This window comes from Mustela lutreola, chromosome 7 (assembly GCF_030435805.1).
Source record: "Mustela lutreola isolate mMusLut2 chromosome 7, mMusLut2.pri, whole genome shotgun sequence".
In the NCBI taxonomy this organism is placed as follows: domain Eukaryota; kingdom Metazoa; phylum Chordata; class Mammalia; order Carnivora; family Mustelidae; genus Mustela; species Mustela lutreola.
The window spans coordinates 14156345-14226826 of record NC_081296.1 but is presented as its reverse complement, the minus strand read 5'-3'; the positions used below and the strand labels follow the sequence as shown (position 1 = coordinate 14226826).

General features: G+C 50.8%; 1 protein-coding gene and 1 pseudogene across 1 annotated transcript; both read left to right on the top strand.

Moving 5' to 3' along the window:
- The first annotated feature begins 22422 nt into the window (after positions 1-22422).
- Positions 22423-49285, top strand: FAM174B (family with sequence similarity 174 member B). Its single transcript, XM_059180070.1, has 3 exons — positions 22423-22967; positions 40322-40453; positions 48748-49285. The coding sequence occupies exons 1-3, from the start codon at positions 22621-22623 to the stop codon at positions 48749-48751; spliced, it is 483 nt and encodes a 160-aa protein (XP_059036053.1). The 5' UTR covers positions 22423-22620; the 3' UTR covers positions 48752-49285.
- LOC131837361 (U4 spliceosomal RNA) lies at positions 26326-26445 on the top strand (annotated as a pseudogene).
- Positions 49286-70482: the final 21197 nt, after the last annotated feature.

The following is a 70482-nucleotide window of genomic DNA, read 5'->3' as shown; positions in this document are numbered from 1 at the left end:
CTAAAACTTACTTCTTGTTTGTTTGAAACTCGAATTTAACTGGATGTTCTGTATTTTATTTGGCAGTCCTAAGTTTACAAAAAGAAACTTATTGAGGGATTCACATAAAAAAGGCATCGGCATGGTTAAGAGCGGTGGAGGTGTGTGTGCAAGTGTGTGTAAGTAGGGAAAGGGATAAAAAGAAAAAGCAAAACAAGAAAGGGTTTTTGCAGTAATCCATGATGATAGTGCATCCTAACAGAGGGGTGTGATTAATTCAACACCAACACCTGAGGTCCAACTTCTTTAAAAGGTTGCACAAGAAACTAGAGGGCGTTCCTCTAGCTATGGGCTTGTATCTCTGAGACCAGAGGGAGAAGGTTCTTAACGCAGAGGAGTAGAGAACTACTCTGGAAAGGAGAAGCGTATGCGTATAATTTCTGAGATGAGGAAGGTCCCACAAAGCAATCAATTAATCAATTAAAGAATGCTTAGAATTTAAAAGAGCCAAAGAGACTGGCCAGAGGAAATGAAACCAAAGTTTCTTGATTTTTTTCTGTGTGTCAGAAAATGTCTCACTGAGAGACATTATTCCATTTGATGCTCCTACTAGTGCCGCACAAGGTGCCAATGATTGCCCTGGTTTTATAGATGAGAAAGTTGAGTTTGGGAGTGTCTTTTTAAGTTAGGGTTGATTTTAGTTACATGTGCGCATAGCTTGGACCCATAGGGCATTTTGTATTTTACTAGCAAGAATTCTAGAAGTAGGTGGTCACAAGAATGTTCAGAGGCCCAACAGTATCATAGAAGACACTATCTCTGTCTTTCCAGTACTGTCCTCACTGTAAGGCCTTGTGTCCTACACTAGTTTCCTGTTACAGCTTCATGTGTCCATTCTCACCCAAGAGCCTGCAAAGCCAGAAGGCAGAGAAGGGATCAAAACCTTTTTTCTCACAAGCCTGTCTCTTATCCTGGAGAGAGAAAAATCTTTCTCAGAAATCCTCAGAGACCTTTCCAAAGCCAGCCCACAGGCCCACATTTAAACCCATCGCTGGCCATGATTGTTTTAGGAATGGGCTTATGACCGAAGTTTATCTAATGAGATCCAGTTTGGGGACTTATATAAGAGCTCTTGGAGACTAAAGAATTCCTCTTTCCAGTATGGTTGCTGAGAGTTTGGGGGTAGGGCTTTGGCCTGCCATCTTGCCAGCATGAGGGGGAATGCCTCCAGTGTGGAGAAAAGCAGAGGTAGAGACAGAGTGGGATCTCAGTGGTGACACATTTTGACTTCCTGGATCCACAAGTGCCTGATGCTTTATTTCCCCCTGGATTTTCCTGTTGTTTGAGCTAAAATCTTTTTGTGCTCAGGCCTGAGTGAGGGAACAGCTATGGGAACTCTCTACTGGAAGGTGCTGACTGTTGCTCTGAGCACCAAGGATGAAGACCAAGGATATAAAAACAGGACTTGGTGTTCTTATAAAAGAAAGCTTACTGCAAAATTAACCCCATGCTAATGTAATCATAATTATTATAATACAAGAGTACTAGAATTGGATGTCTATTATTAGGTTTCTTCAGAGAAGTAGAATAAAGAGGATTTACATATATATCTCCTGCTGAATAGGGTGAAAGGCAGATTTGTTGTAAGGAATTGGCTCATGAGATTGTGGTGACTGTAAAGTCTGAAATTTGCAGAGAGGGCAAGCTGGAAGGCTGGGAATTGAGGCAGGAGGAGATGTTGCAATCTTGAATGCAAGGCAGAATTTTTGTTTTACAGCCTGGAGGTAGAACTCCTTTTTCTTTGGGGGCACCTCAGTCTGTGCTTAAAGTCTTGAGCTGATTGGATGAGGCCTACATGATGAAGGGTAATCTACTTTACTCAAAATCTACTGATTTAAATGTTAATTACATCTAATACCTTCCTGGCATCATCTACACTGATGTATGACAGAACAACTGGGCACCAGAGCCTAGCTGAGTTGATGCATAAAATAAACCTTCACGATATAGACTGTTCTAGGCTGAATTGTCTCCCTGCCCCCTGACCTCCCAATTCCTATGTTGAAGTCTTAACCTCCCATACCTCATTGTCTCCAATCATACTTGGAACTAATGCAGGAAGCCTGCTTCCCTCTCTCTCTCTCTCTCTCTGCCTGCCTCTCTGCCTACTTGTGATCTCTGTCTGTCAAATAAATAAATAAAATCTTTTTTTTTTTTTTTTTTTTTTTAAGATTTTATTTATTTATTTGACACAGAGAGAACACAAGTAGGCAGAGAGGCAGGCAGAGAGAGAGAGGAGGAAGCAGGCTCCCTGCTGAGCAGAGAGCCCGATGCGGGACTCGATCCCAGGACCCTGAGATCATGACCTGAGCCGAAGGCAGCGGCTTAACCACTGAGCCACCCAGGTGCCCCATAAATAAATAAAATCTTAAAAAAAAATAAATTCTGTTGTTTAAGCCACTGCTCCATGGTACTGGGTTACAGCAGTGCTGGTGAATGAATATAATAGCTTATAGAATGGGACAGAACTGATCTTTTATGTAGGATTTCTGGGAACAGCCAGGTAAAGGTGGGAAGAACAGGAAATGGGATTTGGGTATTTCAGACACACTGGGTCCTGTCAGGAGTCCAGGTGGCAGGAACTCTCTGCCAGGGAGGAGGGCTCACATTGTGGGGGTTCTGTCAACCCTGGCTGAATGGGAAATCCCTTCTTACCCAATCACCAGGTGCTGGGAAAAATCTGGGATTTCTGGGCTTAGGGCTGGGGCAGCCTCTGGCTCTTCAGAATAGTAGGTTTTGCCTCTCTTCCTTGAGAGAGTAGGAGCAAGGTGCTTCTCCCCATCCCAAGGCTGACCTTATTTGGGGAGGGACCCAGTAAATAGTGCTCTCCCTGCCCATGTTTCCTGGGAGGCCTTGAGGTCAGTGAATCAGTTTCATACGGGTGAACAAGCATGGCAGGTGTGTGTATTTGATCATCCATTTACATCTTAAAATGCAAATCTGGTTTGCTTAGTTACAAGTAGCTGAAAGGGGTCACCAGGGTGGCTCAGTCGGTGAAGCGTCTGGCTCTTGATTTTGGCTCGGGTCATGATCTCAGGGTGTGAGATGTAGTCCTGCATTGGGCTCCACGCTCTGTGTGGAGTCCGCTTGAGATTCTCTCTTTCTCTATCTATCCCTCTTCCCACTCATGCCCTCTCTCAAAAAAATAAATAAATGAATCTTTAAAAAAAAAAAACACCAAAAAAACAAGTGGCTGAAAAGTACACAGGAAAGAAGGGCCTCCCTTCCATTGGCCTTGTGATGGGACAAGTCCAAACCTTCCCTATTCTTGAAGGGGGCTTGTGGTCTCCCACTCTGTGCAGCAATTACAGGGCCAGCCCTGGGCTCCATCACTCCCCACCTTCAGTCTGACCACTCTCCTCCCATTCCCCAAGATTTCCCATCTCCCTTTGTGCGTCCTGTGGCTAAATACTCAGAAATCTAGAGAAGTTTCAGGACGACCTCATTTGGATGAAAGGAGGTTATGAGCTGAGGTTAAAAACCAAAAAAACATTCTTCTTCCTGGCAGGCCTAGAGCCCCCTGGAGATTGGTGGGAGCCCTACTGGCAGCATGGAAAGTTCCTGAGCACCCCTCGGGAAGGGGATTCTTTGTGCATCCCAGATATTACTCATCTCATTCAATCTACACACCACCTTACGACAATAGCATTCTTCTCTCTGTTTTACATGAAGGAACCTGGGCCTCAGAGTGGTTGTGTTCCACGTTGGACAATGTCTGGATCAGAATTCTCACCCAGGGCCCTAGAGTTGCTGTCCCACGAAGTGAGAGAATCACAAAGCCACTGAAAGGTGGAGTTAGAAGGATGGTAGACCTTAGGGAGATGGGGAAACTGAGGTTTGATGGGGATGGGGTGGGCTGGGGTGAGGGTGGGAGGGAAGGGTGTGGGTGGTGGTGAAATGACTTGGCCATTAAGTGACAAAGTAACTTCCATTAAGTGACAAAGCAGTCCGGGTGCCCAGGGAGCTGTCCTGCACTGCAAACTGCTGTCTCGGACCTCTGCTTGACTGGGGCAGGACCTGACCATGCCCCAGATAATTCCAATCTATAGCCAGGACAGGTGTCAAAACCAGAAGACTAAAGATTGTTGAGGACTGACAACAAAGACTAGAATTATTTTTGTCAACTCTTAATTAGGCATAAAATAAAACCAGATATAAACTGTTTCTGTTTATAGCTCTTAGGCACCTATAAAACCAAAAAATATGTAAATTAAAAGCAAAAGAAAAAGCTTAGGCACAACATCTAAATAAACAGCATTATTTTGATGGGATAAGGCTCTACGAAAAACAAATCACGGTTGCTGCTTAATAATAGAAAGATGCAGCCTTGGGTCTAGTTCTGTAATCTGTTTCTGTATTTTTGCTTTAATAGTACCAATGCAAAGACTCTTGTCTCATAAAAGTAAGTTACAGATGGTATCAACCAAATTGAGGCTGTATTTGCTGATGCTGGACCATCAGATACTATATAACCACCCATGAGCCCATGAGCAATTCCCAGTTGCTGATTTTAATGAGGTGTTACTTGGTCAATCTATAGATCCCTCACATTCACTAAAAGGTATGGCCAGCCTTAATAAAATCTACTTTAATTTTTTAAAATTTATTTCACAGACAAAGATCACAAGTAGGCATACAGGCAGGTAGAGAGAGAGAGAGAGAGAGAGAGAGAGATTGAAGCAGGCTCCCTGCTGAGCAGACAGCCTGATGCGGGGCTCGATCCCAGGACCCTGAGATCATGACCTGAGCTGAAGGCAGAGGCTTAACCCACTGAGCCACCCAGGTGCCCCTTAAAATCTACTTTAAATGGGATTTTTCTGCCTATTGTTTTTGGAATGGGAAAAAAAAATCCCAACTGTATGTTTAGTGCTAATTAGTTGCTATAGACAGTAACAAACACAAACTGCTCATGTTTCTACAGCTGGTTCTACACTAGGGCTACTTGCTGGTCCCTTCTACTGCCTGGTGTCTCAGTTTCCCACCTTGGTCCCCCTGTTGGGACTACTTCCAAATCTGTCTGTGCACTGCCTTTGTGTTCCCCCCAAACCCCCAGGCATTCAGTTCTTGCAGGAGGTCTCTTATAAAGGGGCAACCAGAGAATATACGATAGTTACATTTTATATTATCTACAGATGGATAAAGCAAACAAAACTCTTCTCATGCAGAACTGGCTGGTCCCTGACAAGACATCTGTGGAGCCCAGTTTGAGAAACACCAGCTAGAAAATAAAACCATCTGTACCCTCAGGGTAGACACAGATAAAGCGACCTCTTTTTCACTTCTCTAAATTCCTGAGAGATTGAGAGGTGGTGCGGGGCTTTAAGAACTAGGGTACCAGCCTGGGCTGGGTAACAGGAGAAGCGATTGTCTGCTCCCTTCAGGTCAGCCCAGAATTCTCCAGGTCTTGCCCTGAGGACAACAGAGGGGGACAAAGGGAATGGGAGAGCTTTTGACTGCAGACCACAGCTGTGTTAGGGATAACTATTTGGAAAGACCTAGCACTGCAATTAAGTTTGAAAGAGTGATGAACTCGGTGCCCTAAGGCAGAGGATCTCCGACCTGGCTGCCTATTAGATTCTCCATGGGGGCCCTCCAGAGGGGCTGATGTGTGGAGTCATCACTGGAGATTTGAATTAACTGGTCAAGGGTTGGGCATCGGTCTCCATAAAAGTTCCCTAGGGAGTTCTAATGTGCAGCCCAGGTGGCTGACCTCTGTTTTAAGGGCTGCTTTTTCCGTGTTATAATTACATTTAAGGCCACCTGTATTAATTTATTTAATGGGGACTAGGGAAGGGGAAGGGGTCAACCTTTGTTGAATGCACTGTGTTAACTCTTCACGTGATAATAAATAGAATAATAGAGCAGCTAGGTTTTCCTGAAAGCTACGTGTGTGCCAGGAGCTATGCTAACTGCTTTATATCCATTTCATCTTTTCAGCTTCTCTATGAAATGGATCTTATCTTCATGGTACAAATGAGCAAACGAGGCTCAGCGAGACCAAGGAAGTTGCCCTAAATTATCCAGGGACAAACAAATAAGTACATAAGTAGAAGTAATAACTTGCCCAAGGTCATGCAGAACAGGGGACATGATTTGAGCTACGGCCCGTGGCTCTTCTGCTGTTCCAGTTGACTGTTATCTCAGTGAACACATTCAGCAAATATTTATTGAATATGAACCATATAACGTGCCTGACACTGGGTTAGATGCTGGGGATAAGGAGATAAGCAAGACAAAATTTGTGCTCTGCAATCTTATCAGAAAGACCGCTAATTCCCAAACAAGGTGACTGATGCTGGGAGAGTGGCCAAAGGCCCCTGCTGGCCCGGGACACTCTGGTTTCAGCACTGGAAGTCCTGCATTCCTGGCAACTCGTCGGTCCTGGGCGGACTAGGACAGCTGGTCCCCGTAGCTGTCATAGAGGGATGTAAATGGGCTGTAGTGAGTTTGCACGGGATGGTGGGGGGTGTGGATGAGAGATCAGGAAAAGCTTTACAAGAGTTTGTGTCTTCTTTGTAGCATGATTAGGAGGGGAGCATAGCAGAGAAGAGCATCCTGGTAGGACCAGGGAACCGCTGAAGCAATAGCTTGGAGGGGAAGGGACAGCAAGCAGATTAGTAGAGATTGGGGTGCATCGGGTTGGGGGTAGATGAAACTGGAGGTGGGGAAGCTGAGGCCAGACTAAGGAATTTGGGCTTCAGAGGCGGAGATCATCTACCAGGTTACTCAGAAAAGGGAGAATTATGCTCAATTTCACATTTGTAAGGATCACTCTGGTTCCGAGAGTAGAATGGGGATTCACCAGAGGGGAGGAGTCTGGAGTGTGAGGGACCCGTTGGGAGGAAGTTCCGACAGGTGGGATCCGGAGACAGGAAGGGCGAGGACAGCAGTCGTATCTAAACGCCTACTGATGCCTCGGCATGGACCAGGCACTGCGAGGAACTCTTTACATGTGTTCCCTCGTTTAGCCCTGACAGTGAGCTCTTGTCATCTGCTATTTTTATGCCCATATAATAGATCAGGAAGTTCAGACTCCGGTTAAGTTAATTGAGTATAAAAAGTCACACAAAGAATAAAGGCAGAACCCAGGTTGAAACTCTCGCCTTCTGACTTTAAATAGGTAAGTTTTAAAAAATATATATATTTTTAAAGGATTTTTTTTTTAATTCATTTGACAGAGAGAGCACAAGCAGGGGAAATGGCAGGCAGAGGGAGAGGGCGAAGTAGGCTCCCTCCTGAGCAGGGAGCCAGATGTGGGGCTCGATCCTTCCAGGACCCTGGAATCCTGAACCAAGCAGAAGGCAGAAGCTTAGCCAACTTGAGCCACCCAGGCATCCCTAGATAGGTCTGCTTAACGATGATGTTCCTGGACAGAAACAAAGTCTGTGCGTATTTGCTCATTCAGTTGAGTGACATTTACTGAGCCCTCACTATGTGCCAGGCATATTTCTGGCGGGCGGGATACAGCTATCAACAAAACAGACACAATTCCTGATTTAATGGATATTGCACTCGCGTGTGTGCACGCGTGTGTTAGGGAGGCAGGTAAACAGATGACTGAGCGGCTTTGGAAGTCATTTTGAAGGAGAAGAGAAAGGCCGTGGCGATGTGGCAGTGACGAGGGGGAAGAGCCTGGGAGACCCCCAGGTTTCTGGCTCCAGGGAATCTGCAGAGACAGGGAGCTCAGGGACAGGTGTGGGGGGAAGGGGAGAGTCCAGTTTTGGACATGTTTGAGGTCTTTGGATTCAGAAGTTCTTAAGAGCAGTCATAGGGCAAACTGAGAGAGTCTTTAACCGTGGGGCCATGGTTGAGGACTCAGGGAGAGGGTGGAGAGTGGGAGGAGGTCTGGGGTGGACACCTGCAGACCGAACTGCAGTCAGGGGAGCTGGCTCCAGAGAGGGAGAGGAAGGTCACAGGGAAGATGGGAAAACTGGAGAAAGAGGTCCAGCCCTCCGGGGGCGGGGGGCACGGATTTCCAAGATAGGAAGCTCCAGTATCTTCATGTGCCACCTAGAGGTTCAGGAAAGGAGCAGAAAGAGATATGGAAGAGAAAGGAGGGGGTCATCCAGAATTCAGGGATTTATTTTATTTTATTTTTATTTTTGGAAGCAGGGGTCTCTAGCAGGGGACTGACGATCCTGGAGAAAGTGGAGGCAGTTGGGGGAACAAAGCTTTTGAGGACATGGGGGAGACTGGATCCAGAGCTAAGGAGGAGGAGCCTTGAATGGGAGGGCACAGCCCTGAGACCCAGGGGGAGCCCGGAAAGGTGGGTAGGAATGCAGAGTAGCGTTTCCTGGGAAGCACGTGGCAAGGTGGTTTTGGAGATAGAAGGGTCCAGGGTGGGGCTAGGAGGCATCCACAGAAGACTGAAGGTTTGGCATTTGCCGCCATGTGGGGGACGGGAGGGATTTCACGGGGGACCATCTCAAAACGTATCATTTCCCTCTCCCAGTCTTTCAAAGAACTCTGCCTGGGAATTAAAACATGAACTTTTGCAAACATGAAACCTAATTCAGGTCTTCACTGTGAGGTCGCTGATGCCAGTTGTGGGAATCACAGCAGGGCAGGCATGGAGGGGCGTCTCTGGGGAAATGGAGGGTGACCCCCCGTTTGCAGACCCTGAAACACACAGAGACAATGGCTGGTTTGTTTCATCAAGCACGCCGGAGTCTGCCCCACAGTCGCTATTTATTTTACAAACAGCCACCGGGAGGGTGAGCTGCCCTTCTCCTCACCCTCTGCTTTGCTGCAGAAAGAAATCTGTAGCTGGTTTTGTTCTGCCCAGCTGGTCTTCGCCTCTCAAAATCTTCATTTTGAGAAGAAAATGCATGAATGTGACCTTGACGTGTATGAGACAAATACCGTACTGCGAGAGGAGCTGGGGACAGATGGTCCAGCCCCGGCTTGGAGGTTGGGGCCCTCCCCACATCATGTACCTCAAGACTCTGTCCTACTGAAGTCCCATATAAAGTTTCTCGGTGGGTGGCACTTCCTGGGGCCGCTCGATGGGCCGGGAGGGCTCCCTCAGCCAATATTCTGTCATCACTGGTGTTGGCGGGCTCTCCTAGGGGACACTCGAGAAACTTCGATAGAACTATTTCTCTCTGGCAGCGGACCTCTGTTTCCACGGTTTGACAATACTAACCAGATGTCGGCCGGCAAAGGACAGGCCTGCCCCAGGGAGAGAAGGCCCGCACATACTTGTGTCCAACCTGGGCAAGTTAGATGGCCTCGCTAGGCCTCTGTTCTCTAATCTTTGAAATAGAATAACCCTGTGAGCCCCACTTACCTTCCGGTGTTGTGAGAATGAATATTTTGAGGTTTTTTTTTTTAAGATTTTATTTATTTATTTATCTGAGAGAGAGAGCACAGGGAGGAGAGGGAGAGGCAGGCTCTCTGCTGAGCAGGGAGCCCAATGCAGGGCTTGATCATGAGGCTTGAGGAGCCCAGATCATGACCTGAGCCGAAGGCAGATGCCTAACCAACTGAGCCACCCAGGTGCCCCTAAAATTTGGTGAATAATATTAAGGTGAATAATAGTAAAGTCTGTTGGCGTATATATTTTAGGAACTGATGAAATCATAAGCAAAGCAGAGCTTCAAACGTAATGATGTTAATTTTGCCCGAGTCTCTTACACTCTCGTTTGCCATTCTTGGAGATCTGCTCGTTTAAGTAAACAGCCCTCACACCTGATTATTAACAGAACATTTTAAAAAATACTACAACACATTTTTTTTTTAATCACACGTCATGATAGTTCAGACTGCTGTGTGGGAAAATTGGACACAAAATAACCATTGGTTCATTAATTTATTTCCATAATATTTATTTATTTATATACATATATATTTTTTAAAGATTTTATTTATTTATTTGACAGATCACAAGCAGGCAGAGAGGCAGGCAGAGAGAGAGGAAGGGGAGCAGGCTCCCTGATGAGCAGAGAGCCCGATGCGGGGCTCGATCCCAGGACCCTGAGATCATGACCTGAGCCAAAGGCAGAAGCTTTAACCCACTGAACCAACCCAGGCGCCCCTCCATAATATTTAATATATCCAGGTTCTCTGGTTTTCTTAACAAAAGTGGGGTCAAAACATACATGTTTTATAATCTGCTTTTAGCATATTTATTATTTAATGTATCAGGAACATATTTCAGGATAAAAGATTCTTCTATAGCATCACCTCAGGCTCCCGGCTGGCCCAGTTAGTTGAGCACGAGACTCTTGATCTTGGGGTTGTGAGTTTGAGCCCCACATTGGGGTAGAGATTACTGAAAATATAAAAATCTTTAAAATTGTTACATATTAGGGGCGCCTGGCTGGCTCAGTTGCTCAAGTGTCAGACTCTTGATTTTGGCTCAGGTCATGATCTCGGGTCGTGAGATCGAGCCCCACGTCGGGTTCCGCACTGGTAGCGGAGCCTGCTTAAGATTCTCTGTCTCCCTTGCCCTCTGTCCTCCTCCCCTCCTGCTCATGCACCAGGCTTTCTCTAGCTCTTAAAAAAACCAAGACAATTGTTACATAGTATTCTACTGTCAGGGTATTCTATTATTTGTCTTAGCAACCTGCTGCTGTCAGATATTCATGAGGTTTCTGTCTGTTCACAATCACTAACAACATTTCCCTGGATGTTTGTGTTGCTAAATGTCTGTGCTGGTTCTTATTTCCTTATCACAAATTCCAAGAGGTCAAATGATGTAACGTGTGAATGTTTTACCTGGGGTCGGATTAGAAATGATGGCTTTGGTAGGTATCTCCCAGCTCAGCTGCTTTTTGTGGCATTGGGTTTTAGTCCTACCTAGCTGTGTAGATTAAAGTTGATCAAATGGGCATGTACCATGGTCAGGAGCTCAGTGGTTTCCACTCCTGTGGCCAGGTGAGGTATCATCTTGACCTTGTCATACAACACAGCATGGTGGATTAATTCTCCACAGAGAACTTAACTTACCTTTTTTGAACAGGTAATAAACTCACACGGGTCGGTATTCCAAACACGTGGAAGGGTGTAGTCACCATTTTCTCCCCGCCCCTGTCCCAGTAATCCAGAGTCCCTTGGTGTAGGTAGGGTGACAAGGTGGTTCTGCTTTGCCTGGGGCTTTCTGGTTTAGGACTGAGAGTCCCTAGCAAGCTGGTTGGTCGTCCTATGTCACAGGCAGCCAGCATCATGAGTCTTTGTGTGTTCTTCTGGAGATAATAGGGCAAGAGTGATCTTAGTATTTTATTCTATTTTAAAAAATTTATTCATTTGAGGGAGAGAGAGTGTGAGAGAGAGGGTGGGGGGAGAGGGAGAAAGAATCCGAAGCAGACTCCACACTGAGCACAGAGCCTGATGTGGGGCTCGATCCCACAACGTCAAGATAATGACCTGAGCTAAAACCAAGAGTCAGACGCTTAACCGACTGAGCCACACAGGCATCCTGCATTTGTATTTTGAAGATCATCACACATGACAAAAGAAAAACCTTGTAAAAAACGATCGCATGACTTCCAGGGGAAGGGAGGACCCATACCAACCTAGAGGCCCGAATCTTACTGTCTAGCAGTTGTTTCTAAGTGGTTTTCCAGCTCTGGAATTGCTGTTCTGCAAAAACATCTCCCTGTGCGCCTTGGGAAAAAGACTCACGTAAACATAACTGTCTGTGGCCCCATTTTCCATAGCTGTGGTTGACCTAGACTCCATTATCCTTTTGTTTATAATTTTGTTTTTTTTTGTGGAGTTAAAAAAAGCATGTGTGTACTAGGGGTTTGGGTTTTTATAAATATGCCATTTGCCAAGTTATCTTTTAGATTTCCCTCTGTGAATGTAACTGATTCGGGAAAGCCCACATTCAGAGAAAGCGTAACACTGTCCTTATCAAGTGTGAACTGAGAAAGGCATCGGAAGGCCTTTTCCAGGCTAAAAATAGACCCAGAACTCGGTGTATTTTAGCTTCAGGACTTTTCACAAACTGTCTGGCAAACTAGCACATGATTATTTTATGAATAAGGCACCAATGTTCCTTTTAAAGGTTCTAGCTTCAGGCTGTTTTACTTTTCATGCAAAAAAAAAAAAAGATGAATTATTTATCAAAATAGGCATGAATATCATGCAATGATACTCTCATTTCTAGCGGGGAGTCCAACGAGCTGCAGCTGGTGCTGTGTCAGCTTCCCAGGAGAGGGGGTGGGCAGCAAGAGAAGGACGGGGCTGCAGCCCTCGGGAGGGACGCCCCACGTTCTGTGGGGCGATGGTCAGGTCTCCCCCGGTCAGGTCTCCCCCGTCACGCACGTTCTCCCTCTTCTGCCCCTTCTCCCTGCTTCCCTCCCTCTCTCCTTCCTTCCCTTCCTCTGTCCTAACCTCCTTCTTTCCTCTTTGACCTCCTCCCGCCCTCCCTCTGTCACTCTGGCAAACTTCAGAAAGCAGAGGGTGGAGCCCCTTTCTGAACTTGAACGTGGCCAGAAGCTGTTTTATGGAGCTGTTTGTATACACGCCGTCTACCTGACTAAGCCTCAGTCTCTCCATCAGGACTCACTGTAGTGAGTCGATCACGGTAGCTCCTCCTTAGGCCTGTGGCTGGGGTGAGATGAGACAACTGGTAAGTGCCCGACACCGAGGAGGCAGTGATGACAGTGTTAGCTCTTACCAAAGGCTTCCCGCGGGGGACCACGCGGAGTGAGGTGGGCACGTGGCTGCAGAGGACAGGAGCAGCACGGAAGCTGAGCGTGCAGAGGTTGGGTCAGGTGACCAACTTCCCTTGCTTTGTCTGGGACTCACCGGACTTAATTTTTTAAAATTTTAATTCCTTCCTTCCTTTCCTCCCTATCTCCCTCCCTTTTGTCCTTCTTTCTTTCTTTCTTTCTTTCTTTCTCCTTCCTTCTGTGAGAGAGAGAAGCAGGGGAAGGGCAGAGGGAGAGGAAGGGAGAGAATCGAGCAGATTCCATGCCCAGCACGGAGCCCAGTGAGGGGCTCGGTCTCATAGCCCCTTGAGCCCTCTTGAGCCAAAATCAAGAGTCGGATACTCAACGGACTGAGCCACCCAGGCACCCCTAGATGGACTTTAAAATGCAAAGTCCTGCGTGCTGGGAGCCCTCTCAGAGGCAGGCGCATGGGAGAGCCGCTTGCCCTCCTGAGTTAGGTTGGGTGCCCACTTTTATTCTCCTGTCTTCTCTCCTGGGGACTGTGACCAGGCCGGAGCTGCAGCACGCATGCGTTATCTGTTCTCCTGGTGACCTGCCCTCCCAGTTTCGAGGACACTAGCTGACTTGCCCTACAGAAGGGAAGGGGAGTGCACCTTATGGCCACTTGGTGGTGGGGTACTGTGACAGGGTGGCTGTGAAGCCAGTCCCCTCCCCCCCCCCCCGGCCCCCAGCGGGGTTACTGCAAACTTCCAGTCCACCCAGGAGAAGGGGGAGGAACCTAGGCAAGGGTGTCACAGCGAGAGAAGTACGATTCCTTTGATTACATGGGTGACAGAAACGCATATACAAGAGCCCATTGTCAAATACGATTGGAACATGACATCTACATCTACACGACATCTACATGACATCTAGCTTTCCAGGAGCATGTTTGATACCAGTGACTGAGGCCTGTGTAGAAGGCATTTCGAACAGGGTTCTAGAAGCTTCTCCCCCTAAGCCAGCATTACTCTCTTTAGACACTCAGATATTCACAGTGCCAGGGAGGCTCACGGGATATTTCTAAACAAGTAGCAGACAACCTGAAGAGAGTGTCAGCTGTGATTAGGAGTGGGACAGCCCGAGGGTGGGGGTCGGGCTCTGCCCCTTGGGGCCAGCTGGCGTGGCTTCAGTGTCCAGACCTCTCAGGGCTTTGCGCTCCAGGGAGACTGCAGACCACAGAGGGGGAAGACTGAAAGAGACTGTGTGAGACGAGTCTGGAACACAGTGGGCGCTCAATAAATATTAGTTTCCTGTCCAAGCTTCTCTAGCCACGATTGTCTAGTATGCTTGAAGCCCATTATCCTCTCTCCCTGACCCCTTTCTCTTAGGTCTGGAAACTTTATTCACTAGTGATTAGATTAGTGGCCAATAGGTCTTGTCTGCAAATCAGAAAGGCTTTCATTGAGGCCAAAGGCCACGAGTCACAGGCTTTCTCCCTCCCTGCACTGCCCAGCTCCTCGCAGGAGCACGCATGCGGAGTCAGTGGCTGTGGAAAGAAGCCTTCCAGATGACATGAGCTCTGCTGACAGAATGGGGAGAAATGGAAAATTGGCTGAGCCGGCGTGGGTGGCTCCTCTGGGTTTCTGGTGAATTGCCTTGGGCCTCCTGCAGTCTTTTGCTGTGCGCGCCCTTCGGGAAGACAGCTGGCCAGCTGCTGCTCCAAAGGGGAGCAGACCTCTCTCCCCAAGGCCTGCAGGGGACCCCTCCCCAGGCCAGACCTTCCTCCCACTGCCCAGACACACGGGTTCCTCTCAAGTCCCTAAATTGAGAAACTGAGCTGAGCCCCAGCTTTACCATCTACAAAACAGGACAACGGATGCTTATTTACCCCGGGGGTTGGGAAAGCGAGGAGTGGTTATGCATGTAAAGCTCAATGAACAGTGGCCATCATCTTGAACTACTTTCCACTTGTTAAGTCTTTCCTTAAAAATTATTTTCAGGGGTGCCTGGGGGCTCAGTAGGTTGAAGCCTCTGCTTTCGGCTCAGGTCGTGATCTCGGGGTCCTGGGATCGAGCCCCGCATCGGGCTCTCTGCTCAGCGGGGAGCTTGCTTCCTCCCCTCTCTCTGCCTGCCTCTCTGCCTACTTGTGATCTCTATCAAATAAATAAATAAAATCTTTAAAAAAAATTCTTTTTACTAAAGAGCCTTGGTGGGTGGGGTGTGACGTAGAGCTGGAAGGGGCTCAGCTGCGATGTTCCGGAGCCCGATTTTCACATTTTCCTTACCCACGCTCTGAGGTTCCATCTCTTGTCACCTGTGTAAGCAGTTTCCCAAAGTTACATGGAAAAGAAGGATTGTCGTTACCAGTTTTAGGCAACAAATGAGTTAAAATACATACTATGTATTTTATATGTGATAAGTAATCTACATTTACATATGTACATATGTACATATATATACACATACATATTCATAATGATATCTTACTACATGTAAAAGAACAAAATTAATACATATTTTTTTTAGAGACCAGAATATTCTGATAAGGAGAAGAAGAAAACAGAAATGCCCCATGAGCACACACGTAGGGGTCGTTACTGTTAATATGTTGGGATATTTTCCTTCCAGTCTTTTTTCTCTCCTGCTCTTAGAAGAAGAAGTTAGCCATTCGCAGCCAGAGAGCGGAGACTGTCTGGCTTCTGAAGGGCTAGGTGACTTGCCTGAGACCCACTTGCTCTGGGCTGACAGGTAAAAAGGGGAGACATGTTCAAAGGTTGTTTCTGCTCTGAATTCAAAGGTGGTAGACACGTTTACTAACTAAGGTAACTAGTTGTTACTTCCCAGCTCCTGCCCCTGGAGGTGTCCCCAGGAGGGAATCAGAAACTCTCCCCTTTGGCCTTCGGTGTGCCTCGAAGGTTGGGAAAAAAATTTATAGTTAAATATTTTCTACCACGTCAATGTTCCTTCTTCATTGCTGTAATACTAATAATTAACATTTCTCAGATACTATGCTAAACATGAATACTTTAGTCCTTGCAATACGCTCATGAGGTAGGTTTTCTTATTATCCCTGTAGTACAGGTAGCAAAAGGAGGCATGGCAGTTTTAAGCAAGGTCACACAGCTAGTAAACGGTGTACTGGAATAAAATGACTTCTTTTGGGTTGCTATGAATAAATAAATAAGTATAGGCATGCATATATATATATATATATATACACATTATATGTACATAAAAGTCTCTATCATCTATCTTTGATCTGAATATTTTATTTTAAGATTTTATTTATTCGAGAGAGAAAGAATGTGAGTGCATGAGCAGGGAGCCTGATGCGGGACTCGATCCCAGGACCCTGGGGTCATGACCTGAGCCAAAGATAGATGCTTAACAAACTGAGCCACCCAGGCGCCCCTGATCTGAGTGGTTTCTGAAGAATTTCCACGTCCTAAGGGAGCACTTGTCATTTTTGGCTGCCCTGCATCCAGATGTCCTTATTTTGGAGAGAGGGCGCCCCCAGCGTTTGTGAGTCATGGTGGGAGAGGACCCTACCTCTCCCGTGGAAGCTGAAGGGGGTGAGGCTATGCCCTCTCCAGCTCGGGGCACAGCTACAACAATGATGTGCGGCTTAGGTAAATCAGTCATGTTCCAGCCCACGGCTTGGAACATCCAAGACAGTGATACAACTCGAGGGCAGTTTCGAAGTTACTTTTGCAGCAGTGGTAATGGCAGTGGCATCTCCGGTCCAGGGACAAAGGAGACAGCAGTTGCGGTGGGGCTGGCAGAGCGTCTGGTGCTGGGTAGCTTGCTACCTGGATCCTTCCTGGGGTCTGACTTTGACTTCTGCATTAGCAGCCCCGCCGGACTCACTTCTCTCTTTCCTGCCTGGTTGGAATTAGAGTCGCAGCCTCTGCAGCATCCACTTCGTCCCTTGCTCCTTTCTTAAGAACCTTCCCTCTCCTTTAATTTTTCTTGGGGGGCTCGCCCCATCCTTAGCTCCAAGGGACCTCTTGTCCAGCCAGTGCACGGCATTCCCCTGGTGGGTGCTAAGTCAGGATGGACTAGTCAGACTGAGAGGATGGTTTGTATGGCATGGGTGCAAGAAGGTTTTCTCATTCTTCTTTCTTGTCTGCTGGATGTGGACAAGTGAAATGCCACCTGGATCGCCATTGGAGCGATCTTGTGACCAGAAGATCCCTTTCCTGGCGTTGAAGCTGAAGCTGTGGGCAGCAGAGCAGGTGGGATAGGAAGATCCAGGGTCCTTGAGGTCATGCAGCTGCTGAATCCATGAACCCTGGAGCATCCCCTCCTGGGACTTCCTTTGTGTGAGAGAAGAGACTTCCTTTTCATTTAAATCAGTTCACACGGAGTTTTCTGTTTCGCCTAGCGGAAAGTATCCTAACTGGTTTGGTGTGGCTGGCTTTTTTTTTCCAGATGTGATTCCCTAGCTTAGCCTTTCTCAAACAACTTCTTAGTGTAATAATGTTTTGGTTTCTTCTTGATTTCCAGCCTTAATAAAATTGAAGGACCTCAAAGAGCTTTTGTTATGTAGGTTATACTTACTGATATTTACTGCATTGGAAATAAAAAAAAATTGTTGTAAATTTATTTGATGTTAAGTAGTCTTACCCCCCAAGGTGGGGCTCAAACTCATGACTCTGAGATCAAGAGTCATCTGCTCTACTGACTGAGCCAGCCGGGTGCTGCATTAGAACTTTAAAATGGAGAGAACTGGGGTGTCTGGGTGGCTTAGTCAGTGAAGCATCTGATCTTGACTTTGGCTCAGGTCATGATCTCAGTGTCATGATATCGAGCCCCGTGCCGGGTTGTGGGCTCATCCAGGAGTTGGCTTGATATTTTCTCCCTCTCCCTCTGTCCCTCCCCTCCTAAAATAAGTGAATCTTACAAAAATTAAATGAAGAAGACTTAAAAATACTTATTAATTCATTTAAAAACAAAATTACAAATACATTAACATGTTAATGTCAGTAACATTGTTATGAAAAATAACTTTTTTTCATATGGCATAGTTTAACTTTTTATTTGCAAATCTCTTTAATGTCTGTCTTAATAGAAGATAGCTGGATTTTCATATTTGCTTTTGCTTTCAATATGTTGCAATTTGTTGTTTTGGTTGAAGAATCTGAAGAAAATCCAGCCTCACTCAGATATGTGGACAGAAAAGGGTGGAGAATTTTAACAGCCTTTTCATCGAGTAGGGACATTCTTTGATACTACAGCAAAACTTGCAACTAGTAGTTTATTTTTTTTGAGAGACAGAGAGAGAACAAGTGAGCAGGGGGAAGGGGCAGAGGGAGAGGGAGAGACTTTTAAACAGGCTCCATGCTGAGCGTGGAGCCCAACATGGGGCTGATCTCGTGACCTTAAGATCAGGACCTAAGCCCAGCCTGAGTCAGATGCTTAACTGACTGAGTCACCCAGGCAACCGACAACTAGTAGCTTCTTCAGCTGCAACTGTGAAATCTAAAACCATGACAATGAACTTCACTTTGTTTCATCCAAATTCATTTGTTTACCTTGCACTTTGAATGGATTTGTTACCCCAACATGATTTTGTAACATCGCACATTGGCCATTTATTTATTTACTTATTTAATTTTTTAAAAAAGATTTTTAAATTTATTTGACACAGAGAGACACAAGGAGAGAGGGAACATAAGCAGTGGGAGAGGGAGAGGGAGAAGCTGGCTTCCCGCTGAGCAGGGAGCCTGACGTGGGGCTCGATCCCAGGACCCTGTGATCCTGAGCCGCAGGCAGACGCTTAACAGGACTGAGCCACCCAAGCGCCCCTTACACATTGGCCATTTAGAAAAATTGGTGTGTTGATTTATGCAGATCTTCTAAAGGCTGACATATTTCATTATGTAATACCTAAATCAGAAAGCTAATCAGAAAAGTCTTGAAGGATTGGGAAGCAGTCTAGCTCGCTGCAGAAGGCATCCTAATTGATAAGTTTACTTGGAATTCAAATTTTCACTGGAAGGTTTGAATTTTATTGTTGGCTATAATACTGTCGGTTGTTATCCCTGAAGTCACAGGTTCATCTTATTCCTTTTTGAGAAAATACCTGCCCGAGATTGGGTCTGAAGTTTGTCAAGCCCTCTGTTGATTGAAAATGGTATTCTGTGGAAAAAAAAAAAAAAAAAAAAAAAAGTGACTTTTTCAGTTTGCAACTCTCAGAGCTGCACGTGTGCTTTTTCTTAAGACAATCATCATGATTCAGTGTGAAGTGATTTATGCATACTTCCCATTTCCCCACATGGAATATTAAAATGTTCTGTCCTCAAGGGTCAAGATTTAATACCATCATGGCTATAATCAAGGATATTCTGAAGTGAAACTGACTCTCTCTCTTTTTTTTTAAGTGCTTGGGCAGGTTGTGAAGAATGCAATTACTGTGAGTATAGTTTGTCATGGTACACGATGGGACACCATCAGTTTTCTTTTAAGCATTTATTTTGATTTTAGTTAGATGACACAGTGGTATAGGAAGTTCAGGTGTACAATATAGTGTTTCAGCACTTCCCTGCATCACCTTTGCTCATCACCACAAGTGCCCTCCTACATCCCCATCATCTGTTCTACCCCTCCCCACCCCTCTCCCTCTGGTCACCATCAGTTTGTTCTCTATAGTTAAGGGTCTCTTGACTTGTTTCTCTCTCTTTCTCTTCCCTTTGTTTTGTTTCTTCAATTTCATATGAGTGAAATCACATAGTATTTGTATTTCTTGCCTGGCTTATTTTGGTTAGCACAATACACCCTAGCTCCACCCATGTCCCTGAAAATGGCAAGATTTCACTCTTCTTTATGGCCAAATAATATTCCATTATCTACCTACCTATATATACCATATTATTTTTATCCATTCATCAGTTGATGGACACTTGGATTGCTTCTGTGTCTTGGCTATTATAGATAATGCTGCTGTAAGTATTGGGGTGCATGTATCCCTTTGAATTAGTGTTTCTGTATTCTTTGGGTAAATATGCAACAGTATGACTGTTGGACTATAAGGTGGTTCTATTGTTAACTTTCTAAGGGACTTCCATACTGTTTTCCACGGGCTGCACCTGTTTGATTCCCACCAATGGTGCCTGAGGGTTCCTTTTTCTCCACATCCTCACCGACACCTGTCATTTTTTGTGTTGTTGATTTTAGGCATTCTGACAGGTGTGAGGTGATCTTTCTTGTAGTTTTAATCTGCATTTCCCTGATAAGTGATGATGAGCATCTTTTCATGTGTCTGTTGGCCATCTGGATGTCCTCTTTGGAGAAATAAGATGTCATCAGTTTCCATCATCATTGCTTTGCACCATTAGTGCAAATGTTCACTCAGTGAAAAAGTCAAATAACATTTCAGTATTATAATGGCATTAGTTTTCATTTAAAAAATTCCTTGGAAGGATCTCAAAGACACCAGAAGTCCATAGACCACACTTCTAGAACTTCTGTAGCTTACAGTTGATTCAAGAAGCAACCCAGCATGCTTCCAATAGACTCTGTTTTTCTGAAATCAGCCAGACTTGGTTTCTGTTGATGTCACAAGTGTTCCATGTTAAAAGCGTCACTGTTTATGGATAGTTCAATCTAAATGTGTAAGGAACTCTAATTTAGGGCAATTTATAAATAAGTCCCTCATTATGATTGCACAGCAAATAATCAGGAAGAATGAAAGATTCTAAAGTTTCACTTTACTAAAAAAATTTAGCGTTTGTGCTTTTTGCATTCTTGGTGTTGAGTCAGTGTTGAATTATCAAGTCTATGTAGGCCCAGGAATTGTGGCAGAAGAAGGAAAAGGGTATTAATACTCTCTCCTTTCATATGAGTGCTTCAAATGACCTTATTAAGCTAAGTATTATTGTTCTTATTTTAGACATAGAAGAACTGGGATTTAATGGTTAAGTACCTTGCCCAAGGCCACTCAGTGGTCAAACCTCTCATCCCGGCTGAGAGACTCCAAAGCCCAGAACCTCTTTGCTCTACCACACAGGAATTTCTGATAAGGATGCAAATATGAGCCTGTGACGTCTGAGGTTTATGCCTTGGAAGGCAGTGTTGCAAAGTCATGGGCGTACGAGGTAGTTCTTTAGGGAACTTCTTTTATAAGTTCTATCGTGGTGATATGATAATACTGGCTTTCTACCAAAGCAACATTTCTGACATACCATAAAGTGACATTTTAGAGTCAGAGGAGACTCTGTCCAAATTTATCACCACTGGGGCATGCCAGAATACTCAACACACATTTTAAAATACCATTCCCTGGGTGATAACCTGATTATTGTTCATCCCACTGAATCAAAATGAATCACAAACAGTGGCAGGCATCTTCTTGGATGGCCTGAATAGTCTCTGCTTCCTCATATTCATACTCTTGTGTATGTAATCCTCCACCCATCCCCCTCCCCCGAGTGTGGACAAGATCTGTAACTTGCCTCTAACCAATAGAATATAGCAGAGGTGTTGGGATGTCACTTCTATGATAAGTTTCATAAGATAGTGACTTCTGTTCTGCTAGCGGACTCTCTGTATGTTTCCACGCTTGTACATTTTAACGAAGAAAGCTGCCATACTGGAAGGGTCTCTGTGGTAGGGAACTGAGGGTAGCCTCTGGCCATCAGTCAGTGTGGAACTGAGGCTGTCAGTCCAACAGCCTGTGAAGAGTTGAATCTGGCCAACAACCATGACTGAACTTGGAAGCAGGTCCTTCCCCAGTTGAACCTTCAGACAAGCCCCCAGCACCTGCTAACACCTGAATATACACGTGTGAGAGATCCTAAAACAGCAGACTCAGCTAAGCTATGTCCGATTCCTGACCCACACAAATTGGGACATAATATATGTGTGCGGTTTTGAGGTAATTTGTTAGGCAGCAACAGCGAACGGTTACACGGTTAGTATCTTTATCTGTCTCTTTCTCTAGCACAATCAGGAGAGAGCTGTTTAAGGTCAGTGAGTTCTTGTCATGTGTTCAACCTGTTCAACCACCACTGGAGAGTTTCCTGCCAGGATATTCTTCAAAGTGAAAGGAGGAGGGTCCTCAGGGTAGTTCCTAATGCTCCAGGAAAGCCCTCTGTGCTCTCCATCAGTTTCCACCTTTGCGCCTCCCACTGGAACTCTCCACAATTGTGTTTCTCCACTTAAGCATCATTTAGCTTACAAACCAGAGGCAGCAAGTCAATTACTTCTGGAGTCTGCAAGTTCAGCCTGGGAGGGAGTTTATTAATCCCTCCATTGACTCGTTCTATGGCAAAGATATGAATGCAGAAACGCACTTCCCAATCCAGTTCATAAGCAGAGGTGCAAAATGTCTGAAAATTGACCTCATGAGATAAAGAGCTCCTTTGAGAGAAAGAGGGGAATTGGGGAGATGCTAAAATAGAATGCAATGCATAGGCACGAGGCAGACTCTTTACTCTGGAGGCTTGTTTCCGTATCTGTAAAGTGGGGGATGACCTCCAGGTCCTATAGACTTTGGTTCTTAGTCTGTCATAATCTGGGTTGCTGTGGGCTGGCTCTCTGGGTCCTAAAAAGAATGTTTCAGAGAGAATGAAGACATACCTGTCTCCTAAAGGGGTTTTAGGATTAAACGAAATAAAGAAAACGTCAACCCCAAAGCACAGAGCTTGCACAATAGTGAGCCTGACCGTGACTGCTTCCACGCAGGGATTCCAGGCCCCGGTGGGGGGAGGGGGGTTGGGGCAGCCGGGGAGCGGGGTACTGCCCGCACCCGGGCCCGGTGGCCTGCCCCGCCCACGTGGGGCCGCGGCCCGTCGAATGACTCCGTGCAACGTGTTGGTGGCAGCGGCGGCGGCTGCGGCTCTTCCGGGCGCCGCAGCTTCCTGCCGAGCACCGCGCAGCCGCCTCTGCCGCGGAAGCCCCGGGTGCAGGCCTCGGCGCCGGTGCGGGACCCGGGCTCAGCCGCGCGCGCCCCGCGGGGCCCCGGCCGCCCGACCGCACGATGCGCGCCGCGCCGCCGCCCGCGCCGCTCCTGCCGCTGCTGCTGCTGCTCGCGCTCCTGGCCGCGCCCGCCGCCCGCGCCCGCACCGCCGAGTCCGCCCCGGCGCCGCCGCCCGAGCCCGAGCGCCGACCGCGGCCGTCGCCCGGCCCCGGGCCCGGGAACGCCACCCGGACGGGGTCCGGGGCGCCGGCGGGCGGCGGCGGCGGCGGCTCCAACAGCAGCGGCGACGCCCTGGTGACCCGCATCTCCAGCCTGCTCCGCGACCTGCCCACCCTGAAGGCGGCCGTGATAGTGGCGTGCGCCTTCACCGCGCTGCTCATCGCCTGCCTGCTGCTGCGCGTCTTCAGGTGGGTCCGGCCGCCCCCGTCCTTGCCCCGCCAGCCTGCTGTTGCCGCGCGCCCGCCACACCTGTGCGCACAGATGCTGCGGGCCCTGCCCTGCAGGAGCGCGCTCTGTCCGGTTTCTCCCCGGACACGGTTCAGAAATGCTCGCCTCCTTCAGCGGCGGCTGTCATGGATACTGGCTGCCTTTGAACTCTTGGCGAATGTTTAACGCTAAAAGGAGCGCTAAGGATTCTGATAATTTCGCATTTGTTTTTTACACGGAATTAATTTTTGGACCCATTTCACAGATGGGGGAAAAGTCTCCAGAGAGGCAGCGTGGTTTGTTCAAGTAGACTCAGTGGTGGCGGTAGAATTTGAACCCAGGTCCCGTCTGCCTTTAACCTTACCCGTTATCCTTCCCTCCTTTGCTTCCCCGGCTCCGTAATGCCTTACCTGCCTTTTCCCTTTTCCTTCATTGTGCTACCCCAAAAAGCAGTGTCTAGGGCTCAGGGATGTGCCCAGGACATGTGCTGGAGGTGTGCTTTGCACCGGGGATTGGAGCTGGACTCTAGGGTGCATGGCGACCTTGGTGGTCTCAGGGACTTTCTGTTGGGGCATGTAAATGTCTCTCTTATGCGCCTGCTGACAGAGCCTCCTGAAGAGGCTTTTATCGGCTGCTCAAGTTCAGGGAGAAAGTGTCTGGGAAATGAGGAAGGGGGTTGTGGGTCCCTGGAGTAGAGATGGAAAAAGCTACCTGGAATGCAAGGAGGTCATTTCCCTCAAATGCCTGGAAAATCCCGTTTTTGCAGGAAATGAACCAAATAAATGTGTCCTGTTGCTCAGGCAGGCCGCTGGGAAATCTGGGTGTGTGTGTCCGTTATTCACTGCCCACCGGCCCGTTCCAAGTGTACACAGTGTGCTTTACTGTTTGATCAGCTGTTGGAGGTTTGGGGCCAGGGTCTGGCTCTCCCTGGGGGAGCATTTTCAGCACAGGAGCGGAAACTGGACCTGGAAAGGCAGGGTCGGGAGTTATCTGTTGAGGTTTGCTGTTGCCGTGTGACTCTGAGTCAAGGTGTTTCCTTGTGGCTCTGTAGGATTAAATGCCAGAGATCCTGAGAAAATGGAGTAGAGGGGGGCATGTTTTCACATCCACCTCCCCCATCCTCTGCCCTGGCACAGCCCACATTGTTCTTCACCATGCTGATGCCCTTGATGTACTGGGGCATTGACTTCCTGCCCCCCCCCATCCTTTCCACTGCCCTCACTCCTCTGCTTCCAAAGTTCAGTGGTTCCCTGTGTAGCTCTTACCTGGGTGTGGCATTCAAGGCTCTTACAAAGTGGCCCCAGCCCATTTGGTGGCCATCAGCCAGCCATTCTGAGCCTCCTTTCTGTCACTTGCTTGTTTCCTTATGCTTCATGGTGTTGGTCTGTGCTTTCCCAGCCCTGGGCCAGTTTCTGCTGCACACCTGCTGTGACGGCCCCAAGGCCCAGCTCCCAGGCTTCCTCCTCTGTGTGGTTTTCTGGACATCCGAGTGAGGCCCTCACTTCCTTTTCTGGCCCACCACAGCCCTAGCCTTGCCCATCTTCTGTACAACCCTTCTCACGCCATGTTGGGTGGCTGGGTTTAGTGCCAAGCTCCTATACTCAGTGCACAGGCCTGGCAGCAGGGATGTTCAGTCCCTCATAGGGTCTCAATGTCCCCCGCCGGCCTGGCATTCAGTGGAGGCACCTTCGTCCTTTACTGACTTCCCGATGTTCAGGTGGAGTGAGCCTTGATGCCTAGAGCAGCTCTGAGCATGGAGGTTTGAAACATTTTGCTCAAAATAGGCCTCCAAGCCTACAAGGCAGTGTACTTTTTAAGAAGGCATTTGAACTATTTTGCTGGTCTGCTCCTTATTACCCAGGGGTGGGGAAGAAAAGCAAGCAGCATGGGGCCAGATGTGAGCTGCGTGTTGGGGCGGGAGGAGAGCGGATACTCAGGCCTCGTTGGAGGGTTTGTGCAGTGTCGGAAGAAGGTTCTGGTTCCATAGAAGCTGGTCATGTGTGTGATCTGCTGCTTTTTCCAGGGCCGGTGTTCTCGCTGGGGTGAGTTTGCAGGTGGGCCGTGGCCACCCTGGTCTCTGAGGCAGACGGGAACTTAAAGCATTTGACAGCTAGGAAGGGCTTGATGGTACGCAGTCCCCATGGGCTCCTTTGCAGAGGAGAAAGTTACATTCCAGGGAGCAGAGTGAGTTACCCACCAGATTCTCGAACATGCTGTAAATCTGTGGCTGAGGCGGGCGGGTGGCCCATCTTGCTGGTGGTCTGTACCGTGGCCTTTCCCCCCTCCACAGTCCTCAGCAGGCTCAGCCCATCAGGCCTCCCAACCACCTGCTGCTCTGGCTGGGTGTCCTGCTTCTGTGTAGTCACTGAGTCCTGGCCATTCCACCCTGTGCCCACGTCCCTCCCCCATGGAAGGCCCCCTCACCTGCCGGAGCTTCTGTTCGGCTGACTCCCTACTAAGTCTTAGCAATGTCCTTCATGTCCACTGCTGTTCCTGCTGCCAGTCTCGTCCCTGCGCCTGTCCATCCTCTGTCTCTGGTCTTGTCCTTCCTCTGCCCACCTGTGTCCCCATGCACAAGCTCATCAGTGTGTGGATGATGCTGGCTCTTCCTAAAGGGGCCCAGCCCCCCTCTTGAACCCGTGTGTCAGCTTCTGCCTATTGCTCCCTCCTTGCTGGGGTTCCGGGGGTTCTCCAGGTCCTGGGGGCCTGGGACCTGCATGCTCTGCCCCAGTCTGACCCTCTGCCTGGGGTCTCCTCTGCCATCATGACCCCACGGCTGCCTCCTTGCTCTCTGCTCTCCTCTGCTCCCTCTGAGAAGCCTCCCCAGCCGGGGCCCTCCAGGGCTCCCAGAGCACACTGGGACTTTCAAGTTCCTGCATGGGCTCGAGACAGGAGACAGTCACTGAACGTGTCCCTCTGCTTTTCAGCCCAGGGGGCTCCCAAGAGCAGAGCTGGACCTTGGTCATGTGTGTCTCTCTAGCACCGGTTAGCCTCCAAGCCCATGCTGGCATCTAATGAAGATATTTTTTAACAAAGGAGTATGGAATGCCTAAGTATTTTATGCTACTGATATTCCTCAAAAAGCCCTCTGTGACTCGATACACGGCTGTTGCCGGAAGCCTGCAAAGTAGGAATTCATTTGGATGGTGACCCTCCGTGGTGACCCTTAGCAACAAAGACCAGGGAGAAAGAACTTAGGTTACTGCTTATAAAGCAGCAACCCTAGCCCAATTGTCTATTTTCCCTAGAGCCACCTTGCCAGACAACAGAAAAAGTATGGATCCAAGGAAACTGTTAAAACTAAAAACACACACACACACAAAACACTAAAAACATGGAAACTTTGTGCAGTGGCAGCATCGTAGCCAATGAGGGTTATCCAAGGGTGATCATTGCTAATTGAAAACTAAAAACAATGAATACATGCAGTTGTGAAAAATATGCGTACCTTTAATGAAGCAATTCCATCCCCAAGGTACACACATTTTTCACTGGGATATATCTTCCTTCTTCCAGTTTTATTAATTAGAAGAGGAAGCAAAGGTGCGTGGGCAGCAAAGTTCAGAGCAGTTCTGTTTGGTAGTGAAAATATTTAAATAACCTAAGTATCTAACAATTGGGTCTTGGTTAATAATTTATGGGAAGTATGGAATACTGTTTAACTGTTAAAATGATGACGCTGGGGGCGCCTGGGTGGCTCAGTCCGTTGGATGTCTGCCTCTTGATCCCAGCTCAGGTCTTGATCTCAGGGTTGGGAATTCAAGCCCTGCACTGGGCTCCATGCTCAGCGTGGAGTCGGCTTAAAAAAAAAAATTAGATCAATGACGATATTGATCTAATACTGTATATTATTGAGTGGAATGGGTTACACAGCAGCATGCATGGTATGATTTCATTTAAATAACAAATTATACGAATAATGAATATGCAAAGAAAGCCATGCCTGTGTGCTGTGTGCATGTTTGTGGGTGAGGGTGGTTATTTTTCAGATGATGTTTTTACATGATCTGAATTTCTTGACAGTGGACATGACTGCACTCCCTGTCTGTACAGTCAGCCCCTGGCTGTGTCTTTGGCTCTGTCTTCCTAAGGACCTGCCTGAGAGTCTGGGGCATACATCTACAAATGGGAATTTTGGATCCCAGAGCGACTCCTACTTGATTTTCTTGAGTTTGTACCAGTTCATCCTTCCGCTTGTAGTGCCTTAGTACCACCTGACTTTCTCACTGTTTCGGGCAGATTGGTGTAACTTGGTCACTCATTGTTTTTGTTTTGTTTTGTTTTGTTTTTTGGCATTTTCCCAGTTTCTGCTGAGATGGAGCATCCCCCCCACCCAATACTTACTAATCAAGTAGATCCCTCTATCTGCAGAATCAATGATACCTTTTTCATGTATCTGAATCATTAAGGAACACTGTTTTGGGACCGGAGACAAATTTGGGAGGAGGGAAAGGCGGCTTGTGCGCCGGCACCGTCCAGGTGCGCATGCGCTTGTGCGCGCGTGCACGTGTTTGTGCGTGTGCATGTGCGCGGGCGCGCATGCAATTCTGGGCGCGTTCCCGCACAGATAACAGTGGGGCTGTTTATGTATGTTTCTGAAAGCTGGAAGGGAATCGACAAGGACGCTGTGTCTAGGAAGCAGAAAACTGCGACTCCTCCAATTTTTTTTTTTTTTTTTTTAATATTTTATTTATTTATTTGAGAGAGAGACAGTGAGAGAGAGCATGAGCGAGGAGAAGGTCAGAGAGAGAAGCAGACTCCCCATGGAGCTGGGAGCCTGATGCGGGACTCGATCCCAGGACTCCAGGATCATGACCTGAGCCGAAGGCAGTCGTCCAACCAACTGAGCCACCCAGGCGTCCCGACTCCTCCAATTTTTTGATGTTCAGAACTATCTGGTGGGTTATGTGGCATCAGAGACTCTGAGGTTTCACCTTGCTCTTCGGGATCTGGGAGAGTGACCTCACTCTCCAGGGTCCTCTGAACAGGGTGGAGACCAGACAGGGAACCCATCCCCTCCACCATGACACTCCTTCCGCCTTGGATTCTCCACTGCGGAGGCCACATTTCTCAGGTCTCTGCTGGCTGCTTTCTCAGCCACTTCTTATTTCAAAAGCTTGTACAGTCCTCTTATGTGGAAGGAGGGTTGGTGCTTCCTGAGGCATGGGGAGAAAGATGAGCTCTAGGTGGTCTGCCACTGCGCAGCCGTCACACTTGCATCCATGGCAGAGGTGCACACCCCGGTGACTTGAGGACGTTGGGACCCCAGCAGCTCAGTCACCTTCCTAAGCCAGCTCTTGGCAGAGGAACACATATTTTCCTGCTTATCCTGGATTCCCCAAATTTCCCATCGTCTGTGTGTTTACATTTATAATAAGAACAAATGTTACTTAAGAGAAAACATAGAAGCTTGATACTTTCGGGATTTGGGGAGACTTACTGTTCTGATGTGGCTTTTAGTTATTGCTCGTTAGTAGGAGAATATTATTGTAATAAACCAGAGCCTTAGGCAGAGCGAGGTTAGCAAGGGAAGTCCCTTTTTATTTTATTTTATTTATTTATTTTTTCCTAAAGATTTTATTTATTTATTTGACAGAGAGAGACCACAAGTAGGCAGAGAGGCAGGCAGAGAGAGAGAGAGGAGGAAGCAGGCCCCCTGCTGAGCAGAGAGCCCCATGCGGGACTCGATCCCAGGACCCCGAGATCACGATCCGAGCCGAAGGCAGCGGCTCAACCCACTGAGCCACCAGGCGCCCGGGAAGTCCCTTTTTATGAGTTTGAGAGAGACTGGGGAGCTTGTTAGTGTCAGGTCATTTTTTCATGGTCTGACCAAGGTTTTGAATTGGGGGAAAAGGTATGGAAGTGAAACATATTTATCCTAATTTTTAACTTTTTAGTGGATTTTCTGTTTTGTTTTGTTTTTTTTCTTTTTTTTTCTTTTTCGGTTTCATTGAGTTAAAGCAGGCATAGAGCACAGTGCATGTGGAGGGCAGACAGCTTCATGGTTCGACTTACCTTTGTTGTGAAATGATGAGCACCATAAGTTTAGCGAACTTGTCACCTCACAGACATACCCAACAGAAAAAGGGAAAAAAAAATTTTTTTTCTTTATGATGAGAACTTTTGGGATCTACTGGTTTAAACAGCTCCTGGGTACACCGTCCAGCAGTGTTCGCTGTGGTCCTCATGTTTATGACACACTCCCCATATGTCTTTGTCTTACAAGGGCAAGTTTGTACCTTTTGGCTACTTTGATACGGTCAACCCCCCCTCCCCCGCCTTTAATTTTATATATGACATTGAAGAAAGAGTGTTAAATAAATCTAAGACAGTAAAAACGCAGATTTTTTTTTTTTTTTTTAAACGAGGGTAGAGTTTATGTTTCATTCTGTTTTCCATAAAGTTAAAAAAACAGTCACAGCACATGGGAAACATAAGTTCCCTCAAGTTGTTCTCCTCCAGGGAGGAGTTTTGCTCCCTTGGGGTCATTTGGCAAGTGTCTGGATATATAATTTTTTAAAAAAAGATTTTATTCTTATTAGAGAGGGAGAGCGAGAACAAGTGGGGATGGGGAAGGGCAGAGGGAGAGGGAGAAGCAGGCTCCCCGCTGAGCAGGGAGCCCCATGTGGGGTTCGATCCCAGGACCCTGGGATCATGACCTGAGCGGAAGGCAGATGCCACCCAGACACCCCCAGAGATATTTTTGATTGTCATGACTTGCGGAGAGGGATGGTGTTGGCATCCAGAATTTAGAGCCCAAGGATGCTGTGGCCCGCCCTACAGTACAGGGACAGCCCCTTAGCACAGAACAGTGAGCCCGAGACGTCAGGAGTGCTGGTGCCTCCTGGGAGCCTGGGCTGCAAGGCTGTTGGTCGTCCTAAGTGAGCAGTTTACTGAGCCTTTCTGGGCCTTCAGTGTCCAGCACTAATTGCCATATACGCCACCTGTGGGGGTGTTTAGGATGACATGGAGTCAACTGAGCCCCTGGTTCCCCTTTAAACAGCTAAGCATCTTACTGTATTTCAAAATATGGTTCTGAAAACAGATGTAATTTATACCCAACGCTTTGGCCTTGCTTCGGCCTGTAAATGAGCATATAGCCATATGGCCAAAATAATCAGGCAGGTGCATCTGCTTCTGGGCTGCTCTCAAAGGTAATTGGTGACTTTTTAACCTATGTGAGCCTCCCTGGACACGCAGGACACCGAGTGGAGGAGGTGCCTCATGGCTGCACTTATTAACGTGCCTGGGAGGACCCAGCACACCTGCCACTGATTTCTTCTATCAGATTGGGAAGGGAGAAAAATGCTTCTTTAATTGAACCCTGAGCCCTCTGCCTTAGATGGCTTTACCTGTAAACTCTCATGCCTGCGAATGCCTCGGTTTTGGGGGCTTTACAAACGCAGATCCTTCTTGGCACACAAGGGGTGGGGGTCCCCAGTGTTAGTGTCTACACAGCATGCTCCCAGACTTAAGCAGAGAAGGCTTCAGGGGTTGTGCTGGTATTTTAGTCTGATGGCTGATGCTTTGGTTCTCTTTGCAGAGGGAATTTCTGGGACTGTGAATTTAGACGCATGTTGTCATGGTTTCACTTAAAAAAAATGTGTGCTTAATCTAAGGGTGATCTGCCAGGAACCCAGATTTGGTATTTATTTTCCCAGAGGGTGCAGGAGGGGAGGAAATCCATGCTCTCTGGCAAGTTTGGAGCAGAGGAGAGGCCATGGCACGGAGAGCTCCCCGGACCTCCCTCCCTCCACCCCATTGTACAGATGAAGAAACTGAGGCCCAGGATAGGGGAGGGTTTATTGAGGTCATCCAGTGAGTTTGTAGGAAAAGCAGAACTTAAGCACAGTTGTCTTTAAAAAAAAATTTTTTTAATTTATTTATTATTTGACAGAGAGACAGCGAGAGAGGAAGCATAAGCAGGAAGAGTGGGAGAGGAAGAAGCAGGCCCCCTGCCATCAGGGAGACCCACGTGAGGCTCAATCCCAGGACCCTGGAATCATGACTGAGCCACCCAGGCGCCCCAAGCACAGGTGTTCTGATGCTCAGCTCGGTCCTTTCTGGGCCTCCATGTGGCAGTGGTCTGGGTTTTGGTCTGTTCCGGCTGGGTCTCCCCAGCAGAGGTCAAGGACCCATGAGAAAACATGGTTGACAGGATCACGCTTTCTTCCCAGTGTATATTCTGAGACCCACTGTGAGCCTAGGGGAAACTGTGCTGTGGGGAACACACCAGAGCCTGTTCAGTCTGGGAGATGGGATAGTGCCCTTGGATGACTCTACTGGGTAGAGAAGAAAGACTCAGCTGGGGAATGATGGATCAAAAGGAACACTTGCACACAAAAGCGTAAATTGCAAAAGGATGGCCCGGGGGCTTTGGTGGGGGACAGAACAGTCTGGCAAGGAAAATGTGGAGGACCAAATGGCCGAGCAGGGTTTGCCGTGGGGAGGGTTGGAGCAAGGGATGGCTTGGAAATCGCAATGATGATAACAGCAGCCACTGATACTAATTAAGCCCTTATTGTGCGCCATGAGCTGTACTAAACGTTTTCTGTGTGTTTCCTCATTCCTATGATCGGTGTGCTGCCGGAGTCCCCACTTTACAGATGAGTAAATCAAGGCACATGCAGCCAGGGAAAGGCCGGAGTCTGACTTCGGAGCCAGCATTCCCCTTCCTTCCGTTGTCGCAGGCGGATTTCTGAAGACACAGGTCTAGCTGGAGGACACGGGGGGTTGTGATGGGTCAGAGGAGTGGAGGAGGGAATCACAGTGCTGCTTAGGACCGCCGGCCCTGCTTGGGGCTTAATACGTGTTTGCTGAGTGAGTGGGTGAGTCATGATGGGGCTATCGTGGGGACTCAGGATGGTTGTGGAGACCTGTGGAAGGTGCTGGAAGGACTGGTAGGGAGGCCTGGAGGCCTGAGTGGATGAAGAGGAGGAGAGAGCTGGGGGCACTGAAGGGCCTGGAGAAGGGCGGCAGAGAGATGGGAGCGGTCAGCCAGGGGAGAATGGGAGGAAGAAGGTGGTGTCCAGTGAAACTTGCTCACTTCTGTGGGAAGTGACTGTCCCTGAGTTGGGGATGTTGGCAGTGAGCAGTGACATTCCCAGGCCTCCTCTACCATGTGGCAGGGACAGGTGGATGCCGAAAAGGCTATTCATGACATGTGTCCCAAGGCACGGTGACCTCAGAGGTTCCGAGCTGTAGTTGGGTCTGCTGGGTCCATCTTGGGCATCTTGCCCCTGCCCTTGAACCAACGGAGCAGCCCCTGGAGGCCGCCTCCCTTGCCTTATGCCCCGCTTGCCTCACCCGGTGCATCATAGGAAAATGAGGAGGACCCAGCCCTTGGCAAACACAGCTCTGGAGCTGGAGGAACGGGTCTTGGTGTATTTGCCGTTGCCATACTGCCCGCCACTCATCCGACAGGTTAAAGCCGGGGTGTGCTTATGTTGTCTCGGAAGAGTGAAAGTTAGATCTGACCCTCAGGGATTGACAGAGGGGGAGAGAAACAAGTGTGGGGAGAAGGTGCAGGCCAGAAGCTGCAGCATGCACCGGAGCCCTAAGGCTTATAACTGAGCTCCCGGAGGTTATGCGTGTTCAGATGAAGTGAGCGCCCTCAGGGTACGGTGTGCCCGTTGTGTGCTGGATGCGGGCACTGGGCTTGGTCAGAGATGATGGCACTCTCTTAACCCCACGGGGGGAGTGCCCAAGAAGGGGGGGACGCAGCCAGGTTGTCCAGTAGTGACCAGTACCCTCCATCAGATGAGCTGCTGGCGAGCAGGTGTGAGGAAGTGTACTGGTTGAACATGTCCATCACTCCGTCCGTCTGGGCTCCTGAGTTTTGGTTGGGTCATTTGCTGTCTCTCAGGCTAAGCATCACATTCATGGCCATGGCCAGGAGATGGTTAGGGGTTTGCAAACTGGTTGTTCCTGGATGTGTGTTTTGTTTTGTGTTGCTCGGATGTGCTCAGTGGTTTTAACAACGGAGAGGGTCGAGAACACTTAAAAATCGGAAGTCTCCGCATCGAAAATGTAGGTCTGCTTTTCTGGACGGATGGGGCTATCTGGAGACCCACAGGCCGGCATCTGCCTTGGGCGGGGCGGCGAGCACCGGTCCTCGTGTCTCTGGCTGGGAGACAGAGCATTGGTCACCATCTGCCATCCTGTTTGTTCTTATGTTTCTGTCATCCCAGACCTGCTTCGCTGGTTTCCACTGCCTGGGCCGGGGGCTCGGGGGCATTGGAGTTTAAACATTTTTTTTTTTTTTAAAGATTTTATTTATTTGACAGAGAGAAATCACAAGTAGATAGAGAAGCAGGCAGAGAGAGAGAGGGGGAAGCAGGCTCCCTGCTGAGCAGAGAGCCCGATGCGGGACTCGATCCCAGGACCCTGAGATCATGACCTGAGCCGAAGGCAGCGGCTTAACCCACTGAGCCACCCAGGCGCCCCGGCATTGGAGTTTAATACCTGGTGCCTTGAGTCACGGTGCTTGACCGGGAGCTGGATGCTGGGATGACGGAGGAGCCCCACATGGTGGGGAGGGTGTGGCACGAGGACAGGGGTGAGATGTGGAGGGGCTTCCGGTGCTTCTGGAAGGCTCTCGCTGTGCTCAGGAGGGCTGGATGGGAGCTGTGTTGGAGTGGGGTCCCTGGAGACCTTGAAGCTCATGCTGCACGGGAGGAAAAGCTCTCCAGGAGCCCGTTGGGAGCAGCGCGAGGTCAGGTTCATACGGTTGTTTCCCTCTTTCGGGGGCTTGTTTGAACTGCTGTGAAAGGAAGGTGTTGGGTGAGCCTGCAGCAGGACCCGAGGCAGGGCAGGAAGGAAGGCTGTCCTGGTGGGAGGCAGTGGTGGCCTCGCTGCTCGAGCTCGGGCTTAAGCCCAAGTCGTTGCCCACTCTCCAGAGTCCGCCCCGTCCTCCCTGCCTCTCCCGTTCCTGCTCCCCTGCAGAAACACCGGGAGGTGGGTTTTGGGATTGACTTCCTTCTTTCTCCAAGTTTACTTAGTTTTCTAGGGAAGGCTCACTTAGGTTTTATGCTCTGAGAACGCAGGTGCAGCAGGTTCAAGGTCAGAGTGGGAAGGGCCTCTGACCCCAGAGCAGAAGCCCCACCAGGCATTGAGGCTGCCAGGTGTCTCAGCCACCTGCTGGCAGCTGCTTGATTTGGTCATTTGCTTTATGAATTTTTCTAAATGTCAAAGGTGATGATAAATAATTAAAATGAAAACAACAACAACAACAAAAACCCCAAAAAAGCCAAATAGTGTGGTTTTGGCAGCATGCGGGTCCTTGAGCTATGGAACTACTTTATTTTTTTATTATTTTACTTTTTTACAAATAGACACATATTTTTAATTTTTATTTATTTTTTAAAGACTATTTGACAGAGACAGAGAGCAGGAGCGCATAAGCAGAGGGAGTGGGAGACGCAGACTCCCCACAGAGCAGGGAGCTGGATGCACGGCTCGATTCCAGGACCCCAGGATCATGACCTGATCCGAAGGCAGATGCTTCACCGATGAGCCACCCAGGCGCCCCCTAAGGAACTACTTTAAAGGGATTAAAAATGAAATCAGCTCAGCTGGGGAGAAAGTCCGGCTGCTTCCCAAAGACACCGGATGCCTGCGGGGGCGACAGGGCTGGCTCCGGGCCGGGCAGAGGGGCCCCTGGGCCAGCTCCAAGAAAGAGCCGGCCTGACACGCGCCTGCTGCATTTAAAAATGTTATCTTAATTACTGACTTTGAATCTTACTTCCTTGTTTGTTCGTTTTAAAAATAGGTTGTATATTCACATGGTTCGGAATTCCTGAGGAACCAAAGGGTATGCTGAGAATAATATTGCTTCTTGTCCCCCTGGCCACCGCGCCTCCTTTTCTGGGTGCTGTCGGCTTCCTGTGACTCTGTGCAGAGATTTTAACAGTGCAGAAATGAACGTAACATATGCACATACACATTTAAATATATACATAGCTTTCCCTATTTTTATTTTATTTTATTTTTTTAAAGATTTTATTTACCTATCTGACAGAGATCACAAGCAGGTGGAGAGGCAGGCAGAGAGAGGAGGAGGAAGCAGGCTCCCCGCTAAGCAGAGCCCGATGTGTCTGGCTGGGACATGACGTGAGCCGAAGGCAGAGGCCCTAACCCACCGAGTCATCCAGGCACCCAGCTTTTCCTCTTTTTAATATCAACTTTGTAAGATAGAATTCCCATGTCATACAATTCACCCATTTAAAGTGTCTGATTCATGGTTTTTAGTGTTTGTGGAGTTGTGCACAATCATTTCATTTCATTCCATTTTATTTTATTTTATTATTTAGAAATTTTTTTAAAAAAGATTTTTACTTATTTGACAGAGGGAGAGAGCACACAAGCAGGGGGAGCAGCATGCAAAGGGAGAAGCAGGTTCCTCACTGAGCAAGGAACCCAACCCGGAACTCGATCCCAGGACCCCGGGATCCTGACCTGAGCTGAAGGTAGCTGCTTGACTGACTGAGCCACTCGGGGACCCCCTCCCCAGTCAATTTTAGAAGGTTTTCATCACCTCAGAAAGAAACTCGAAGCCCATCAGCAGAACCCCATTTCCCTCCCGACCCCCAGGCTTGGGTAAACACTCAGTTGGGATCCATTTCCCTTCCTACTCCTCTTTTCCAGAATTTTCCTGGCTCTTCTTTTTACCCTTAAAAAAATTTTTCCTTCTCTGAGCTTTGGGATCAGCTTGTCTAGCTTCCCCCCACAAAATCTGCCAGTATTTTATTGGATTTAATTAAACTGGTAGATTCATTTGGGAGCCTTGACATCCGTATGGAGGTTGAAGCTTTCTTGTCAGAAGCAGGGCGTGCCTTCTTTTCGTTGACACAGTCTTCCGTTGGTTGCTTTTGGTGGTGGCAGGAGACAGCTGGCCACCAGGAGCCGTCGCAGTTGGACTTCTAGCTGCCTGAGAGTGCCCACTCTGCGGGTGTGGGGACACCGGGTGTCCCAGCCGAGTTTCCTGCTCTCTTGTTGGAGGTTCTGGAATGTGCTGGACCTAGATTTGTGGGTCAGGTCACTCAGTGCTTCTGGCTTTCGTTTCTTTGACTCCGTGACGCCTTGCTGGCTGGAGGCTCCAGTAAGACCATGGGTGTGATGCCTGGCACTGAGCGTTCCCATCGTGGTGGCTGCCATCACCGTCACCCCAGTGGAGCGATGATGTAAGAGGGCCACACGGCTTTGAGAGTCACATGTAGATGGTGCCCCATGGTGGGGGCAGTGCCCATGAACGGAGACCGCAGGAGAAGAAAGGGGGACACCTGACTTGGGTATCTTAGGAAGGCTCATTGGGGAAATGGGAAAGCTGTGGCCCCATGGGGTGGTTGGGGCAGGGAAGCACCCTGGGGATCCGTCACTGGCACCCCAACTGCACCAGGCAAGTGGTAGAAATGGATATGCCTAGAGGCACGTAATGAAGGAATTGCAGAGCTGAGGTCCAAACCCCATGTCTGGACGTCTGGACGCCACCTCAGTTTGTGGATCTGAGCGCTGCACCCCCCGACCCTTAAGGGTTTGTTTGGTTGTGTTCCTCTTGGTGGGGGAGGCGTAGGGCGGAAGGCTCCCGCCCCTCCCCTCCGCTCACCCCCCCCCCCCCCCCCCCCCCCCCCGCAAAGCTGGCCTGCTTAGCTCCATAGCTCTGCTCCTGTCCCTTGTGTTTGCACGGGCGGGTGGAGCTCATTGGGAAACCCGCTTCTGACCAGCTGCTGAAAGGGCCTTTGAGTAAACAAATCCTCTGGCTTTAGGATTACATTTCAGAGTACAAGAATCTTGAATGTCTCCTCTGTCCTGTTAGAAATGTGTGTTTTGGCTCCCGTGGAAGGATCCTTTGTCTTTCAGAACTTCTCTGGTCTTGCCTGTTCCGGTGAAACACAATGCAAACTTTTACTTAAAACCCCCATTTGCCGTCCCTTCGTTGAGGCCACCTGCTTTAAAGGGACCTTGTTCCGGGAAGGAGAAACCATGTCAGGGGCCATGCTGGGGGCCAGGCTTCTTTCATTCCTGAATCTCCTTCTTTAGACGGAAGCTCTGTGTCCCACAGTTTTGGGGAGCTGCTCTCCTGCCCAGTCCCCTGCCCCACTTCACCCCACTTGCAGCCCTGCATATGTCTGGGTTATGAACTCGGGTCTGACTCTACACCTGGGCTCCTAGAACCGTAGATTCACCTTCTCAACTATGGAGAAGCTGCGTGTCCTCTGTGTAAATAGCTTCGTTGGCACCAGCTTCGTTGGCACTCAACTATTACGAACTAGTATTAATTTAAAAAGACAGGTTAGAGTGTCCACACGCAGAGAGGAGAGAGCAGGACTGGGCGAAGTGATTTAGACTAGAGAGATGTCCATTTTCTGTTCTCTGGGGCAGGGCGGCCCTGTTCCCCAGCCCCAGGACCGTTCGCGTCTGCAGGAAAGGCTCGTGGGCTGTTCAGAGGTTCCCCCACTGCCAAGCTGTAAGCGGCTGCAGAAGGAGGGGTCGCCTTCTTCTCTGCTGAGGAAGGCGCCTTGTCCCATGTCAGGCAGTGATCGCCCACCCTCCTGCCCGCCTGGGAGGGCGCTCGTCTGGGGAGGCCCTGCCGAGGAGTCTGAGTCTCTTTACCTTCTCTCAGGTCCCCGTTTCCCTGTTAACACGTCCGACAGTGGACAGGGACATGGCTCCTGTTTGGAAGTTTTTGTGTCTCAGAGAGTCGGTCATTTGAAATGTAATTTCTTCAGCTCATTACGTCAAAATTGGCATTTAAAGCATGTAGGAGACCTTGCTAATGGCCTTTCCCACTAGTCAGGGTTCTCTAGTGAAACAGGACCAAGAAGATAGAAAGATAGATGGAGACACACACACACACACACACACACACACACACAGAATGTATGTCAATATATAACCCATGAATTATGTTATTACTACATTAATTAAATTAATCATTTCCCTTTAATACAATCGATAGATTAAAGCATATTTTTTGAGTAATTGGCTCACGAGATGATGAAGGCTGACAGGTTCCAGGATCTGCCGGGTGAATGTGCAAAGTAGAGGCCCAAGAGCTTACGATGGCATAAGTTCCCATCCCAAGGCTGGCAGGCCTGAGACCCAAGAACAGCTAATGTTTCGGTTTAAGTCTGAAGGTAGGGAAGAAACAAAGAACAACGTCCCAGCTCAAAGGCAGTCGGGCAGGAGGAAGTCTCTTACTTGTGGGAGGATCCGTCTTTATTTTCTGGGCAGGACTTCAGCTGATTGGACGAGGCCCACCACACCGAGGAGGGCAGTCTGCTTTACTTAGTCCGCCAATTTGAATGTTAGTCTCATCCAGAATTACCCTCACAGACAGACCCAAAAATAACGTTGATAAAATGTCTAGACACCCCGTGGCCCAGTCAAGTTGACATATTATTACATACATACAATTGACCGTCATACCTCTGATGTAATCTTGGGGTATAAAATTCTTTTCTGAGATCATGTGGTTGGAATGGTTAGCATCAAAGCAAGTAGGCACGACATTCTAGAGGCTGGCGGGGTCTCCCAGCTTCTCCCTTGGGTAACTGTTTAGGGGACTTATTTTAAATTAAACAGGTTAATTTTCTCATGACAATACTCTAAACAATGAGGAAGAAGGAAGGTGATTTTATGGGTAATAATGATCCACTCCCATGAAGGAGAGCTAAATTCAGAGCCTCCAGAACTTTCTTCCAGGGCTGTACTCCAGGGCCAATGAATGACTAACCTGGGTTTTAAGTTCCAAGGGCACGACAAGGTTTTCAAATCAGATTTTGCATTTTCTAGGCTTCGCGATACCTGAGAAACAGTTACCAGCAGCCCAGCGACTCCTTAGCCTGAAACCATTTCGGGGTGTCTTTTTGGGCGTCCACATGGGGCTTCCTCAAGCCCTCAGGTCACGAGACGGTCCTTTTCTACCAGAGAACCCCGAGGAGCAGGTGTTATGGATTACTGAAGGTGCTTTGTGCCGAAGATACAGATACACATGCAGATAAATATATGTATTTTCTCGTGTAAATGACACTTTTCATGCTTTTGGTAGAGCACACTAGGTAAGACAACAACAATTTGCTGTAGCAGAGAAATTACGAAAAACCTGAAAGTGAGCCGCTCCTTTCATCATTGTACAAACTGATTGAAGAGTTTCTGTGCGCTGGGGACCGAGAGATCCTGTGTGTGTCTTGGACGTGGTCCCCACCTGGGAGCAGCTTACCGTCTGCAGGAGCATAAGATCCTTCAGGGCCCCATTGATGATTTTTTTGCGGGGGGCGTTGAGGGGCTTGGTTTGTCATAGTATCAGCTCTACTCAAAAAGGAGGAGGGACAGCATAGACTACGAGGCATCTGGGAAAACGTTCAAGATCGTGGAGAAATAAATGCAAAGAGCGTAGGTAGTCACGATAATGGTATTATTCCCAGCGGCGTCATAAACTTTCAGCCAGGCCCAGATGAATATTGTATCCTTCATGCAGTGTGACTAATGCTGGAGACTGAAGGCCTTGTCTTAGCACTTTCCCTGTGGCCCACAGTGACCCTTTACCATCCCGGGGGTAGATGCTTAGCGTTATAACTCACTGTCCTCATAAATCCTCATGGTGGAAACAGTATCGACTTGTTTTTACAAGTCCTTGTCGTCTGAGAGAGGCTGTGGCACTTCTCTTTATTATTATCACTAACAGTAATTTCTGCTGAGAGCCTCCTGTGTGTAGGTTCCTTATACACACTGTCTCATTTAATCCTCTCTTGCCTGGGAGGGACAAATACGGTCCTTAGACTGTTGTATTTAGGAGGACGTGGAGGCTTTGGGATCGCTGGCTTGCCTGTGATCACACAGGTTGAGGGTGCCCAAGCCCCACCCCAATCCAAGTTGGTGGCCCATGGGTGCTGCTCTCGATGCCACCTGTGCTGGGAGCAGTGATGCGCAGATACAGTGGGGGCAGGTTGGGGGTGAGGGAGCAAGGGGGCGAGGGGACAGGTGTGTCACGCCCGTGCAGATGCTGCGCTGGATCCTGTCTTCCGTGAGCGTTTCGATCTTCTGCTTATCGCAAATGTTCTTTGCATTAGTTTTACCCTTTAAAAAAAATACTGCACTGGGGTCTTATTTATCTCGATGACGGGGCTTTGCAGTGCTCAGTGCAGGCACGATTCTCCCCCTTTTGTGGCTGAGGACCTGGAGGGCTAGCGTTGTCAGGAGTCCGTAGAGGCCCCATGGCTGAAAGGGACGGGGCTGGGATGTTCGCCGGGGCTTCTGGGAGCCGGGCGGGAGGTGGCAGCCGTGACTTACCTGTGGGGGTCCTAGTGTTCTCAGCAACATGCCTGTCTTCTTCCAGGTTGGGAAAGAGGTTGAAGAAGACCCGCAAGTATGACATCATCACTACTCCCGCTGAGCGCGTGGAGATGGCCCCGCTGAACGAGGAGGATGACGAGGACGAGGATTCCACAGTATTCGACATCAAATACAGGTATGGGGTGGGGACACAGCTCCCTCCGGGGCTCTCGGGGGTCGGGGTGGCAGAGCGGTTCACCTTGGAAAACAACGTGAGGCCAGGTGTGGCGTCCACGTGTCCTTGTTCTTTGGTGGCGTGTCTTGACTTCGGGACGTTCTGCTTACGGAGGGAACTGCTTGGATCCCTTCCGAGAATGCACGGCCCCCAGAAAGCCAGCACAGAGAGGACTCTGGAGCAGCGGTTACTCCCACATTCCCCCGATGCGGGCGCAGGAGAAGTGTGGTCTGCATGAAGGGCTGAATGTCAGACAGCGGGATTGTCCCGCACTGCCGGGGCGGGGGGCGGGGGGCCGGGTCCGAGCAGCCGCAGACGCCGCACAGGGTGCACACAAAAGGACATTTCTCTTTCAGCCTCACCAACACTCCTGACTGAGAGCATGGGGTGGGGTGGGGATCACTCCTTGGGTGGAATTTGCCGATGAGCTCGAGAGGCTGGGGTGTGACCTGAAGGCGGCCCCGTTGGAAACTCAGAAGGCCTTTGTGACTTCAGGGCTTTAGTCTGGTTTTTGGATCCTTTTGCAGGGTCCTTCGGATCACTGTAAGGCTGTGGGGAGCGTAGTTTAGAGATGAGGACTCAAAGCCCCAGAGAAGAGGAAGCTGTTTGCCCAAAGTTCCAGTTATTACCAGCAAAAGGGAACCACAGGTCTGGGCTGGACCCTACCCCGAGCCCTCCCTGCCAGAGTTCTCCAGAGTAACAGAATCAACAGAAAGATTTATTTTCAAGGTCTAAGTCTGATGGTCTAAGAACCAGGAGAGTCAATGGTGTACGTCCCGGTCCAGGTGTAGGAGAAGACCAGCGTCCCAGCTTGAAAAGTCAGTGAGGAGAGTGAATTCCCTCCTACCCCACCCCCATCAGAGAGGGCAATCTGCTTCACTCGGCCTCCTGCTAAAATTGTCACCCTCCCCCAGAAACGCCTTCCCAGACACACCCAGGGCAGCGTTTGACCAAATATCTGGGCACGCTGTGACTCGGTCAAGGTGACACGTAAGCTTCTCCAGCCTTGAGAAGGCAAGTCTCCCCTGCCTCTCCTGACTAGTTCTTTATCAGCACAGCCCTGGCCATTCTTGGCCTGTCTGTATAAATCAGTTGTCAGAATCAACAAAACCAAGTTTGGGGTTTTGACTCCGTGTATCAGCTTAAGGGGAATCAACCCCTTTATGAGAACCCTTCCAATCTATGAATGTGGGTCGACTTTCCATTTATTTAGCTATTTAAAAACATGTCTTTCAGTACTTTCAAAAATTTCCTCCATAGATGTTCTGTAAATTTTTGTTATATTCCCAGATATATTAGATATATCCCCGAATATGTATACACTTTACACTTGCGTCTGCAAGTGTAAATTTATATGTGTATATTTTTAACCTAAAAATACTGTTTTAGCATCATGTCTGAAAAAATGGCTGCGTGATTATGTTTATACACCTATTACTATTAGAGTTTGTTAATGAATCACACCTCAATCTTATTAAGAACAGGTAAGTGTTAAAACATAGATTGCTTATTGTAGATAGCTGAGCAAACCATTAGCTATAATTTGCATGTTAGGTAGGTAGCCCCCTTGGAGTAGAATCAGAACAATCGGTAATATTCATCCATATGACGGCATAACACACACACGAGAAAGTGATTGTGCTGGTTTTATTGCTTAGCCATTTTATGTCTCACATCAAATGCACAGAAATAAAACAATGTGAAGAAAACTATGTCCTCATTTTGAGTCACCATGAAAAGTGTCTACTGCGTCCTACAGGCTGGGGAGGGTTATACCATGGGGAGCCCTCGAGAATCTTACGTGGGCCAATGTACTGTTTTGATTCTGAGACACTAAATAAAATCCCATCCGTATTTAGTGACTGAACCCACAGACCTCACGAGACAGGAAAAGACTGTACCAGAGAAATACTACAGTCAGCCTGTCCAGATGTCCTATCTTTAGACTTGTACTTTGGCGTGAGGTGGAGAAGGGGCCCTTTCGGGGTACGCGGATACGCGTGGTATTGTGGTCCGAAGACTGCTGGGTTACCATAGTGTCTGGTGTTGTTGGAAAGAAGGTACATATTGAAACCACCGTCAGATTAAGAAAATTCCACAGCTCGTCTTAGTTCTTCAGACACTGGAGCAGGTGCCTTTCCTGGGCAGACAGTTTGTGCTGTATGGACGCTGGTACTCTGGTAGACATTTTCAGCTACACTGTTTAAGGCGGCGGAAGCTGTCTCACCATCATTCGGTCTCCAGTACAAATTTATTTCTTAACTGGAAGTTTGTACCTTTGGGCCGTCCTCACCCAAGTCTCCCACCCCCAGCTCTCTGCCTTGGGTGGCTACCAATCTGACCTTTTTCTGTGAGTTTTGTTTTGTTTTATTTTTGAGATTCCACACATGAGTAAGGTCATGTGGTACTTAGTCTCTCACTGTCCGGCTTATTTCACTTAGTGTAATGGCCTCAGGGTCCATCCCTATTGTTGAAAACGTCAGGATTTCCTTCTGTTTTATGCCCAATAATATTCCATTGTGTGTGATTACCACATTTTCTTGCTCTGTTCATCTGCCGACGGACACTTTGGTGGTTGCCACGTCTTGGCCACGGTCGAGCCATAATGCCGTGGTGAAGGCAGGGAGGCGATGATCTCTTCAACCTAGTGATTTTGTTTCTAGAAGCAAATGATTACGTTGAACCACCTGTCAGAGTTCCCCAGGTGAGTGGGCGCTCCTCCTCCGTCTCGCACAGCGGTAGCACGGAGCCCCTCAATGCACGGTAGTTTTTATTTTTATTTATTTGTTTATTTATTGTAAAGATTTTATTTATCCATTTGAGAGAGGGAGCATGAGCAGGGGCAGAGGCAGAGGGAGAAGCAGATGCCCCACCGAGCAGGGAGCCCAACACGGGGCTCCATCTCAGGACCCCAGGATCACGACCCGAGCGGAAGACAGATACTTAACTGGCTGAGCCACCCAGGGACCCCACATGGTAGTTTTTCATACAGGCATTACCTTAAGCCCCTCAGGCACGCTGATGTCTCCAGAGGTTTTAGCAACAGTGCAAACAGCGATGGGCTCAACAGCGGAGAACTGTTCACGAACCAGGAAGGGCGGTGGGAGACGAACTTGGCGACGTGTCCCTTTTCAGGGCTGAGGGAAGGCAGGAGAGCTGCTCCCCGTGCAGAGAAGGCAGCAGGGCCTGGGGGCTCTGCCTCCCTTCCTTAAGCTTCCTTTGGGTGTGTTTCCAGTGTCTTCCATGGAGTATTTTAGAAAATCGAGTATTTAGCTCTTATTTTCAGCGTACTTTTCTGGTATCAGCCTTTTGGCTGCCCGCCACAGGCTTTCCTTACCGCCGGGCACCCCCGGCCTCCCTGTCCAACTTCAAGGAGCTCCTGGTGGACTTTTCCGTTGTGGGTTGAAAGGCTATCAGGATGTGAATGAATTTGGAGTCGGATCACGAGATACAAGATTGCTCCAGTCCTCAGGCCCAAAGGCGACGGACTATTTAGGAAGACGGAACAACAGCTCTCTTGAGTACAAGTGTAATATATGCTGTGGACAGTACAGCTAAGAGAAAGGAAAAATAAAATTGCCTGTAATCTCACTGCTTAACGGCAACCACTAGAGTGTGTATGAGTACAAATCTGTGAATATTCTTTTCTTTCTTGCTTTTTTTTTCTCAATAGAAGTAGGACTGTGTAACACATGCTGTTTTGGAATAGTTTTCCACCTGAACGATGCAGTACGAACTTTGTAGGTCAATAAGTTTGAAAGAACGAGAGTCTTAAGACCCGTTTTATGTTCGGTTTAGTGTTTTGGGGAACTTCCTTGTCTGCACCTGACAATCCGCTCCTGGGCACTTGTCTTTCCTCTTTAGACGTCGTTCAGCTAAATATCGGGGTTCCCTCTGGGGAACGATGCGGCTGAATTGGGACCTTGGGTTGCGTTTTGAGTGAACGCAGAGAGGAAAGCTGTGTTTTGGGCGCCAGGGCAGCGAGGCGAGGCGGTAACTCGCTCAGTTCCTACTGTCGCGGGGGGCATTTCTTTGATAACACGTTGTGACTTAGAGCCTGGACGCATCAGCCAGGCAGGAGATGGGGGGAAGGTGGGCAGGGCGAGGCGTCTGTGCAGAGTCCCCTTTTTAGGGCTCTGATGCAGCGGAGGTGCTCTAATCTGTGAGAGAAGACCTCCGCGCTTTAGGGCCCGATGTGCTGGGGGCTGGGGAGGGGGAAGGGCGACAGAGTCTATAGAAATGAATTTCTAGCTCTGTCCTTAAAAAGGCTAATTAGAGAAAAGCAATGATGGCTTCGCAGATTACAGGGAACCCCGGGGTCTCGGAACAATTCCGTATTTCACAAAGCTTTTTGAGTCCCAGGTGTTTGTGCTTTGAGCTCGGCTGGCGCAGTGTGTGGCTGTGGCTGGTGCTTGGGTCTCTTTGCACACCCACTTTATTACGGGAGACTTCCGTGATCCCCTCTAGGCGTTTCCCCCAACATGAGGCCTGTGTCCGTCTGTGGGCAGTACCGGGGCTGTCACACCTGCATCCTGAAGGTAGGCTGCTGGGAGCCCGGGAGCCACGGTGCTCCTCCCCACCGTGCGTCTGGGCCCTGTCCCTCTGACTCTCAGGTTCAGACAGGGTGTGGCCTGTGTCACGCATTCTAGAAATGCCTGCCTCCCACCCTCTCCAGGGTAGAGCTTCCTGTGGGACTCTCATGAGAGATGCCTGGCCTCTCGTCTTTGGAACAAGGGCGTTGGGTGGCTGTTTGCAGCAGGAGGTGAGGAAACAGATTGACACGCTTGTCCTAGATGTGGCTCCGGGGCTCAGAGTCCCCAGGGACACCCTGTGGCGGCTGCTGAGTGCACTGGGCACAGCGACTTCTGAGAGGCTGGGCTCAGACGGCCCTTCTGCCTGTCCCTTGCTTCCTTGTCTTCTGGAACGAAGGTTCTAGAGTGAGGAATGAAGCTGTTAGGAGCACCAACCCATGGACGGCTGTGGAGGTGATGGGTATTATGAGCTTCTGAGGCCCGGAAGGAATTCTTGACCTGCAGGGCCCCTCTCACTGGAGATGCTCGAGTAGCCCATGTGCCCCTGAAACAGCAGCAGGTTCCTCCCCGGAGCCCTGGAGATGAAGCTCTGCTCACCCTCCTCCTTACAGGGTGCTGAGCTTGTGTGTGTGAAATGGCATGTGAAATAGGCATGTCGTGAGACCTTTTTATTTCGCTGAGAAGTATGGGCCATGCAGGGTCCATTCTTGGCAAGGTATCGTGCACCTTAAAACTCTCTTGAGTTTCATGTCCGTGAGGGGAGAACCTACACAGACGGGAATTTGTGTGGGAATGAAAATCTACCACTGAGTGAATGCGACTTACTCAGTTTCCCACCTACACACACACACACAGAGTTTATAGAGCTACAGAAGAATCAGGCAAAAAGGAAAGAAAACCCAAAAAACAAAACCCAGCACACATAATCATAGCAACGCTTTTGTAAAAGCTAGCCATGTCATCCCGTGCGTCCTTTGTGTTCCGGCGTCCTGGGATGAAGGCCCCAGGAGTGCCGACAGGTGGCGATCCTCACGGCTGTCGGTCTCACGCGCACTCCCAGACGGGGCCTCGCTTCCTCCCTCCCTCCCTCGGCTTCTGTGTTCTTTATTCCTGGGGCCCGTGCCCTTTTCCCCAGGCGTCCTTCACCACTGCACGGAGAGGTCAGCTGCCAGGGCGCTGGACAGGCGCAGAGACAGGTGCTTCTCTGGCTTTGTGCTGACAGACAAAGCATGGGGCCGCGACAGGGTGGGACACGACCCTCTTCTTCTCTGCGATGGTTATGACTCAGTGTCGCTGGACAGGACATTTGGAGATTTGAAAGGAATAAGCACAGAGCGTGGCACCTAAATGTGTCGTCTCCTCTCAGGGAACTTCCAGCGGGGGAGATGGGGAAGGCTCAACATGGAGACAGTTTTAGGTTTATCTTCATGACAACAGGAGTGTCCTTAGCAGTTTGGCTATTCTGGGGGGGTGGGGTGGGGTTGGGAGAACGAGGCTCGAGAGTCCTTTCAGAAATCGCTGCCCATGCTCCGCTTTGTGGCCAGCTCTCACTGAGGGCAGAAGGGTGAGCCTGACCCGCCTCCCGGAGCTCGTGCGGAGACGGGGAGACAGCCAGGAGCACGGACACTTACCCGGCAGCCTGAGAACCGCAGGGGAGGAAAGTGGGGTGCTGTGGACAGCCAGGAGGGGTGCCTCTCCTGGGCAGGAAGCTCTTCCCAAAGGAGGTGAAGCCCATGACTGGTTTGAAAGGAAGCGCCCCAAAGCCGGTAAAGGGGCGGGGAGGGGGAGGGCGTTGTAGGGGGAGTTGATGGCTTGTGCGAGTTTGAGTGATTAGAGGGAGAACCAAGTGGGCTGTGGCTGTGAGCCTCTGCCCACCCCCCAGAGCCCTTCTGAGGAGAACCCCAAAGCTGCATGAGCTTGGGGAGGCAGCAAGAGGAAACAAGGAGACCTAGGGTCCATGTCCGTGGTCCCCTGAAACTTCCTGAGTCGTAGTGTCACCACAGGGTCTGAAGCCAGCCCCACTGCTCAGACTTGCCATGGGGCTCCCCTCCTCTAGAGAGGCGGAAGGAGCTGGTGCCCCCTGGGGGCGACTGCACGAGCCCAGATTGTGCGGAAGCTCTGTTTTCCCTTTTCTGGCAGCTGCCCTGCAGGTTTAGCTCTTCTCTGGAGGAACCGAGGAATTGTGCAGAGCATGGGGATTCATGGGGGTCCGCTGAGTCCGCCCTGTTCCACGCCACCCTTTGTGTTTATTCTGTAGAAGCACAGCTGCCCAGGGGGATGGGCGCCATTGGGGTCCCGGCGGAGGACCCTGGGACATGTTCCTGTAGCATCGCCAAGTGGTGTTGCCACCAGATCAGCAATGTCAACATGCCCATTCTTGGTTTGGTCTTTGAGAGCTTTGAAAGCTTCCTGTCCCCAGGTCCCCTAGTCGCCGTCCTCAACATGGAGCCTGCGGTGGATGCAGCCGGACCGGTGGGGGGTTGGGGAGGGCAGGCCAGGTCTGAACACTTGAGGTCTAGCAGTCTGCATCTGTAGAGTGGGGGGAGTGCCCGGGCTCCGTGGATGTCAGTCGGCAGGGGTGAGCCCCCCCACTCCCCAGCCCGGGGGAAGGGACACATGGGAAAGCTACCCCACACAGGACACACAGCTGGGGTGGTTGTCTTTCTCATCCTCTAGTCTTTTGAGGAGGACACCCTAGCGGCCAGTAGGAGGACGCCCCTATCTATTTGGGTTTTTTCCTTGAAAGGAATTTGTATTTGGATGTCATTTCAAACTTTAAAAAAAGTGGCAAAAACAAAAATAGTATACTCTTCCCCCAGATTTTCCTGGTTTAACATTTTGTCTCATTTGCCTGATGGCCCTGTGTTTGTGCCTATGGATTGTTTTTTTTGTTTTTGTTTTTGTTTTCTGAACTCTTTGAGGGTAAGCTACATATATCATGTCCCTTTCCAGCAAATACTTTGGTGTATATTTCCTAAAAATAGAATGTTCGTGTCTTTTAGAAAGTAGTTGCCCAATAATGATAATATTTGTATTTGGGGATCATGTAACATGTTGAAAAGAAGTTCATTATTTTATGACTCTGTTAAATCCCCACTGTTTTTGCATGTGTGATTTTGTGATGCCCGTGATCAAAGATGAAGAGAGGGCAGTGGTGGCTCTGACCTCGCAGATTTTCTCTCCTTTCCTGAGTCTCTTTGGATGATGTCTTGAATGGATTTAGTTTTCAAAATTTCTTGCACTCACTGCACAAATGTTCCTTGTACCCCCTACGTAGCCCGGTAGCATGTGCTTGGTGCTGGGGATTTAAAGATGAGTGAGCACAGACAAGGGTTTTGCCTTCAAGGAGCTCCCAGACTAAGCAAGAGCCAGACGTGAATCAGATAATGACATAAACCAGGGATATGCAGACTCTGGTCCGTGGGTCAAATCTGGCTGTCGGCCTGCTTTTGTATGGCCAAGAATGATTTTCACATTTTTAGTGGTTGCCCTGGTGTGGGAAGCAGGGATACAAGTAGGCCAAAATTTTGAAGCTGTGTACTAAGGAGTCTGCCTGGGGACCTGAGATCCTGGGACCTGAAAGGAAAGGAGGAGTTACTTTCCAGACAGTATGTTCAAAGGTCCTGTGGTTGGCGAATGTGGCCTGCAGGATGGAGGCTGTTAGGATCAGATTCGATGCAGGGTTCTGCTGAGGGCACTGACTGGTTCTTCCTTTTCTTTCAGGTAAAATCTGTTTGCAGCATGTTGGCATCCTGTGGAACAGTCAGCTGCGGCCTGGGGTGTGAAGGATCTGGGAACTGTCTCTTCTGAGGTGTTGAGACCGAAACAAACATTGTTGATGAAACTCTGGCACCGCTGCGGGTGTCCAGCGTCAGTTCAGAATGTCACCACAGGAGAGTTGCCTCTACCACCCTCTGGACGCCCCTTTAAAATGTCACCCTTTCCTCCTCAAGAGGGCTTTTGCCTTGCTAAGGGGCAGGCGTAGAAACATTTTGACTTTAAAAAAATAATTTTAAGGTAACTGTTGACAAAAGTAAAGAGTAAAGATCAGAAGTTAACAGGAACCCAAAAACACAAAAGCCTGAAGGATATTCAGCTTATAATCTCTGACATTCTGCTCTCCTGGATCTACAACATTCTAGATGTCTGCCCTTTTGGTGGTCTTTTGGGCTTGGTCAGATTCTGGCCTGCTTTTGGTGATGGCTGTGCGAAAATTCAGAGTTGAAATGTTGAGAGCTAGGCAGCCCTAGCAGAAGTACAACTGGTGTTTCTGGCTCCTTTTCTTCCGTTTTTTGTTTGTTTGTTTGTTTGTTTTTTAAAGGGGTTCAGCGGAATCAGGCATACCTAATTCGCAAAGAATTTTGAGTATCGGGAAAAACCTGCCCATATGCGTGTATACAGGTGTGCGTGCGTGTGTGTGTGCACGTAGAATCATTTCTCCTTTTCTGGCGGTGGTGGGGGAAGACACAGTACAAGGCAGCCTTCGGTTAGGAATGTCCTCTGTGTGTTTCTCTGCCCTGTTCTACACTGTTGCTCTTGGAAATGGAATTTTAAAAAATCACTGTGCTGATTCAGATGAACGGGGATCGGGTTGGCTCGAAAAGGCATAGCATCCGGGATGGGTTTGGGGTCCCGCCCAGATGGAGTGGGAAGCCTGCGGGACCCAGCAGGTTGCCTCAGCAGGGGACCTGCCGAAGGTGTGGGTTGGGTGGCTTCTTTCTGAGTTTGCGTGCCCAGATGTCTGCTGGCTTCCAGAAGCGGGACTGACTTCTTGGGCTGGTAGTGGAGATGATCTGCTACAATCAGGCAGCTTCTGCCAAACCTGTTGGCAGTGACCTTCAAGCCCTAGGGCTCTGTTCTTTCTGGAGACGGGTTTTGCTTTGCTTTTCTTTCTTTGTTAATCCCCTCTTTTCTGACTTTCTGCACGGTTTCTGCGTTTGCCTGCGGATACCTGCACCGTGGGCTTTGGATGAAAACTCCACAGCCTTTTCTGACTCATCTGTTCTCAGACTGGTCAGTTTCCTAGAAGGGCAATCAGTGGTGCAGGGCCCGCGGGGTCCCCGGGTGCCTAAGGCCCTGCCTGTTGGGAAGACACGCTGGCCTCTGCCGGAAAGCGGGGTGTTCCCTTGGGAGATGGCTCTGAGAGGGGTGCAGTGCCGAGCTGGCCTGTATGAGCCCCTGTCCCTCTGCTCCCTCCTGGCTCACAGTTTGGGTCATTTTTCCTTCTGCCCTCCTCTGCCCTGTTTGCCCGAGGGGCAGGCCTGCTTTACCTCTCCCCTCCACAGGGTGCTCATGGGCCAGAGCAGTGACTCAGCGGGACCGGCCGCCTAGGGGCTGGGTGCCCCCCGAACCTTGGAACAGGAATTCTGTGTGGAAAAGCCAGGTGCTTCCTCCTTACACAGCAGCACCCGACGCACCTGCCGTGTGCTTTCCTCTGGGCCTGGCAGATGTGGCTGCCACCAAGAGTGACCTTCTAAATCCCGGGGATTCAGCCCACGGGCTCTTAAATCAAACCCTTTGGGCATGACCCATGTGTGCCTGGGTTGGGTTGTCCTGAGGAGGCACCAGCAAGGCGCCTTTCCGTGGTCAGGGGTGCGGGTGCACGGCTGGGAGGAGTGCTGGCGTGGGGGCCCGGGGGCAGGGCTTGGCCCTGGTGGTTCAGAGGACAGTTTAGGAACGCGGTGGGGCTGGCAGAGAAGGGGGCAAGGAATGGATGTTTCCCTAGGCTTGTGTGGGTGCACCTGGCCGTTTCCTGGAGGCTGCGGCTTGGGCCAGGAAGTACAGAGCCTTCATCATGCCTGGAACATCTTGGGGTGTCTCCAGAGGAGAGAGAACCAGTGATGTCCTAAAGCTGCCTTCTTGTTGCCTCCTACCTCCCTGGCTTGGCTTCAGCTTGTGAGGAGCAGGAGCGGGCGGAATAGGGAGCTGGGTCGGCTCGCCAGCTGGGGAGGGAATGCCAGGAAGGAAAGCTCGTTTGCTTCCATCCTGACGTCCTGTCCTTGGAAGTTACGGAGGAGGCATGCTCTGCCTTTCTCTTCCCAGAGCAGCAGCACCGGCTCACTTCTCCCGCAGCTGGGATTGTCAGGGTTGGGGTGGCGGAGGGAGGAAGCCAGCCCCCAAGGGAAGGTCCCATCAGCTAGGGTCTCCTGTGGGGCAGGGTCCTTCAGACACCCAGGGAGGGGCCTGCCTGGTGGGGGAGAAGCAGCATGTTCCGGAGTCAGCGGGGGTCCGCAGGGGTTGGCCCATACTGCACCTTGCCTTTTATTTGGGGGGGGGGATGTCTTTGGGGATCAACCCCCACTATTCCCCCCGCAGCACAGAGAAAGCCTGTCTTTCCTGGTGTAGGACCAGGTAGGACCTAGGAGAGCTTGAAGGGGAAGGGCGATTCATGGCATCAAAGCCCTTCCCGCCGCTGTGGCCCACACAGGGCGGGGGTGGGGGACAGGCTCCTGTGTTGATGCAAAAGGGCTTTTCATAAGGAATGGGTCACTGTCCCTGAAAGTATTGCCTTCCCTCTGTGCCCCCTTCAGTGGGAGTGCGGTGTTTGGATGCCATTTAAGTGGAAGCAGAGGGAGATGACCCAGAGGAACAAGGTCCGAGAGATGGGATAGCAGTGGCCCAGGCCTGCCGCTGAGACGCTGGGATGGTGGCAACCACTCCAGCTGATTAGAGAGGCGCCCTTGCCTGGAGAGGGAAGAGAAGGGAGGGGAGGGGAGGGGAGGGGTTGCTAGAAAATAGGAGGGAAGGAGAGAAGGGGGAAGGGAGGGGAGGGACGAGGACTCAGCACAGGAAGATGCTAGTACGGGGGGGGGGGGCGATGTGAGGACTCCATGCTGCCTCCCTACAGGGTCCCCTGCAGCCCCCTGCCCCCTGATTCCCAGAGCAGAGTTTGCAGGACCTGGTGTTGCTTGCATTGTTCACCATTAACGGTCTCCTGGGTCTTCTGAGGGTATTGGGGTTAGGTCTTGTCTTCGACTATTAAGTGGTTTCATCCTTTGAGGACGAGGGGCCAATGGGCTCTGGGGTCGGGGAGGGGTCTGCTGCAACCTGCCAGTGTAGAGAAAGGGTCTGCCCCAGCAAGTCTCCCGGATGGCCCCCATGGAGACAGGTGGGCGCCAGGGCTGGCCTTGGTCCTGGCAGTGCCGGCATCTTGAAACATTCTCGTGGTTTGTATTTATGAATGGAACCCAGAACATGCAGACTCGAGTGCACACAGCACACAGCCTGTGAAAAGGCTTTATTTTGCATTATTTATTTTTTTGAGGGGGGTGGAGGGGCAGAGAGAGAGAAAGAGAATCTTAAGCCCAGTGGGGAGCCTGATGCAGGTCCTGATCTCACGACCCTGAGATCATGACCTGAGCCGAAATCAAGAGTCGGACATTTAACCGACTGAGCCACACAGGCACGCCTATTTGCATTGTTTTTGGGAACCAGACGGAATGTTCCCGAGGTGGTTATGAGCCACACCCTGGATCGCTGCTTGACTCTTTGGTCCAACAAGCACCTGGGTGTGCGTCTCCTTGGAACGTGCCCTCAGAATGTGCTGAGGCCAGAGAGACCGTGTGTGGGGTTGGCTAATCAGCGAGCTCAGTTCTCCTGGGGAGGGGTTTTCCAGGAGTTCCGTTGGCATGATGGGAGCACAGGGAGCTCCAGCGTGTTGGCAAAGCAGGGGGCCCAGAGCCTGGGCTGGAACATCTGACCGTGAACCTGTGCTGTCCTGGGAGCTGCAGGCAGGTAGAAGTGTGGGGACTTTGCCTCCGTATCTGTGGGAAAACCAGCCGGGGTGCCAAGCCCCGCGGGAAGGAGAATCTGGGGGCAGCCAGACCCATGTGGGATTCCTGGCCTGGCTGCCGACAAGCTGTGTGAGGCTCGCTCCACTCCTCCCACGGCCGGATGGGAGCAAGCCGACATCTTCGATTATTGTGATAATCGCTGCATGGGCCTGGCACAGAGGCACTTGGGAAATTGTCACCGCTGCACCCCCATGACTGGGGAGGCTTCAGTCCCTCCTGGGGGCCGAGAGTGTTTGCATCCAGGCTCTGTTTCGGCCCCTTGGGAGAGCCCTTTCTGTGGGCGGCAGTCCTGGAGCCACCTCGGGGTTCTGCTGTCATTTCCACGGGCCCAGGGCTCAACTGGATGTCGCCATCCAGAGCCGCACCTCTTCCCTGACTCCCCATAGAAGACTGTGGGCCCCGCCCTTTCACAGCTGCGAGTCCCACCAACTACGTGGGGAGGCTGGTGATGGTCTTCTTGCTCTCCTCGGAGGCATGGGACCGGGATGGTTTTGTTGCTGTGCAGGGTCAGCTGGTTGAAAGGGGCTGGTCTTGGGTCTCGAGAATCCTGCCCTCTCCAACACTTCCCCCTGAAGGAAGGAGGCAGGGGGCGTCTCTTCGGAGACCATAGCAGCTTACTCGAGGGATGGCATAAGACATCTGAGCTCTGGGTCAAGGACAGTGAAGGTCATGTGTCCCGGGGGGCCCCATTCTGACTGTGGCCTCCTCAAGGGATCCATGCTCTTCCCTCTCCAGATCTCACGCTAGAATTCTCTGCCTCAGTGTCCCTGGCTTCCAGGACATCCTGCCAAGGGCCACTTGCATGCCCACGCCATGGCCAAAGAGTGGCCAGGGGTGCCTGGGATGGGGGTGTGTGGGCTGGGGTGTCCACAGGCAGGTGTGGGGCCCCTTGCAGTGCAGACCAGGTGGGGACAACAAGGAGCAGGGGGACAGGCTGCTGGCAGGGGCCTAGGCTGGAATCCTAACCTGGGCTCAGCTCAAGCCGCAGTCAAGGAATTTTGGCTGTGCGTTGGGGAAAATAGTGTGTTTGGCTCCCATTCTCCGTCTGATCTCTTCAGAACCACTCCAGGGAGCTTCTGTTACCATTTCTGCTCTACAAGCTATGAAAACAGGCTACGGTAATGGACTTGCCCAGGTCCGAAGCCCCGGGTGCTGTGCCCAGTGCTGCATCGCTGCCCGGTGCTGGGTCTCAGTCCGAGCTCAGGAAGCCGGGTCCTGCCCGGTCCACCCCCCTCCCCCTCCCCCACAGCCTGGAGCTCTGCTGGGAGCTACCTCGTGTCAGAGGCACAGAGAGGGTGCTCTCCGGAGGCTGCTCTCCTTCCCAGGACAAGGCATCTGGGCCACAGGTGCTTGGTGCTTGGGAGAGTGGGGTCCACAGATGTAGCCCCTGGGCAGAGAGGAGGGGGTGGGGTGGGGGCAGGAGGCTGCAGAAGGCCCTTTCTTTACCTTTCTTTATCCAGCTCCTCCTCTGGGATGACAAGATTTATTTCTTAAAAGCAGAAGGAGTAGTGTTGGTGAAGCCAAGTCAGACCTGTGTAGGGTGTGTTTCTCCTTTATGTCTCCTCCTTCCCATCCTTGCTTGGATCTTCTAGAGGGGCTAGCCTCAGGGTGAACCGAGCCTGCTGTCCCAAGGGATCCCACACCCTCAGCATTCCTGCCTCTTCCTTAGATGGGAGGGTCCTGCCCAGATTGGCTGGGCACCCCGATTGCCGCTGCTCACTTCCATGCCTTTTATGAGCGTTTGGGAACTTGTGGGATCCTGTGTCCCAGTACTGGCTCTGGAAGATACGACTGCCACTGAGACATCCCCTAGTTCGGTCTCTTCTAGATTCACCTAGAACAGGCCTTGGAAGTTACGAGAAAACATTTCAGACTGATCTGAATAGAATTTTGGGTAAAAAGCGGATTATAAAAGGGATCTTTTTTAATTGGTGAAATTTTAGAAGACCGATAACTATAAAGAAGATAAAACAAGTTCCCCAGAGAATAATAACCCTCAACATTTTGGTCTGTTTCCTTCTGAACTCCCCCCTCCCTCCCCTTCCCCCCCCCCCCCCCCCCCGTCCCTCCTTCCTTCCCTCACTTATCCGCTCGTCATTTGCAGACATTTACTGAATGCCCACTCAGGCCAGGCCCTGTGTTAGTTGAGCGCTTCCAGAAAGACCGGACAGGGATGACGGAGGAGAAAGGGCCGGGACAGGCACGGTGGGTTAGGGTGGGGGTTCAGAAGCCCTGACCAGGGAGGGATCAGCCCTGCTTGGATGACGAGTGATTTCTGGCTTTCTGTGGGGGTGACTTTCACAGGTCTTCTCTACCAAAGTGGGTCACAGTGCTGATTTTTTCACTTAATACTATGAGCATTTCCAGTGTTACTATTATGAGCATTTCTGACATCCATAAATATTTAAAGCAATTCTTTGAATGAGGGGCTTAGAATTTTATTTTGTAGGATTGCCACCGAGTGACCCGGTCTCTAACCTATATTGGCAGAAGCTACAGAGGCCAGGGGGCCCCGTGGCCAAGGGCAAGGAGTGAGGTCTCGGGGTGTGACGTAGCCCCTGAGGAGAGCTCAGATAACAGTTTCCTTTCCTCCCCTCTTCCCTCCCCTTTGTGCCCCTCTCATTGTTTCAGTGTGGCGCCTCGAGGAGGGCGGGGCCTGTGTGAGGGCAGAGCTGGGCCCGTCACGGTCCATCACTACCTCTGCGTGGCCAGTGTTGGGCCGTGTGCTGACCTGACCCTCTGCTGTCCTTCCCCTGGCACGGAGCTGCTTAGTGACCCCCTGTGCAACATGGACCTGAGCCCGTAAAGGGCCGTGGCTGCCCAGGGAGGGCTCAGAGGGCAGAATGAGCTCCTGGAGCTCCACACCCCTCTGACCCATCCCCAGAGGGATGGCACCGCTGAGAGCCCTCAGTGCTTCTGATGTGCAGACGGGGTTCAGAACCGCCGAGCCCTCTGCTTGGCTCGGAAACAGCCATCATGTGAGGTTTGGACTCAGTCTTACTGGTTCTCCTGTTGTCCCCACACCATGGGACTCGAGACGCCCCCTCTGTGATATGCTGAGCTCTGCAGCCAAGTTTCCTGTTTAAAGCTCTTGCATCTCGGCTCTGCATCCGTGGGACTAGGTTTCTAGGGCCTGGAAAGGTCCAACCCGAAGTCTGTACCAGAGGCGTGAGCACTGCCCACAGGACGACACGGGGGATTGGTCACGTGGGTATTCAGGCCGGAGGGACTCTGGGGGGGTCACTGTGTCCAGTGTCCTCGTGCTACACTTCAGGAAATGGGGGCTCACAGAATTTATGGGAATTCCAACTGTTTCCTCCACAGGAGGGTAAGTTCCCTGTGGGCGCCGACCACCTGCACGCAGAGCCCAAAGCAAGACTCAGCAGGTGGCCGCTGGCCTCCTCTTTCTCCAGGTCTTCCTTGCACACCTGTGCCTCGTGGTTTTCCTGTCCCATCCAGGGGAGGGTGCTGGCAGGGGGGCAGCCAGGTGGGCATAGTCCAGACCGGGAAGGGTGGGGTGACGGTGCTCGGGGCAGAGAGTGGATTTGGACCCATCTATAAAAAACCCCAGATTCACAACGTGGAGCTCCCAAAGGAAAGTACCAGAAGGTGTTTCCTAAAAGCAGCTCAGCGACCAAGGGACCCAGGAGTCTGAAAGCCTGGAACTTCACCCCGAGGGGGGCCAGGAAGCACTGTGGAGAGCAGTGCAGTGCCCCCGCCTCAGACTGTAGCAATGCCCGGGGGGCTGCTGCTGGGGCTCGGCGGCCCGTTTCCCTGTCTAGAGGCCCCGCCAGCACAGGAGACAGTGCCAGGGTTGGGTGTTCTGTGTGGGGTGCTGGAGCCCCTGGAGCCGGGAGGTGACAGCCGGGCCCTGGGCTGACAACAGCTAGCCTCACAGGCTGCACAGGAGGCCCACTTGGGAGACCACAGTGGGGTCCGTTGAGGCCAAGGCCACACAGCATTGAAGATGCAGGAGCCCAGGTCGGCTGCGCAGGCCTGGGGCCCAAGGCTCTGCATTTCCAGCAAGCTCCCCTGAGAGGCCAGTGATGCTGGCGCAGGGAGACATGTTCTGAGGAGCCACGGTTTCAGTTGCTTTCTTCCTGTACCCCGCCTCATGGTCACTCCAAGGTCACCCCTTTCTAAGGTCACCAAGGTCACCCCTGACCCCCGCACCCCCCAACCGTCCCCAGATACCATGAAGCCTGCTGTGTTAGAATCACACGAGGTCCTGGCCAGAGGGTCCCACGTGCCGACCCCACAGACCATCCCCGAGACCCCAGGCCCGAAGGCCAGAGTGGGCTGTCCCCAGTGCCCTGCAGGAGCGCAGTCAGCAGGGACTGAGTGGGGTGACCGTTTCCTTCCCGTGCCCAGGAGGGCCACCTTGTCTGGAGGAACAGATTGTCCGGGATGGCCGGTGAAAAGAAAAGAAAAGGCTTAAAAAAAAATACTCGTTTCCTTTTTTTCCTCAGCAACCCATGAGTGAAAAAAACCTCTCCCCGTCAGGAGCCTGCAGCCCCTGGGGGCCACTGGACACCGTAGTCGGGGTCGTCAAAGAGGCGATCTCGCCTCGGCATCTCAGCATGGGCTAGTACCTTCTGAGCGTGACGCAGGCGGGTCTCGGGCAAAGTGGGCCACAGCTGGGACCCGCAGTTGTCACCCGGGTGAGGACAGATCACCTTTTCAAAAAAAAAGGTGTGAGAGTTCACTTTGCAGGGAGAGAGATGGGATGCGGCGTCCCTTCACCTGGTCCAGGGAAGTGGTGGGCACGGAGAGGAAGAATAGAGCAAAGTATCTGGACGCTGGCTGAGCAGTGGCGCCGAGTAGCACAAGGAAGACATAGTTGCAGAGGAGAGAAAGAGAAAGGGCCCCGGAAACTTCAGCCGCGATCCATAAAAAGCTACGACTTCAAACTTTGCAAGTAGAGGTAAAGGATCATGAAACTGGCACCAGAGGGTGGTAACCTTGTCGTTGGGGAGATTTTCAACATTTTCAGCTTGGCAGGGAATTTCAGACATCTGTAAACCCCTCCCCGCCGCCGCCACCCACCGCCATGCCGCCCCAGATACAGATACATGCAGGGCTTCCCTTGCTCGTGAGCAGAAGAGAAAAGGCAACTGGGCAGCTGGGGAGTGAGTGGGGTTGGGAGGACAGCAGGGTGCTGGGCCCCTCGCCTGATCCCCAGCAGAAGGGAGCGACTGAGCGGGTCAGGGGAGGCTGCCTCGCTCACCCGTTAGTGCTGTAGGCTGGCGCGTGTGCGTGGCGCCCCGTGGGCATTTTGGGGTGCCGCGCATCTCCATCCAGAGAGACGTGGACGCCTTTCCTGGGGCAAGGCCAGACGGCACGAAGCCTCTGTGCACTTGAGAAGACAGAGGATGAGAAGGAGAGGGGTTTGCATTTGAGAAAAGCAGCGCGAGTCAAGAAGGTCTCCCTACCCCCACCCTCCCAGCTGGCTCACCCAGCACATGTCCCTCCTGGTGCTCCCCGAGCCCCACTTGCCTCTCCCCAGGGTCCCCTGAGCTTCCAGACCTCTCCCAGGCGTCAAGGTCAATGCTGTCCACACCATCTTTGATTCAATGTCTGCTCTCTTCCCCCATCTCCCCTCCCTGCCTCCAACCAGCTGCTCGCTGTGGGTTCTTGTCACCTCCTGGCCTCCCCTGCCCTTGTCCGCCTTGTTCCCTACCCTCCTACCTTCCAGACAGAGCTCCTGCAGAGTCTCTTAACTGCTCTCTGAGCTGACCCAGAGTGCTTCTGTGGCCAATAAACCTTCACTGGCTCCCCATTGCCAACAGATTAAAAGTCCAAACTCTTTAACTTAGCTTAGGAGGCGATCCGAGGCCTGCTCTGCCTTCTACCGCCCACCCCCCAAGCCTTCAAGTCTTCCCACAGCCCTTGTCCTCAACGGTTCCTGGACACCCACGTGCCCCCTTCTGGTCAAGGTGTGTGCCAGTGCCAGCCCCACTCTTATGTAGCCCACTGACACGTGGCCCTATCTCCTGAGAGCTTTGTTCTCCGGTGAGATCTGAGATCTGGGGAGCTCAGACACAGCGTTACTGCTGTGGGCTTGCTTTGGTGGCCCCCGGGGGGCTTGTGACTGTGGGGTCATCTTTGCCTCCTGCTTTCTGCCTTCTGTACATCTGCGCTCTCTTAACCAGATCATCCTGGGTGTCAGGTGCTGTCAAAACTCAATCACATAGAAGACTTGGGGACACTGTTTCCATGTTGTGGAGGACCTGAAGATGTTCCCGAGGGGCTGGACTTTGTGTACCGCAAACACATGCACACACTTTTACAAGGGTGCCTTGGACATTCCTGCCCATAAGCATTCTTTCTGCTTCCCTGCCACTGGGAAGCCGTGGGCTCTCATCCTCTTCCGTGTGCTCTCTAGCTCTGGGGACCTCCCCTGCGGCCACAAGCACTGATCAATCCCTCCTCCATCCCCACCCCCTGCAAATAGCCTGCCTTTTCTCTAGGAGGGGCCCTTGTCGAGGCACCTGAAACATCATCAGAGCAGCGGCTGGCCCCACCTTCCCCGGCTTCCCCTCGGACCCCGAATGCTCGGTTCTCTTGGTGCGCAGCCCAGGGTCTGGCGCATGGACAGCGAGGCCGTGGCCGTTTTTGATAGTGACAATGACGGTAGTATGAGAACACTGCTGGTAAATGGATTTGGGAGTGTTTTTGACCCGGAAACAAGCCGACCAGAACTTGAAGAGTTCTCTAAAAGCCCTGGTGAACCAGACACCTGAGACGTCTCTTACAAAAGGAGGAGACAAAAGAAGAGGAAAATGAAGGGCGGTAAGGAGAAGGGCCCCCAGTGTTCCTGAAGGAGGGAGCGGTCCATCGCTGGAGCAAAGGCAGCGTATCTCGCTGCCCGGAGTCTGGGCTTCATAGGAAATGCTGTGATTTCATTCATTCACTCGGAAAAAAAAAAAAAGCCGCTGAGTCCTACTCTGTGCCAGGCACTGTTCTAGGAACTGGGAACACCCTCAGGGACAAAACAGAGTTGGCTCGGGTGTCCTTGGGATCGGGACTAAGCAAAGGACAGGCATCAAATGAATAAGAGTCCCCCGTGGCGGTGAGAGCTCTAAGGGATGAAGGCGGTGGTCCGCCCCGAATGGGATCGGCAGGGACAGGACCAGGGAGGAGACCCAGGAGGGGGGCTCAGGAGAAATGGCCCAGAGGTGACATGTGTCCTGAGTCCATCAGTGGGATGACTTTCTTATCAAAGAGCCTGGAGCCCATTTCCGGGAGTCAGGCACCCTCCCCGGGCAGGGACCCCTGATTCCTAAGCTATCCTTATGACTCCTTGCCAAGACAACTACCGGAGAAGACAGTCATGGGGTTTTGTGGTTTTCATGTTTTAAGTTTTTAAATTCCTCTCGTTGAGAAGAGGCCTCCAGCGTGCACACAGCTGATTTCACAGAGAACCTGCATCTGTGGTCCAGCTTCATCCCAGAAAAGGGCACACTGAGGGCTCATTGTAGGGGGAGGAGAGGGGTCCGGTTTGTTTCCACCCCGTGGGACAGATGCTCCAGGGTTCTGGTGAAGTGACCTCCATGTCCTTTTAGGGAGCTGGCCTGCCAGAGTTGACTGGTGATGGGGGTACTTCCGGGATGGCTCTTTCTTTATAGGAACAATTTGAGGCCCAGGATGATGTTACTTTCTTCCAGAGAAGACTTTCCTCTGCTGCTGCTTAACACCCGCTGGCAGGACAGAGCGGGGCCCACTGTCGTGCCAGCTCGTGAGCTGAGGTCGCCCGGTCAGCCAGGGGACGGGGGGTCAAGCTGCTAAGGCCGCAGAGGTCTGGCAGAGCCAGGGGACGGGCGGTCAAGCTGCTAAGGCCGCAGAGGTCCGGCTCAGCTCTGGCTTTCCCTTGCTCTGCAGGTGTAACCCTTTGGGATCAGTGTAAAGGAGGTGGTGGTCAGGGGCGGGAGGCTCATCCGGGCCCCAGGCTGCGCTGCGGGGTGGGTGCCAGGCTGGGACTTTTGTCCCTGAGCCTATTTGGAAGCCCTGCTTCGCTCCGTTTCTAAGCATCACCCTCAAGGCAAAAGCAGCTTTGAGAGCTGGGTTTACTGTTCTGGGTTCTCTTCTCTGTGGCTCTGCTCAATCATTCACTATTTTGTCATCTCTTTGATGCCTTTAAAAAGAGTCTTCTTTCTATAATATCTGCTCTTTTTGTTTTGTTTTTTAGTAATTGTTTTCTGGGGATAGTTTCAGAGGCCAAGGGGGCCATTTCCAGAAACTGAGGTCTTAGTTACTTTTCTAGGTTTCTCCTGGCCATGGGCTTCTTCCCTTCAGTTCCAGAGATGGCCCCCCCAGCCCCTTCTGGGGAAGATGGAGCCCCTCAGAGCCTGGGGAGGGACGGGGAAGGGCAGAGGAGGGCTGGCTGGGCCCTGGGACGGGGGCCCAACCTGGGGCATCTGGGCCTTCAGAGTAGGGAGAGCTCAGAGCAACAGCCTCGAGTCCAAACCCCCCAGGAGGGAGGGCTTAGAGGCTCTGGTATCTGGGCTACCCAAAAGAGCCCCCAGAACCGGCCTCCTCACTCCCCAGCTGGCAAGTCCGTATTTCTCCAAGGGGATTTGGGGACAGAGACAGCCCACGCAGAGAGAGGAGGAGTCAGGAGCGCTGGAGGCGCCTGTGGACCTTAGAGGATCAGGGAAGAGGGATCAAATATAATGATATAAAGATCTAAAGAGCCGGCTTATTTCTAGGGGACTTCTATCTAGGACTGGAGGTAGGGTATTCTGGGTTTTTTCTGAACGTAGGCATTGGTATAGAAAAGGAGGCCCAAGTGGAAATCAAATTACATTTCTTCAAATTCACCTCTCAATTCTTTTCTCATGGACTTACGTATTTTTCATATACAAAAGGATATATACGTGTGCTGTGCCTTCTGACTGGGGCCTCTGCCTTATTTTGTGGGTGCCTGTACCAGTGACCCCTCCCCCCAGATTTGGCACAGGACGCGTCATATGTAGACTTCTCTTTTCCTAAATATCTAATAAGGAAGAAGAGAGTCCGTCCATCGGGGATGCTTAGGCTAGAGGGTCTCGGCCACAGCTGGGGGCCTGGGAGGCTGAGGGTGAACCCAGGGAGCCATGGGGACAAAAGTGGAGTACGGATTTTTTTTTGTTTTTTTTTTGTTTCCCCCTGTTTGGAGGGAAATAAATGCTCTCCAAGCTGCTAGGTAAGTCATCTCTGCAAACCCCTACACCTCCTGCAAACTGAGAAAATCCTTTGCAGGCACGGCCGCATTATATCCAGAGGTCCCTGCCATCCCTTGGGCATGGGTGGGTTTCCTGAGGACCATACTCTGATTTACCCCTTCTCTCCTGGACCTTCGTGTAACTTCAAGCTTCTCATCATTATAATTAATGCTGTGGGATACATTCTTCGGCAGGTGTGGTCACGTCTGCCTTCGCTCATCACTTCTAACCAAAGTTTCCTAGAAGCGGGATGACGGAGGGCAAAGATTCTTGGTACATATCATCACGGCTTTTGCTTTTTCTAGAGAGTTCCTGCCACTCTGCATCCAAGAAGCCACATACGATGATATGATTCCTGCGCACGTGCTCCCCCATTAGTGTGCCTTGTCGCAATTCCGCACTTAGCAGCCCTAAGGTAAATTCTAGACGTGTCCTGGAGACAGCCCAGGAGGGGAGGAGAAGTCCGAGGTGATGGAGGGGCCTGCAGACTCAGAGGATCAGAGAGGAGGGGGCAGATACTAGGGAAGTGTGCTTGCAGGACATGCTCCTGTTCCCTGGGACAGAAGCCTTTCTCTCTTTTTTTCTAACGATTACCCTTGGCCTTGGGAGTTTATCAGGTTTGGGTACCCAGGAAGCCAGGCGTCTGAGCTTGCAGAGGCTGGGTGGAGGTCCTCTGTCTTCCTCTCACCTTCCTGGGGCCTCTAGGGGGAAGTGTGCCCTTTGGTGGTAAGCCAGCTGGTCTTTTTGGTATCCACCTTGGGCAGCTTAACTGGCATGGACGTTCTTCGACATCATAATTCCGCACGTCTACTTTCAGTTGATAAGGGACCCATCTTGATCGATTCATTCATTCATTCATTTCACAAATATTTACTGAGCACCTACTATGTGCCAAGTCCAATGTTGGGCACTGGGGGGCACACCGGCCTACCAAAAAAGCCCCGCTTGTGTCGATTTCCTCTTCGTAGGAAGGGTCCTGCTTGAGGATGCGTTTAGGAATCCTTCAGTCTCCTAAATCATCAAGAGTAGGATTTCCCTCTCCTTGTGCTGGAACCTCCTTCCTCCCGATACCTCCACCCCTAGCCCAGGTCCCCAGGTTTACTTGTTCCTGGGTGAGCCCCGTTCCCTCTGGGACTCATGTGCGCCAGGCCAGAGGCACGAATTTCTTTAGCTTCTATCACTAGCCTTTCCGGGCCAGGCAGCGCCCTTTGTGGGGTAGGGCAGAGCTCCATGTGGCACCAGCAGACCTTCGTCAGGGGAGGATTTCCGGGCTGGGGAGTGGGCTGCGAGCACTGGTCAGATGCCTTGCCTCGTGGGCTGCGTTGTCCGAGGCTCAGACGTCCGCTGAGAGAGCTACGGCAGCATTTAGCTGGACTGCCAGGACCTGAGGTCGCGGCCGGGGCTGGGGTTTTGAGGGCTATCGTCAGAAGAAGACGTCGGAAGAAGACGTCGGAAGAACACTGGAGCCAGTCACTGCATCTTCTGGATACTTTTATTTGCATTTCCTTTCCGTAACGTGGGTTAAGAAATGGGACGTCTGACATATTTGCAGGGTTGCAGTTTAGCACTTCTCCAAACGGGTAAGTGACGGAGCACCCTGAAGACATGCCTGTCACCAGGGCCCAAGGCTGCCTTGCAGGATGGGGGGGGGGCTGGGGGAGGGCGGGAGGGGCCGTGTGGCCCAGCCCGGGAGGGACCCGGCCTGCAGCTTGCGGGCCACGTTACCAGCCCTGCTCCAGGCCACAGTTCTACAGAAGGCTGAAGCACTGCCTTGTGGTGTTTCTGCCAGTTTCTGGAAAGGGCCTTCTCCCTGTCCCCTGGCCTCAGACTTCTGCTCGAATTCCTGCTGTCCGTGTCAACAAGTGGGAGACCCAGCCCCGTCCCCAATTTCCCCAGAGAAGCCAACCCCCCGCCCCACCCCCACGTATTTCCTGGTCTCCTCTGTAGATATGGCTGCTTCAATGAGGGGGTCGCCCTGAGCTGCAGAACAGGCTCCGGGATTGTCACCAGAGCCCCCTCCCCCACACCATCATGACTTCCCCTAGCCCACTCCTGTAGCGGGGGAGGGGACAGTCTTCCCAGCTAGGTATCCCCTGGCATGTCCCAGCCCTTACTGGGCACTCAGGAAAGTAAAAGGCTTCCCCTTCCCATTCACCAAGCCCCACTCCCCTGAGGAGGTCATAAAAATGATGATTAGGAATGTGGGGGTGGGGGAGGGTAACGGTGGCCAGGGAGGCTCTGCTAGAATCCCTTTCCCAGGACGCAATACACCTGTTCCTCGTCACCTGCTAGAGCTGGCCGTGAGCCAAGCCCGTCGGCAGAGGTTCTCTCTGAACTGATATGGAGAGATAGGTCTGATGATGTCAGGGCTGGGGCACTGTCCTCTCCCCCACAGAAGACAGTCCCCAGGGTAGGGAGGAGTCCCCTCAGGGCTGGGGAAGGTCCTGTGCCCCAGAGTTAGGGGTGGATGGGCAAGGCAAGGCAGGTTTCCTGCCTTCTTTCAGACAAGATGTCCTCTTCTAGGGAAGAGGGCCATCGGCGCATCTCCAGGGACACGCTTCTCCATATGCCACCATGAATAAAGCGGTTAGTGAGGGTCTCCCCCAGGGCAAGCCCATTTTGGGACATTTTAACGGGGAACCGGGGAGAAGGCATATATCAGGTTCTACCTTACAATATGCCAACACACACTTCATGCGTGCTTTAAAATGTAAGCTCTCAATGCATCCTGAAGAACCAGGAAGACGTCTTAGCAGCTGCCTGAGCCCAGTCTCTGTCCCCAGCCCAGGAAAATTCTACGGGGGGAGGAAAAGTCTGTTTCCTTCTTCCAGAATCCCTTGGATTTTTTCTCTTTTTTACAGCACACTTGCATGATGTCAGTCTTCTCCAGGGCCTGGAGAAAGAGCCTGTCAGGGGAGAACCGGTTGGGTTGCTGCATTTGATTGCCTTTTTTTGGAGCCCAGTAAAGGGTACCATTGTTTCTAGGCAGTCACCTGAAACATACATATGGTACTCTGGTAACCCCAATGTCAAGGACTTGTGGGAAGCTGGTCTCCTGAAGCCCTGCTTGGGCCCCAGCACCCCAAGCTCAGCAGACTTCTGTAAATGGCTTTTAGTCAGAATCAAACAAGGTGTGCCCAGAGCCAAGAAGCAACTGGTTCAAACTGAAAGAAAGGGCACAGCCCTACAATAAACTGTTGATACTTATCTATTATACGGCGAGGTCACTGGGGTAAGAATGGCCCGCTTCTTCCATTTTGTATCCAGCTCCCTTTCTAGGCGTTGCCTTTACCTGGGAGACTCTCCAAGGAGGTGTTTGTTCAATTGAAAAACAATCCCAAGTTCAACACCTCCTTACACCCAACTTCCAAATCTACCTTCAAATTCAAGTGGAGATGTACAAAGCTATGGTTGACACCTCTGATGTATTTTAGAGCGAGTTTATGAATGTGTAACCCTTCATTTTAAATCACCACCAAAAAAGGATAAACAACAACAACAAAAAAAATTACCACCTCATTTTCTCTTTCCTTAGGTTATCAATACCTAAGTAATACTCAGTAACTGAGTTTTATTAACTATTCCTGAGTCACTTCTTTGACTTTGATAAAGGAAAGTATTTGATAAAGGAAAACTCAGGTCGTCTTTGAGATTATGTTAGGGTAGGCCAGACTGCTGTAACAAACAGACCCGAAATGCAATGGCTCAAGGGCAAGAGACATTTATTTCTTTCTCCCATGAGAGTCCAGAGCACATGTCCCGGAGAGTTGGAGATGCAGAAGTTCTGCTCTCTGGACTCCCGTAGGACCCAGGCCGAGAGTGGCTCTGCCATATTCTACAAGTGGCTTCCAAGGTTGCTCTTCTGATCACCATTCCAGCTCATGGGATGTGGGAAAGCACAGAGCTTTTGGGGGCTACTTGCAGTGACGCACCCCTTCTGCTCACATTGGAAAGAGCGTGGCCACACAACTGTGCCTAACCGGGCATGCTGGGAAGCAAGGCAGCAGCTGGTCAACCAGACCCCTAGCAACCTTGGAAACAGGAAGAATTTGGGAGGGAGTAGAGAGACTTCTCAATTTCGGATCTGGAAGAGCCAACTTAGGTATCTTCTTGTCTGATGGCCAACCCAGTACAAGCACTGACTCCCCCCTCCCCCTACTCACAGGGCCTCCATGCCTCCGTTATGCATGGAAGCTGACTTTCTGATCTAGGTCCAGGAGGGATGCTATGCATCAGTCTGTAGGACGGAAACAGGAAGGGTCTCTTCTTCCAGACACATTCTTTGTTATTTGACAAAAAGAATGACACAGAGGAGGGAGAAGCTACTTGCATGGGGAGCCCACCCTTTGTGGCCTCGGGGCACTGGGATAGTGCCATCCCCACGCGTGCGTCATCCTAGGGCTCACAGACGTGTGCTGCGTCGGTGAGGATGTGTCAGGATCCCTGACCACTGCAGTGATTTACTTGCAGCTGTTGCTTCCGGCTGGCTACGGTCACATTTCTAGGAGATCTTCTTTTTGTGGTTCTGAAGAAAAGCCCCCATCAACCCACAGGTGACTTTGGAAGAGTTCCCCCCACCATCACAACAACCTCCCTCACCAACAATCTTTCCCTTTGGCCTGGCCGCCCTCTCTTCCCCTCGCCCCCCCCCCCCCCAATACCTTCCCATGAGCTATTCTCAGGCAAACCCTCAGTTCTGGCCTTGTGGGGTCTCTCATCATTCTTGGACTTGCATATTGCTGCCTTACCGTGCTTCTGCTAAGATCCGGATCCCCCCACTCCGATCCCCTGTGCAGGGCTCCCCAGTTCCCCTGCCCAGCTCCCACCTTCTAGATGCCTCTCTTGGCCTCTTGCAGGCCCGCATCTGTGGCTGGATTGCTGTCTTCCCAGGGGCCCTGTAAGCTCCCTGAGTGTTTGCAATCTGTCCTGTCTTCTTGTCTCCTTGGGTTTGCATGCGGTATAGTGTGTATTCCTTAGGTGTTTGTAGATGATGGAGTTTGTTAGAATTTGGGGGACCCTACACTGACTCGAGCTGGAGCCACAGATGAAAGTGACTCTTGGATGTCAGGAACTGACGACAGCCTTCCAGTGGGCCGGCCCCTGGTGGCTAAGATCAGAAGGGGAGAGCACGACAGAGGAAAGGGCTCTGTGGCAGTGGGCCCAGCTCTGCAGGGTCAGAGCCTGGTGTGCTGCGCCCTGGGGCCTGGGGCTGGCAGTCTGAGGGATGTTGCTGGGGACTGGCCACCACGTTACTGGAAACACTCAGCTCCATGGGTAGGACCACAGCTTCCCAAAGAGACGGGCAGGCAAGGCAAAGCAAGGATGGTGAGAATGGACCGCGGCCCTTGGTGGGAGGGCTTTGGGCCATTTTGCTCACCTTCTCTGCTTTGTTCCCCTGGGGAGCCTTTCAGATGATGCTTCTGTGCCCTTGAGAGTGGAGAGGGGTACAGGGAGAGGGAGTCCCTCACCTCTTGTGTCCCTAGTGCAAGGGCTTCCACTGAGCTCACCCTTGCCCTCCTCCAGCTAAACTCCACTCATTTAGGCACGGGGACAAGCGTGGCCCAATTTGAGACTTGGGGCCCGGGAGCCCAGGATTCCCTGAGGGACATCCCATGGGGTAAATAGTCTTTCCTCAGCAGGGAGGAGGAGGGGTGCCTGGCATTGGGAATGGGAACGGTCTGGAAAACACAGGTGCCCGTGCCATGCAGATTGACCCCTGACCTGCATATGGGACATCAGGCCCCGACACAGTTGCCCTGAGAGAGTCCCTTCTCCTCCTAGAGGCATCCTTCCCCACCCAGGCCCCCCTCCCTGGCCCACTGCCCCCCAACATGACAGAAAGGTCTGCAGGGGTGAATGCCGGCGAAACACGAGATTTTGGAATGACATCCACAGAATGTGTGCTGCTGAGACAACCCATTTCTTGCCTTTCCTCTGGTCCAGATTTTATCATCAAAATCTCCAGCATCTGCACCCCTTCACCCGGCAGCTCTGCTGGGGGTCCCAGGTGCTTACTATGACCTAGCACAGAGGAACAGAGATGTATGGGAAGCCCGTCACCAAACCCAGTGCTGACGCTTCCTCCCCAGCACCGAAGGGGAGGCTGTCAGGGTGCCCGTGGGTCCGTCTCCTAGGGCAGTGCTCCTTCCACTGCCGGCTGCCTCCCAACAGCGAGTCAGGAAATAGTTCTGGGGGTCTTGAACAATACCAAAGTGGTAGTAGCAAGTATCAGGGTGTACCGTACAAAGTAGGGTAAGTATTGTTTTGTGAAACTTAGGGTTCGTTTTGGAGTACACCAGCGGATGTTATGGGTACCCAAGTAATGGGAGCTTCTTTTTATTTATTTATTAATTATTATTATTTTTAAAATTTTTTATTTCTATTTCTTTTCAACGTAACAGTATTCATTGTTTTTGCACCGCACCCAGTGCTCCATGCAATCTGTGCCCTCTCTACTACCCACCACCTGGTTCCCCCAACCTCCCAACCCCCACCCCTTCAAAACCCTCAGATTGTTTTTCAGAGTCCACAGTCTCTCATGGTTTACCTCCCCTTCCAATTTACCCCAACTCCCTTCTCCTCTCTAACTCCCCATGTCCTCCATGCTATTTGTTATGCTCCACAAATAAGTGAGACCATATGATAATTGACTCTCTCTGCTTGGCTTATTTCACTCAGTATAATCTCTTCCAGTCTCGTCCATGTTGCTACAAAAGTTGGGTATTCATCCTTTCTGATGGAGGCATAATACTCGATAGTGTATAGGGACCACATCTTCCTTATCCATTCGTCCGTTGAAGGGCATCTTGGTTCTTTCCACAGCTTGGCAACTGTGGCCATTGCTGCTATAAACATTGGGGTACAGATGGCCCTTCTTTTCACTACATCTGTATCTTCTTTTCACTACCTCTGTATCTGTATTACTACCAGTAGTGCAGTTGCAGGGTCATAGGGAAGCTCTATTTTTAATTTCTTGAGGAATCTCCACACTGTTCTCCAAAGTGGCTGCACCAACTTGCATTCCCACCAACAGTGTAAGAGGGTTCCCCTTTCTCCACATCCTCTCCAACACATGTTGTTTCTTGTCTTGCTAATTCTGGCCATTCTAACTGGTGTAAGGTGGTGTCTCAATGTGGTTTTAATTTGAATCTCCCCTGATTGCTAAGCTAGTGATGATGGACATTTTTTCATGTGTCTGATAGCTAATGGGAGCTTCTTACAGTGGTCCTAGTTTGCAAAATATCAGAACTGCCTCCTAGAGTGTCCCAGAGGACCCCGACTAGCCCTGGAGTCTTGCAGAGTGAGCGCCAAGCCTGGAATGGGGTGTGGAAAAGGTCCCAGAGAAAGGGGTGAGCCTTTCCCCAACGTCCTGGGCCAGGTGTAGCATGCCCTCTATGTCTCCTCAGCCTTGGAGCATCTGACCCAGGCTTACTGGATCCAAGAGACTGCCCTGAGCCCTGTGCCCTCTCCCATCCTGGAGCAGATCCTGTCACATATACCTGGGTAAGAGGGGCTGCCTTATGGGAATTTGATTAGAAGGGATTCAGCGGTTAGCTGTGAAAATGCCAATGACAGGTCCAGGCCTTTTCTTCATTTCTGGAATCCCTGTGGAGTTTTGAGACCCACAGACTGGGAGAAGAGGGGCCTACTGTAGCTCGGAAGGAAGAGGAAGAGGGGGTTGGCCTACCTGCCTCCTGCCTCCCCTGCCCTCACGCCTCTCTCTCCTTCCTCCCTCTGCAGGGATGGGCAGATTGGAATGGGCAGCCTTTGGGGAGCTGGGGGCCTCCTCCTGGTAGATCAGACCCATAGACGCCCAGGTAGACCCTATGGGGGCCGGAAGAGTCCATGTCTAATAGCAACAGGGGTGGCTTGCCCTGAGATACGGGAGTCAAAAAGTGAAAAGCAAAGTGGTTCTAGGGGGCTCTGTGGGATTGTGAACAGGTCGAGAAAGAGTCAGGAGGGACACCTCCCCAGCCAGGAGTGCGTCTGAGCAAAGACATTTTAGCAGGAATCAAGGTTCTGTTGTTATTTTAACAAACTGAAGCATCTTTAAAAGATCAATAGACCTTAAAAAATGTAAATAAAAGATCAGTAGATCTCATGTGCCCAAATGACAACTACTTTTTCTCCTTTTCTTTTTCTTGGTTTGCTCACTTTTGAGTGAGAAGAGGTAGCCACAGACCCAGTGTTGGTGAGGAGACAGAGTGGGGAAGTGTCCTAGTCCTCCTTCCTCTCAGATTTCCTCCCTGGTCTTTACCAAGGAGGCCTGAGAAGCCCGGGTCCCTGCCTCGCTGGTCCATGTGAGGGAGAGGGAGGTGTGCTTGAACCAGAGAAAGCTCCCGAAAGGGCAGCCCCACAGGTGTGCGTCTATATGGACTCTGTATTATGCCTTCGAGATGGCCCTTCTTAGGGCTTCTCTCCACAGCCCGGAGTGTGACGACCCGTCATATCCTTAACTGACT

What these genes read in the sequence shown, in the direction of transcription:
- FAM174B (XM_059180070.1), top strand. Translation starts at nt 22,621, where the DNA reads ATGCGCGCCGCGCCGCCGCCCGCGCCGCTCCTGCCGCTGCTGCTGCTG. An exon ending in CTGCTGCTGCGCGTCTTCAG is followed by an intron (nt 22,968 to 40,321) that starts GTGGGTCCGGCC and finishes GTCTTCTTCCAG; the next exon opens with GTTGGGAAAGAGGTTGAAGA.